Source organism: Tursiops truncatus, chromosome 4 (genome assembly GCF_011762595.2).
Source record: "Tursiops truncatus isolate mTurTru1 chromosome 4, mTurTru1.mat.Y, whole genome shotgun sequence".
NCBI classification, from domain to species: domain Eukaryota; kingdom Metazoa; phylum Chordata; class Mammalia; order Artiodactyla; family Delphinidae; genus Tursiops; species Tursiops truncatus.
The window spans coordinates 42137102-42209190 of record NC_047037.1 but is presented as its reverse complement, the minus strand read 5'-3'; the positions used below and the strand labels follow the sequence as shown (position 1 = coordinate 42209190).

Here is a 72089-nt window from a genome sequence, read left to right as displayed (position 1 = left end):
AATTGATAACTAAAGTCTATCCTTGATTATCACCTTTGTTTCTCTATGTGTCTGGAAATTCATAGACTGGTTAGAGATGCAAGTGATCTTCAAATCTGATCACTTTCTTCAAATTATTTGTGTTACAGATGCAGGAATAGTGGCATTATCATTAATCATTCATGCATGAACATAGTATTAGAGTTTAAGCTAGAATTCTGGCTGATAAATGGCCATTCTTCTAGAAAAGGGAACTTGTTATACTCCAGGACAGCTTATTCCAGCAATGAGCAGCCCTATTCATCAAAAAGATCTATGGTAAACTCAAGTATGTCTTTAGTTTCAACTTATTTGTCCTAGTTTTATCCAGAGGGAACAGAATATTTTCTATTACCACATTTGCAAAATTATCCTTCAAACATACATAGACCTGTCTCATGTCTCTTCTCATTCTTCTCTTCTCCAAAGTACACGCATGCAGGCTTTCAACTGCTTTTCATAAAACAATCTTATCTTCATTTTGGTCCCAACATTTTTTCATATCTTCCCCAAATCAAAGTGCCGGAAACTGAATACAACTCTGACATGCAATTAATAAACATTGGTCTTAATATGAGTCAAGGCATTTGGTATCTACCTAGTGCTTCTTGAATACATGATGCTTAGTCTTTCCTAGTTTGAACATTAATGTAATCTGCTGTGATTTTCATCCTTTTTTTCTTTTCGTTCCTCCTTCTCTTCTTTTCCCTTCTCTCTCTCTCTTCTACCTTCCCCTGACCCCTTTTATCCCCACTCTCTTTCTGACTGCAGGTTCTGGAATTCTGACTACTGTAAAGAAATGTGAAGGGTATAAGATTTTACCGTACATACAGCTAACATATTAGCCTACCACAATCAGGAACAAAAGACAGTATGACTCAAAGCAAACACAGTAGCCAGAGTATCAGGATCTGCATGAGTTTCCAGAGTCCCAATTCCCACAGGACGTTGCAAAGAAGATGAGAAAATGCTTGTACATCCAGGTTCCATTACAGAAGATAAACCCTCATGTTAGGGAATCTGAATCATCTATAATGGACAATAAACCTGCCTGTCCTTTATATTACAAGAGGACATTGTTTTTATTATAGTAGGCAAAAAAATAAAAAACAAACAAAAAAACCTCTGCCCTTTGCTCTGGAGAAAGATACATCTGCCTGTTTGCCAAGGCTGTTCACTATACGAGCATCTTTGACAAAATAGTCTGGAACAAAGTCAGTCAGCACCTCTACTCATAATACACACAGGACTGCAGAAGACCCAACAACTACCTTATAATATCTTGGTATTATTATTTCTGTGGGTTGATTCTTTAATTAAATTTTGAACATTTTCAGCCACTATTTCTTTAAATACATTTTTCCTTAAATACATTCTTTCCTATTTTTACTTTCTTCTCTTTTTGAGACTGGAATTAGATGTGTGTTGGACTATCCCACTGATTATTAAATCCCTTTGACTTATTTTTTTTTCCTCTCTGAGCTTAAGCTTAGATGATTTCAGTTAATTTTACTTCATATTTACTAATTCTTTCTTGTGGGATGTCCAATGTGCTGTTAATCCCACCTAGTATTTTTTTTTATTTCAGATAGTTTATTTTTCAGTTATAAAATTTCCATTTGATCCCCTTTTATACTTTCCTAATTTTACATGAAATTTCCCATTTCTTCATCCATTATTTCCTACATTACTATAGAATCTTAAGCTTATTTTATAGTTATTTCAACACCTGTTCTAACTGTATTTCTGTTTTCATATACTGACATTTTCTTCTGATTCTGGATTACATTTTATCTTTATTCTCATCTCTAGTACATTTTAATTACATACTGGATGATATATCATGATATGATATTTGATTTTGTAACTTTCCTCTGAAAATTCAGTTTTGTGGTAATGGACAGTGAAATAACCAGGAGATTACCTTAAATTTGTAGATATTTGATTTGATACTTTGTAGTGTGAGTCTATTTAAATTTTGTGCTTTGGTAACTCTATCTTTAATTTTTTTTAGCAATCCCACTCCTGGGCATATATCCAGAGAAAACCCTAATTTGAAAAGATACATGCACCCTAATGTTCATAGCAGCACCATTTACAATATCCATGTAAAGCCACGGAAGCCATCTAAATGTACATCGACAGAGCAATGGATAAAGAAATGTGGTACATATATAAAATGAAATATTACTCAGCCATAAAAAAAAATGAAATAATGCCATCTGCAGCAACATGGATGGACCTAGAGATTATCATACTAAGTGAAGTAAGTCAAACAGAGGAAGACAAATATCATATGATATCAGTTATATGTGGAATCAAAAAAACAAAAATGATAAAAAATGAACTTATTTACAAAACAGAAACATACACACAAACTTCAAAAACAAACTTATGGTTACCAAAGGGGAAATGTGGTGGGGGAGAGAGATAAATTAAGAGTTTGGGATTAACATATACACACTACTAGATATAAAAGAGATAATCAACAAGGACCTACTGTATAGCACAGGGAACGCTACTCAATATTCTGTAATAACCTAAATGAGAAAATAATCTGAAAAAGAATAGATATATGTATATGTATAACTGAATCACTTTGTTGTACACCTGAAACTAACACAACATTGTAAATCAACTATACTCCAATATAAAATAAAATTTTTAAAAATTGTGCCTAATCCTAAGGATAATATGTTAGTCATAACGTGCAGCCCTCCTGGAGTATTAATGGAAAGTTCAAGGTATTTGGCACATTTCTCTATGTTGTCAAGACTCAACTCCAAACTGCACTGAGAAGCAGCTGAAATCTCTGCTCAGGTCTTTAAGCTTTCCCGCTATGATTTTCTACCTCTGCTCTTTGGAATCTTGTTGGCAGTTCTGAGGTCAATAAAAAAAAAAACCTAAGGAAAGTTATATACATATTTTCGGCTTATCCATTTATGGCTCTCTCATATCCCAATGTACCTTTCACTTTCCAGTCTCTCTTAATGTCACATATTTCTCAGGCCAGTAAGAGTGTAACTTTCTGCTGTGTTCTGCTCAATAGGGACTAAGAAGTGCCCTCAGGGGAAAAGCTGTATAAATGAAGATCTCACCCAAATTAAGTCCTTTCTTGTTCAGGGGTTAAATTCCTTCCTATATCTGTGAGCCTTTGGTCACACTTCAGTGCCTTTAAATATGATTTTTCTTATATTTTCCCAACAGTTGGTAATGTTTTCTGCAGGGGGCTTAATTTGATATAAGCTACTCTGCCATTACTGGAACCAGCTCTGTAATTTCTAGCTGTGTGATTGTATGAAAGTAGGAAAGTTTATTTTTTTTAAATGTGCTTTTTTCTCACCTTTAAATTAGGGATGTTAAGAACATATACTCTGCAAGGATGTTGTGACATTCAATTGTGAACATTAATGTAAAACACTGAAAAGAAAGTTTGGTACATCATAAACACACAAAAATTTTACTATTATGTTTAATATAGAAACATCTTACACAAAAAAATCTCAGGACTAATATGCTTAGGTTATCAATAAAATAAACCTATTTTAATTTATTTTTGGGGTCACTTTCTTGATTGCAAAGTTTCTAAAATCTACTCTATTTTCATATGATAATAAGAAATATTTCATTCCTGCCACCAAAATGTTATTTTAAAATAGATGAATAATTACCACACAGTAGGTTTATCTTATGCTATTTTTCCCTGAAGAATAGTAAAAGTTATGCACACTAAATATGCATCTATTTAAGCAGATATTAATAGGTCAATCTACTATAATATTAATAGGTCAATCTACTATAATTTTTTTTTATCCTCCCTTGAGATGAAAAGCAAAAAGTACTCCAAGGAATATTCCATGTACATCTTTTGGCTTTATTTTGGTCACATTTTCATTAAAAAATAACTAAGTGAACAATACCCAAATAAAAATTGTTTACTTAGTACTTCTGTAGTGGAATAACTGAGGACATGGAAAGGAGATGTGACCCATGAGCCCCCCCCAAGCAAACTGGGGGCTGGCGAATAAGCCAGAACTGTAAACAGTCCTGAATGCTTTGAGCCCACCCCACCCCCGCCCCCGGCAAACCGGGGGCCTGCGAAGAAGCATTGAGTGCTTTGGGCACTGATCCATGAGATGTCCTCAGTATAATCAGAATGGTGGGAACGCAAGGAAATGTCCTTGTGCTACTTCAGTATAATCAAACTAATGGTGGGAACTTTGTGCTGCTTTTGCACTCAAGGACAAAGCACGGCATGTATTCAAGAAAGCCAATTATTGCTTGTATAATTAATAAAAACATAGGTTGCTGCTTTGGCATTTCTGAAATGTTAAGAAAACAAATCTTAAAATGTAAACCTAGATAATGCTTTAATAAAAGCTACCACAGCAGGACAGATGGCGCCGTTTTGCCTGAGCAAGCGGCAGCCCTCTACCGCTGTGCTTCGGCACAATTCATCTCGTGTGATGAGCTTACTTTCGGCCCTGTCATAAGATAAAGGACAACATACTTCACACCAGTCTTACATATGTGCATATACACAGAAACACTTAGACACACAATAGCCTTGTGGTGGTGGTATTTGTAAGCCTTTAATATTAGGGTTGTAGGAAACACTAACTGGGTATGAATAAATTGTTGAATTTGGTCTTATCATACAGAGGTTTTCCTCTTCTCTTTTAGACCATTTTCTCATTGCCCTGTGTTTCTTCTCAAGCATGTAGAGCAAGACTAAAATGTTTCAGGGACAATACAACAAAAACAGAAATATTTATTTCATTGCACAATTGTTACTGTCAATTCTTTTTAAGTAAAGAACCATGAACTTTTCTTTTAAACTTTAGCTAGATTGGTTTATTAGTTGTATGGAGGATCTTAGGGAAAATTACCAAATATGGCTTGAAACCTCTAGCACTGCCGTATAATTATTTTCTTTCTCATAGAAAAGATGAGATCAACACATTATCACTATTGTACTCACTATAGGTAGGCCAATTTCACTGAACCCTTTCCTGGAAGGAAAAAAAAAAGCTTCATGTGGTCACTAAAAAGGCATAAGTAGATAATTTCCTGCTTAAAGTTATTTTGCTTAGTGATTTTTCTCTTTACACTTTTTGGTGTAAATAAATAGATCAGGGAAAACCTAATAACCTGCAGTGTCCTGAGAATTTCCTCCCTGGAACTAAAAGATAAATAAATAAAATTAAAATTAAAAAAATAATAATGATAGATAAGGTAGTAACATCAAGGCTAAGAGGGAATGATGTCTGCAGGTTTGGCAGACCCTAAAACATTGATTACTTGACCTGTTCTCTGATTTATACTCCAACTGTTTAGAGGCTCATTGGAATAGCTGGATCTCTTTTGCTTGGATTTTATATAATATCCACACTTTGGTAGATATTCAATTTCCTTTAGACTGTGCATTAATTGAAAACATTTTAAATCACATAAATATATACACAAATGTGTTAATTCATTTGATTTAGCTTTATCAAATATTATCTTCATGTTTAAACTCCTGGTTCTTTTGTTTGTTTACTTATACCTAGTTTAACACTTTTTTGTCCCGCTTCATATGGGCTGAAGTAGCAGTTATATTATGAACACATTTGTGAGATGCTTTTGTATTTTTTTAAATAAATGTTTTAACTTTTTACCTTTCCTATACACTAAATCTGTAAGAGTTATGGAACTTTGGGGGCAAAAACATTTAATCTTTGTTGAATTTACACTGCAATCTTTAATGCAAATGAGAAACATTAATGCAATGACCTTTTCTTAAGGAATATTTAAGTATTTTATGTAACCATTGTTAGACTTGAGAATTGTCATTTCTCATTCCCATGCTTCAAAAAAGGAAAAAAATATGCACTGAAATAATATGTATTTATTATTATTGAAATCCAATTCAAGTTGCTAAATAATATTTTGCTGAATGTGAGTAGTTCTTTACCTGTCAGCTTCTTTGTTTTATAATCAGTTTATCTTTACAATGTTTTACACAGTGTGGCTACTCTTAACCTTCAAAATATTTTCCAAACATACATATCTTAACAACCCCTTGAGTATCTACCTAGTTATAATATCACTTGAGTCAAGCATGGAACCACAAATAACAGTGAAACTGACTAGGAATCAGAGATTCCTAACTTCCAGATGCTGATATAATCATTATACTTCAAAGACTGCACAACTTATAACTTTTTCAAATCATTTAAACTAGTATCACCTATAATATAAGGTATTTCTAAAACTTGTAAAAGTCAGAGCTTTTCATAAAAATTACATTATTTTTCTGTTTGGAAAAAAATATGAAATATTATTTACCAAGTTATGAATTTATATCTATTATTTATTTATTTATTTTATTATTATTATTTTTTTTGCGGTACACGGGCCTCTCACTGCTGTGGCCTCTCCTGTTGCAGCACACAGGCTCCGGACGCACAGGCTCAGTGGCCACGGCTCACGGGCCCAGCCGCTCCGCAGCATGTGGGAACTTCCCGGACCGGGGCACAAACCTGTGTCCCCTGCATCGGCAGGCAGACTCTGAACCACTGCACCACAAGGGAAGCCCTATATTTATTTTTTAAATAATTATTTGTAGGAATGAACTAGTACATTTTAAAAACATGTGCTAGTCAATTAAATTTAAGTGCAGTGGCTGAAATTCAATTAAATCTTATGAGTTTGTTTCATAAACAATATGTGAATTGTATCTTTATTGATTTATTTCATTTTGTTTCCTTTCTATCTTACATCAAATACTATTCAAAAATGCTAACAAAATATTATAAAATGATTATGTCTTGGAAAACTAGGATATTTAAAAATTGAAATGTTTTATAAAAAAATCTGAAAGTTTAAACTATAAAACATTTTGCAAAACAATTTTTTGCAGGTAACATTATCATGTTTGTATTTGGAGGTATTCTTCCTAAAGCAGTTGCAAGGATGATTTTTTAATTCACTTATCTGCAGATCTTCAGCTTCTTCCAGTTGGGAATTTGTCAATTTAGCACTGATACTTATGTATTCGCTTACACTGCACATTCTGACTACTAACTACTGATAATGATGCTTAGAGTAAACATTTATGTGATACTTATAATGTGAACAGTTCTGCCCTAACAGTTCATGTATCAATTCATTGAATCCCCCAAACAGTCATATCAGGTAGGCATTTTTATTATTATTCCCATAAACCACAGAGATTTAGAAACTTATCCAGATATGGAATTAAAAAATCAGGAAATCTGGCTTCAGAAAATGTGCTATTTTGCTATCCTACCTCTCTATAAAAATAAACCATCAAAAACACATCAAAAGTAAATATAAGTTGATTTAAACTTAAAAAACAAAAAAATGTTACAGCTATTATCCTGAGAAGATTATAATGCAACAGTTCTCACTGACCTTCTTGATGTATAAAAATCATTCATTTTCTAAAAATGTTTTCTCCAGGAATGCTTTTCTATCACTAAGCTTTCTTTCAGACCATTCCTTCTGACATTTTCTCAACCACTATTTCTATAACTCTAAAACTTATCTCAACCTATGGTTTTCTAACTTTGCTGATAAGAAATCTAAGGTCCTTTCAGATCTTCAGGAGAAGAGATCCTGTAATTCTAAGTATTATATCACCGTCATTTATGACTGAAGTTATATTGTTACCGATCCAAACTTGGGTCCGTTTGCCTGACACACAGCAAAGGCGAGCTACTGACACTGGGCTGTAGTGATTGAAAGTACAGCGTTTACTGCAGGATCAAGTAAGGCAAAGCTCAAGCTCATGCCCAGAAGACCAGAACTCCCTGAACGGCTTTCAGAGAAGGATTTTTAAAGACAGTGTGAGAGAGAGTCACAGAGTGTGTACAATTCTCTGATTGGTTGATGGTGAGGTAACAGAGTGATGTTTTAGGAATCTCAATCACCAACCTTCTGGTTCCAACTGGACTGGGACCTACCTGCTGGTGGTCAGTATGCAGTTAACTTATTCCACCTGGTGAGGGATTTAATATCTGCTAAACAACTCAAGGATATGGCTCAGGATATTATCTATAGCCCTGGAGGAGGAACTAATTGTCCTTGATTGTGTTTTATGACTAAATTATTATTATTTTGTCTTGCTTGACTGTTTTCTTTTGTTTCCGTTTTGTTTTTCTTTTCATTTTTCTGATTAAATTTGTTCTTTGGAAATCAGGGAAGGTCTAGGAGGCTAAAGGTTTTTTACAAACAAGAGGTGGCAGGGGAGGGTCTGTCCCTGGAAAGCCCCCACATGGACCTGCTCGGTTTCAATATACTATGAAAAATGAAGAATTTTTTCTTCACCAAAATGGTATCTGTCTTTCTTGAAACAGCTATGTAATTGTTGTCTCTTCTTTTATCCATGACCTGCTTAGGTGCAATCATTGGTTTCTGTGTCTGAGTTTACTCAGCCCTATAACTCTATCCTCCTGTATCTACCAACCCAAACAAATAGAGTTCATTATTTATTTATTTGGCTGCGCTGTGTAGCTTGTGGGATCTTAGTTCCCTGATGAGGGACTGAACCTGGGCTCTTAGCAGTGAAATTGCTGAGTCCTAACCCCTGGACCTCCAGGGAATTCCCTATAGTTCCTTTAAATGAATGTTTTATTCAAGGGCAAACTGCTTGAAATACAGTGTATCAAACTCTCACAAAGAATATGCCAGTATTACAGAATCAGCTGGGCAACATTTCAGTGCCAACTGAAATCAGAAAGACAAATACCATATAATATCACTTATATGTGGAAGCTAAAACATGACACAAATGAACCTATCTATGAAACAGAAACAGACTCACAGACACAGAGAATAGACTTTTGGTGGCTAAGGAGGATGGGGCTGGGAGAAGGATGGAGTGGAAGGTTGAGGCTAGCAGATGTAAGCTATTATATACAGAATGAATAAATAGCAAGTTCCTACTGTATAGCATAGAGAACTATATTCAGTATCCTATGATAAACCATAACCAAATGTAAGGTAGATAGCTAGTGGGAAGCAGCCGCATAGCACAGGGAGATCAGCTTGGTGCTTTGTGACCGCCTGGAGGGGTGCGATAGGGAGGGTGGGATAGAGAGGGTGGGAGGGAGGGAGACGCAAGAGGGAAGAGATATGGGAACATATGTATATATATAACTGATTCATTTTGTTGTAAAGCAGAAACTAACACACCATTGTAAAGAATTATACTCCAATAAAGATGTTAAAAAAAAAGGTATATATTATATACATACACACACACACACATATATATAAATGAATCACTTTGCTGTACAGCAGAAATTAACACATTGTAAATCAACTATACTTCAATAAAAACAAAGGTTGTGCATGTTCACTTTGGAAATAAACATAGAAAGAATCTTCACAAATCCATAAAAAAAATAAAGTAGAACAATAGAGGGCTTAGCAAAAGTGACAAGCTGACAATTTGACTTTTAAGTTTTCTTACTACACAGAAAACTCAATTAAATCTCTCATTTGCACCTTTTACAAAATGATTTTCATTTACTTTAAATCAATGAAAACTACACGTAACCCCAGCTTAGAGCTGGTCTTCGAATGCTGAAACTTTCCCCCACAGAGCACCACATTTATATACTCCTTCCTCCTAATGAAGTTGCACAGAGGATCAATAGCAGTTGTTAGCTGCTGTGGCCCAGAAATTTTATATCTGCTTGTCCTGTAGATCTCTAATAAAACTTTAAGGCTATAGAAGTAGAAAGATTATATGGGTGATGATTAGCAATCTCAAAATATGAAATTGCTACAAAATGTCTTATTTGCAGCTTTTTTTGGCACTGAATTTGCAACTTAGCACTATGAAAATGTTTCCATTTGGTCATCAGCTGAGCTAAGGCACAGATAATTTGTTCAGACTCCAAAAGTGATAATTAAGCTTATTACAGTAATAACCCCAAGCATATTTGTAGACTTCTTGGCAAGAATAATAACCAGCTCATCATATTTTAACTAAATTGTAGTCATTTTGTTTTCTAAAAATAAAATTGGATCCCATTTCATTTTCAGTTCAATGGTATATTTACCAGATTAAACATTTATTTTAGTTGTCATTTGACATTAAAACACTTTTTGTCTTACCTGACCCATATTATCAAACTAAATATAAAATAATATTATGCCTATAGTAGTCATTAAAACATAGTAATACATTTTTAAGGAGGCAGCTGGCTTTTTTGATACAATTATGACTATTGCAATTTTATATGTTCTTCATAAACAGAAAAAGTACAGATAATATTCTCTTGCAAATTTTAAGCAAGTAAATGGATCTATAAAAAATGTAATTGGGCCTTCCCTGGTGGCGCAGTGGTTCAGAGTCCGCCTGCCGATTCAGGGGACAGGGGTTCGTGCCCCGGTCCAGGAAGATCCCACATGCCGCAGAGCGGCTGGGCCCGTGAGCCACGGCCGCTGAGCGTGCGGGTCCGGAGCCTGTGCTCTGCCACGGGAGAGGCCACAACAGTGAGAGGCCAGCAAAAAAAAAAAAAAAATGTAATTGAATCAAGGCAATGTTCTAAGTGGATCATTTTGTGTTTATAATTATATCTTTTGTTTCTCATTATTATAAATTGCAAATTAGATTGCTAAATATTTTAAGAGCAGCCTAAAGAATAACAGATGCTTAAGTAACTTCATAAGCGAGGAAAAGACTGATGGACCAGGATTACTAAACCCAGGATTTGCCTAGGGTGTATAAAATAGAGAAGATTATGGGTATTCTTTGAACTACAAACTATAGTTTGCTTTGAATAAATTGAGATTTTTCTATTAAATATTTTGCTTCCTTGACAAAATTTATTGATGATTAGAACAGTTTCATATTGTTTTTCATTAAATTTTTTCATTCTCTTTCAAACCAAATGTGTTACTGCAATCACTCCTCATTTTCTCTTTAACAATCGAAGTGGTGAAAGTTTAAAATACTTTATTTCAATAAACTAACCACCATTAAATTTACTTTTCTTATTACTATTTTCATTTAAAACCACAATATTCTTTTTAGTTTATTTTTACAGTCAAAATATTGGATAGAAAATAGTAGACTGCATGAAAGAGAAACAGCAACTTAAGGCAAACAATTTTTTTTTATATTTAATATCTTATTATTCTTAAAGTCATTTAAATGGGGAATTGGTGAAACTCAGTTTTGTTCCCATTATGTGACTTGGAATTGTTACATTAATTTTCTGTTTGTTTCTTTCACTACGAAATAAAGGACTTGAGGTAAATGATGTTATAATGCAATAGTTTATATTTGCATTTTGGAATGTAATTATATTTTTGATACTTAACATTGTAGCTAATTATTAATGCAAACAAAAAGTATCAGGTTGTATGCCTGATACCAGTGGAATCTGAATAAAAGTGATGTTGTTTCTCTCTCTCCTCCTTCCATATGGGCAGAAGTGATAGATCCTGAGATGGCAAGGCTAAAGGATAGAAGGAGCCCCACTGTATATGTATATATATGTGTGTGTGAGCACATGTGTGTGTATATGCACATGTATATACACATATGTATATATGTCTATACACACATACATATAAATACATACAACATATAGTATACATATGGTAACAGGTACTAATATACTGAGTACAATTATAGTGGTCCACATATGTGCTAAGATAAGAATTGAACCCTGTGAATATCTGCTAGATTAGAGTTTTGGGAACATGTCTGAATGAGGAAGTATCTTGGCATTTATGGGTAAAAAAAACCCAGAAGTCAAAGTGCCTGGAACAAAGTGAGCAAGGATGGGGACAGGGGAGAGAGGGTAGAGGGGTTGAGAAGGGCTAGATGATACAGTGCTAAGTAAATCATGTCACAAGGGGGGTAAATTTGCTTCCACTGAAACAAACAAAAAATTAAACATAAACAAAAACAAAACCTTTTTTTCCCTAGAGCTTTAAGTAGGGAAATGGTGAAACAAAAATTGTCTTACAGAAAGTTCACTATGGCTCCTGGGGAGTAGGAGAGCCAAAGTGAAAGCAGATTGATAATCATGAAGCTATTGGTAGAAGTCAAGGGTGAGACCATGGTGTCTTTGGTGGATGATGACAGTTAAGTTTGAGAAATGTAGGTAGTGATTAAGGTTCACTGAATGCAGGGGATGGAAACCTGCAGAACGTGAAACACCAGTAATTACATTTTTACTAGCAAGTGTTCTATTTCTAGCTTAGATTCTTAGAAATATTTTCTAAATCAGATTATACTCATAGAAATCGGACTTTTAAGAGAATCATGATCCTACTCTATTAAAATTTTGTCCCATGAATGAACTCTACAACTTGTAGTGTATCAAATACATTAAAAAATGTCATTGTATATCTTGTAATCTTCTTTTGATAGACAGATGTACTCAAACTTTCAGTTCTCAAGGCAGATGATAGACAGATGTACTCAAACTTTCAGTTCTCAAGGCCTTCTTAATAGTATTCTTAAAAATAATTACAACCCCAGAGAGGTTTTTCTTTTTTATGTGTTATATCTATTTATATTTGCCCACTTAGAAATTAAAATGGGGAATTTAAAAATATTACTTTATATAAAATAAAAATAAACTCATGTTATCACAAAAACATTTAAAAGAACAATATTCTAAAACCAAACTAATTAGGGAAGAGACATTGTTTTACATTTTTGCAAATATAGACTTGCCTACTATAAGATAACTGGGTTTTCATATTTATATCTACATTCAGTCAGTTTTGATATGTTGTTTGGTTGAATCACGTTAAGAACATCCAGCCTCACAAAGAAATATGTGGATATACATGTTTGAAACCACATTAAATTGTCACCGGCAAAGCCTAGCAACAATTCCCAGGAAATAAAAACAGGCTTTGGGTAACAAAATAAAGTGTACCTCTTTTTTTCTTCTCTTTTGTGCTTAGTCCAGTTTCACTTGCTCATAGGGTGCCACATACAGAGGTCTTGTCCTTGTCTTCACAAGAAAGATCCTCGAGCAAAAAGCTACGCCGGCTACCTCAGCTCACAGATCTGCCGCGGAGACACCACAATTCAAGATGGCGGAGCCGGAAGCCGAGCGGCTGCGCCCTGACCTGCAATCCGGAGCTGTGTGCAGCACAGCTGCACCCAACGCGCAGAACTCCGCCCCCTTCCCGCTGAAGAGAACCCTATAAAGCAGCCCCGCCCCCACGGACTGCGGGGGATAGTGTGGGCTGTAGAGCATTAGCTCGCGTCTCTCCATCTCTCTTTTTTTTTTTTTTTTGGCGGTTCGCAGGCCTCTTAGTGTCGTGGCCTCTCCCATTGCGGAGCACAGGCTCCGGACGCGCAGGCCCCAGCGCCCACGGCTCACGGGCCCAGCTGCTCCGCGGCACGCGGGGTCCTCCCAGACCGGAGCACGTACCCGCGTCCCCTGCATCGGCAGGCGGACTCTCAACCACTGCGCCACCAGGGAAGCCCGCGTCTCTCTGTCTCTTGATCAAAGAATAAAGCTTTCCTTTGCTTCTGAACGGAACTGGGAATTGGCTCAAACAACGCTGGGCAGGAGGACTCTTGTTGGGGCCCGACAGGAAAGGGTAGGTAACGGTTTCTTTAAAATTAGATGCGTATGGAATGTGAAACCAAATCAATTAACTTTTTGTATTTCGTTATATTACAATCCATTGATCTACCTTGCCCTTTCACTGCATCCCTATCCATTTGTGATGTTACATTACAGTCATTAAGGAAATGCTTGTTCACTGAGTTATGCAGATATGCCAAATATTGACATATGTTTTTAAATAACATCAACTAATACCTGTGCTAATATTACCACCAGGTTTATCAACAAAAACTTTACTGGCAAGCTGTGAAGATTTCAGTGCTAGATTAAGTGTTCCAAAATTCTAATATTTGGTTGAAAACTAAGATGTTACCATTCACAACAAAAGTGTCATTTTCCTTGAAGAAATAAGTCCATTTCTTTACTTTTTAAGACAATATCTGTAAAATATTCAAGTCGTAATAAGCACCGTTTATCAGCCATAAGTTTTCTCTAGTGAAAATGGTTGCCATTAAAAACAACGGAACTTCCCAGCTGACGCCCCACCCCACCCCCCAGCCCCGTACGCGCTCTGGGGCTGCCCTGGGAGCACCTCCTGTGGGAGCTGCAGGCCGTGGGCGGAGGGGCTTGGAGGAGCCTGGCCGGCTGGCGGTAAACAAGAGGCCAGGCTGGAGCCACAGTCGCAGCAGCAAAGCTGCCGGTCCTTCGTGGTGAAGGATTGGGGGACGCTTCTCTCTCCTCTGTGTTGTTGGTAGTTTAAGTGGGGAAGAGGTGGCTGACAGTGTCAAAACCTTTCTGCAGGACCTTGCCAGGGAAATTAAAAACTCCATCTCTGGAAGTTGTACCATCTCAAAGCTAGATGCTCACATTCAGCAAAAGAGAGAGGAATAGCGTCTAAGAGGGCTAGTAGTGTCCTGGCTCAGAGCATAGAGAGGAAGCAAGATTGAGCCGCATCTTGTTGGTCAACTGGTTAGTCTTCTGCATATATATTGCTTTTCTACTCACTATACCGGACTTCCCAGCAGATGCCACGCCTCCTGCATTATCAGTGGCTGCCTTTTCTCTGTCCTCTTCCCCTCGTTTATTATCAGCACTAATGAAGCCAAGACCCCTGGCAAAGCCTACCTTTTCCAGCTGCACTTCCTTTTCCTTGGTGGATTTCTTAAGCAACAGAATCTTCCACAAAACAGTGCACCTGCAGTCTGCCCTGAGTAGCTCAGCCTCTGCAGAGAAGTTCCCCCAAGGTATTAGTCTATTGCCAAGCTGAAGGCTGCTGCAGGTCACCGTGTCGGCCATCCAGAGGGGATGGATGGGGTTGGGAGGACCGTTTGGCAGCTGTTTTCCTTGTTCAACTACCCCACTACGGAAGGCAGGACCCACTGTGCCAAGGGTCCTTTGCATATTCCCTTCTTTCTGAGGAATTGGGATTTTTGTCTGGTGCACCTAAGGCAGAACCTTTCTGACACCAGTAGGTTGATTTTTAACACTGGTGAATCTGAAAGGATCACAGGTTTTTCTGCAGCTCTTTTCTAGCATTTACCAGCCCCCCTGCCTGAAATGATTTGAATACTTTTCTCCCTGTGCCATTTACCCTCCCACCGCCTCTTCCTGCCTTCCACCATCCTTGGATGAATGGATTTTTGTAATTCTAGCTGTTGTATTTTGTGGACGTGTTATTTTTGTTGTTTTTCTGTGAAGCACATATATTGGATGTTGGAGGTAAAGAAGAATCTGAATTCCTCTTGGTCATTCCACTTATAGCCATCACTGTCTTGTTTCTTGCAATTTTGTTCTCTCTTGCTCTACTGCAAAAAACAAGCCTGAAGAGATAGGACAGGAGGAAAGACCTCACAATCAGATCTGCTGGGTTTTAAAGAGTGATTTTCTTTTCTTCCCCTTGAAGGGGAAAAAGCTCTTTTTCACTGGTACATTTAAAGTTTCCCAGCTATAGGGAGGTACCAATTTTGGACAAATGCCACTGCAGCACAGAATGCTCAGAGAACCTGAACTTTTAAACTCTGGGGGTCAGAAATTTACTGTTGGCCACTGCCAGGTTTGTCTGGTATTTCAAAGGATTATTGGGTGCTGCAAATAGAAGCTGAAGGGGTAAACTTATTAAACCCATTAAACCTGTGGAGGGAAAAAAAACAACTAGTTTAGCTTGCAACTGAAACAATAATCACCTGCCCCCTTCACATAGGTGATTTTCCTAACAACAGCTATCATATTCATGTAGGTAGCAGAAATGCTTCAGGAACAGGGACTTCCCTGATGGTCCAGTGGGTAAGACTCCGTTCTCTCAATGCAGGGGCATGGGTTCATTCCCTGGTTGGGGAACTAGATCCCACATGCATGCAGCAACTAAAAGGTCCTCTGTGCTGCAACTAAGACCTGGCACAGCCTAAATAAATAAATACTTTTTTAAAAAAGGAGTGCTTTATGAATAATTTCCATTTCCTCACACAGAATATTGAGAAATATGTACTCTGGGATCAAAATTTAATCAAATCAGTACTTTGTACCGCTTCATCAAGGGCATTGTTTAGTGAAACCTGTCTGTCTTTACTGTAAGTTCAGAAAGGCAAAAATACATTGAATACGAGTATAGTTTAGTGCCACTGCTTTAATTCTTGTCAAAGTGCCATAACTTTTATCCAGAAACTGCTTTTGCAACATCAGTGCAAATTTCAGCTCACCAACAAACACTCTGGTATTATTACAAAAAATATTTTTAATTTTGTTGACCTCCTAAAATGGTCTTAGGGACACCCAGAAGTTCATAGAAGGCACTTTAAAGACCACCGTGATAGCATAGTTAAATTACATTATGCGTTTTTATGTCAATAATTTTGTGAGTGTGTTTGGAATTTATTAATTTTTCTGTATTATACTGAGGAATTGAAGAGGCCCACATTGCTTTAAATCCATGAAAAGCCTTCATCAGATGGATAGAAAACAAAGCACATTCAGGTACATACCACCAAGGTTTGATTGAATTAAATGTGGAAACATTTAAGTCTAGTCAACTTTTCAGCCTTTAGATATTTCTTTAAGACCACAAATCGTTCAGTTAGCCCTCCAACCATGTCTTTAACACCCTGTCTAATAGGAGGGGAAATATCAAAATACATAGATGACAAGTAAGAATCTTTTTGGAAGCTGTGGAAGTGATTTCTCACTTCCCTGTGGTTTTCTGACTCCAAAATCACAGCCTATTATACATTTCCATGATTGAGATGACAAATTTAGGAATGTATATGAGAAATTAAGTTGTGTTCCCCTCCCAACACAAATTTATATTTTGGTGTCCTAATCTCTAGTACCTCAGAATGTGACTGTATTTATAGATAGGGTCTTAAAAAGGTAAATTAAATTAATATGAGGTCTTCAGGGTGGGTTTCTAATCCAATATGACTGGTATTCTTATAAGAAGAAATTAGAACACAGATACCCACAGAGAGAAGAATCATATGAGGACCCCAGAAGAAGATGGACATCTTCAAACCAAGGAGAGAGGCCTAAGAAGAAACCAGCCTCAATGACACCTTAATCCTGGACTTCTAGCCTCCATAACTATTAAAAATAAAAATTCTGTTCATTTAAGCCACTCAGTCTGAGGTACTTTGTTATAGCGGCCCTTGCAAACTAATAAAATGCATTTGAAAAGTAACTGCTCCTAAAGCCAACTTAGGATAGATATTTAATTGATAAAATTATATACTCAAATATTTAATTTTCATTGGTTTCAGGTGTAAATATATCCACAGTCTGTGTATACACTCTCAAAATTCTAAAATAAATCCCTTCTAGGGCTTCCCTGGTGGCTCAGTGGTTGAGAGTCCACCTGCCAATGCAGGGGACACGGGTTCGTGCCCCGGTCCAGGAAGATCCCACATGCCGCGGAGCGGCTGGCCCGTGAACCATGGCCGCTGAGCCTGCGCGTCTGGAGCCTGTGCTCCACAATGGGAGAGGCCACAACAGTGAGAGGCCCACGTACTGCAAAAAAAAAAAAAAAATCCCTTCTAGGTATTACATTTTTTAAAGGAGAAATACAAACACAGGTACCAACTTTTGCTTGCATTATTTTGGAACATTCAAAGTGTAACCAATAGCTTTTAGGCTTTTTTCAACGCCCTATAACCTCATTTATGTGAAATGCTAATGGCTTCAAGCAATTCTCTTGCTTGCTAAATATCTGAAATAAAATCATTTCAATGAATAGTATCCCCTCTGGAATCTAGTGACTGTAAACATTGAGAATGTGATAAAGATAAATAAGATTAGTCCTCTGCTATGAACTGTTTGAACTAGAAAGGCACCATATATGTATTTATCAATATAATACAATGACAAATTAGTCAATGTTAATTTATTTAGAGTGTCACTCTGTAGGGGTTCAGAGGATAGAATAATCAAAACCAGGTTCCTTTCAGAAGGGCTTCTGGAGTAAGTAGCATTTAGAACTGATCTTCAATGATGGCAATTCAATACCAGGCTTCTACACTACATTCATTTTTATTGTTCAATATGTGAGGACATTAAAGTCTTAAGAAAAATTAGAATGTTTTGGCTATTCCTAGAGATCGTTCTAAATAAAGATCATGATCTATTTTTTTTCACTATAGGACAGGAAGAGTGACTGCTCATTATAAAGAGAATACCCAATTTGAAAATGGAATAGTTCAATGGAAATACCTTGGAAATTGTTATTTTCAAATACTAACTGTTCTATCCTTATAAAACATTTTATTACATCATTTTTAAAAACTGTAATTAATCCCTAATATAAGTACAATTTTATTGCAAGGGTAATTCTTGAGGAATATTTCTAAACTTCCTATTGAATTATCCTAGAACTATGATTGACCATCTGTTTTAAAGAGCTTGTATGCTTCTTTGCTCCAATTATTTTGCTTATTGGGGATACCTCACCCTTTTAAGCCAGTTTTGTAAAATAAATTTTTAGTAAAGACTTTCAACACTGAACATAAAACTTATAATTAAGAGTAATTATAATAAAATTTTAAAAACCTAATTCAAAGATAAAAGTTGCATCTATACCATAAAGTAATAACTCAATAACTCTTCTAAATATATATCTAAGTAAAACTATCACAGCGATGTAAAATGATCAAATATATGTGTTTTTCAAAGATTACTCAGGTCATGGTATATATGGTGGGTTGCCAGAGATATAGGATAGATGCAGAGAAAACAAGGAGTGGTCTATGACCATAGTTCGTGCAGTCCACGTGGAACCGAGTGGTAACCTTGACTGGGATGGATGACATTGGTGTAGAAGACAAGAGAGATTTAGAAGACAAAATTGACAGTCTGATGATTGATCAGTAAGAGAGAGAGTGAGTCTCAATTTATGGCTAATATATTTGGACGGCTAGTGGTAACATTATCTATAAAATCAACATTAGCAGAAGATTAATTAGGAATGTGAAGGCAGGGATTATGAATTTGGTGTTAGACACATTGAGCTAGAGTTACTTTTTAGAAATCCAAGAAAGAGTGACAAGTAGCCAGTTGAATATGGGTTTAGACTGGAGGTACACCTTTAAATTATCTGTTTGAGGTGCCTAGACACATATTCATGGAAGAGGTCATCCAGGGAGAGTATATACAGCAAGATGGTAAGAATATACTCATATTAATCCCAGAATTAACTTCACAGTTAATTGTTTATAACTTCCCTATTTTCTCCAGGTTAATTCTCTTTTCTTTGGCAGGGGCTGATCATCTTAATCAGAAGTAAACAGGTAGAAGTGGGATGTTCTTCTGGGCTCCCTCTCCAGGCAGACCCTAAAATCAATTCTTCTCCTCCTAAGTCCGTGAGACTGCCAGAAGTTGCAATCTGCTTTTCAGAGACATTCTGCTTTGCTCCTTCCTCTACTGCAGGGTACAGTTTCAGCATTTGACAAACGTCTTGAGAGGAACAGTAGCACAAGTTCAGGTTTAGTTCTCTCACCATCCTTTTCACTAGAAACTGGCAAGTTTCTAATTTTTGTCTCTCCAGACCCATGAGACTGCCAAAGCTCTGCTGATTTCATTTCTTTTTAGTTAGTAAGAGTCCCTGCCTCAGTTCATGGTCCATATCCATAGTCTCTGTGTCCTGGAGCAAAAAAGGCCCTGCTCGAAAAAGTGTGTATAAAATACTATTTCACTTATCTCTGTGGTTTTCGTTTCTTTGAGATTCTTTTTATCACTTTGATCTGGTTACCTTAACAGCTCTTATATCTTATCAGTTTTTGAACACTTCCTGACTTTTTGATAAAACAAGATGTTTCAGGTTCATTTTGTATTTTCCCTGTCCCAGTACAAGAGCTTATATTTACAAGGACTTCTGTTTTCTTATAGGTACCGGTGTCTTATTGCTTTTAGGCCATTTCATTGGGTAGTTATATATACACACACATATAAGTATATATGTGTAAATATTTATAAATATATATTGACATATATATTCATAATTTCATGTTGATATCTACAATTCCAATCCATTGCCACAGAGCTCTCCCTTTCCTCCTACATTTCATGTTTGTTTTTCCCTCCTCTCAATAAAAAAACCTGCTTCCTAACATTTTATTTTATAGAGTTTAAGGTACAGCAAATAGTATTTCCTGGGAATGCATTGGTATTTTTACTCTAAAGGCTAGAGGCTTTATGAGCAATATAAGCCATTTAAAGTTCATTTCTCAATACTTCTAAAATGTATTCATTTAAAAACTCTAATGCCCACTGAGCTCAGCATAAAATCTAGATAAAGGCAATATGGAATAGAGTTTGCGTTTAGAGACTCTATAGGGAACTCTCTTTTAAAAGGATGTAAATATCTCTTCAGGGGAGTACCATAAATGTGAATTTGTGACGATGATTTTAAAATATCATCTGGTAATCCTTCCTGAAAGTACACAATCTTTCTACTATAAAAAATATAATAATATTTACTCAAAAATTTATTCTTAGAGTCACAGGGCTATACTGGAACCCTGAGATGCTGTCAAGTCCACTTTGTAACCTTCAGGCAAGACCACATTTAAACTTCTGTTGATGATGAAAATCTCTTTCCTTGTAAAAGATATCCTTCCTTGGGTAGCCCATTTTTATGTTTAACATTCTTAACTGTGAAGAAACCCTTAATTAAGTTTATACCCTCCATGCTGCAGTTTAATCCCTTTTCTTTTCTTCCATTTTAGATAATGAAATAAAAATAGTTTGTCACTATCTATTGAATGATATTCCTATATAGACTAGAAATCTTATTATATGACTCAGCCTCATTTTTTTCTTTTTATATATATATATTTGATTTTGAATCTTACTCTGCTATAATCTCTTCAAATTATGCCTAGTCTCAAACAGAGCATTGTAGTCACAATGTGGCTGACTCTGACTATAGTGTAAGGAGAACTTACACCTCTTATCTGTTATGTTTTCTGGGTTTTTTTAGTAAAAAGTGAAAGATTTATGTAATCTGAAGAGAAACCAGAGTATATTGTGTTATATGTTTATAAAGTGACTCTACATTTCTGATTCACTAGTTTATTTTTGTCCACTAGTTACCAGAGATTTTTTTCCTGTTCTATGATATTTAGATATGTAAGCTAATTCTCATAGAAAGCCAGTTATTTAATGCAATAGCACTAGGAATTCTAGAATGGTGCTGATATTGTACCTCAACCTGCTAGTCCCTGAACAAGTGATTAATAATAACATTATAATGATAACCACTATTTACTGAGTACTTAACACGTGCTACTACAAATTTCAAATTATATAACTGAAATAACACGGGAACTTTTATTAATGCAAGATGTTATAGAATGAGAGTGGAGGCAGGATAGAATTGACTGATGACAGAGCAACTTTGTTGGAAGATTAAAGGTGATTCAAGAGGGTCTATTTCATTTTGACTGAGGGATGTAGGATTTCTTGAGTTTCGCAGTCAATGGAAAAATAGTTTTAGGAGAAAAGTGATTTCAAAATGAAGTTATAAATCTAAGGTGTGATATAATCCTGCCCCCAAATAGGATAGTTGCCACTGCAGGCCTGACCTAGTACCCAGGTGCACAATGCAGCAGATCATAGATATGAAAATTTTTTCATCTGGTTGAGGATCTAGCATCAGTGTAGGTCAAGTAAGAGGTAGAACTGAGAGAGGTTACAGAGACAGTAGTTGGTAAGCTTGATCCAAGTAGTGCTGCAAGCATAGGGTAGCGGAGAATCAGAACAAATACGTTATCTACTACCAGTTACCTACCGTCATAGTTTTGTAAGTAACTGATTATAATTAAACATAGAGGTCTGGAGATAATGACTTTTCAGTGAGAATCTGTGGAGTTTGGTTCCATGGATATAGGAACAGGAAGATCTAATTACACTATATTTCCATTATTCTTCTTTGCAAACAGGATCGCTCATGTAGAAATAATTATTATAAATAGATCATAGAATATCAGAACAGAAAAGATTCTTAAAATAATCTAGTGAAGAACTCAGAGAAAGGAATGAAAACAAACATTTTCAGGTTTAAGGGCAACTACTTAACTTTGGCATCTATGGCAAAAGCAAACGCAATGCGTAAACAAATGTGTGTGACTGTATTCCAGTAAAAGTTAATTACAAAAACAGGTGGCAAGCCGTATTTGGGCAAAGGTAGTGGTTTTCTGATCCCTGATCTAGTCTAACTCTGTTATTTTTTGATTAGGAAAAGAAGCCCAAGTGTGATGACATCAAATAAATGCCAAATAGCTGGAATCTGCACAGCTATAAATAAAATCCAAACCTTTAGAATCCTAGATAGATAACGGACCTCATCACTCATCATAAATAAATCCTATAACAGGTAACATCAATGTTTTATGAGAATAATTATAAATATTTTTGGTTGAAATAATAATCCTAATAAATAATTATTGTTTTCTATATAACAGGAATTTTAGTAACTGCTTTGTTAAAATTACTTCAGTGAATCCCCACTAATCATCGTTATGAAGATGGCATATAATTATCCTTATTATGTAGATGAGAAATGAGAGTGAGACAGGAACAGGCTCAGTAAATTATCCAAGGTCATACCTCAAGTAAGTGGTGGAGATAGATTTGACCCCAGACAAATGTATTAATAATTTGGAGATTAAATTTTAATATGTATAGTCTCTTCAGTATTGATACTCTAGATTAGAGGTAAAATTGAAAAAAATCAATTATAAAATGTTAAGAAGAAATATTTAAGGCATGCATAAACAGTGTTGGTAAATGGGTTATGAATATATATGGATTAGATATTTTCATAACAAAATTTATAAGAAAATATATAATTAATTTTAAAGTAATGAAGATGAATTTTTCTACAAAAATATAAATTACTTAGCCTACCATGAGGATTCTCACACACACATGTATATAATATATACATAAACATATATATATATACTTCAGATATTTTATATGTTATCTAAAGAAGGGGGATAGATCTGAAACAAGTTTGAAATTTTAGAAACAGTTAAAATCTACTAAAAAAATAATATGCAAACACCAATTCAGATATCTTTTAAAGATTTTTTATAGCACATTCAAAGAAGATGATATAATCTATAACTTTTACAAACTCTTCTCAAGAACAGAAAAAGATGGGAATATTTCACTCTCAATCATTTTATTAGGCTGGTATACTTTTGTTACTAAAATCAAGATACAGACAGTAAAAGAAGGAATATTTTAAATAAATCTCACTTATAAACATAGATGTAATAATCCTAAATAAGATATTATCAGACTAAATCCATCCGTTAAAAAAATACCTCGTGAATATGTAAGTATTATCTCAGGAATGAAAAACTGATTCAATCTCAAGAAGTCAATTAAAGTAATTATTGTATTAACAGATTATAATGCACTTATTATTGATTAAAAATCAGACATGAATCCTCAAGAATGATACAGAAAAGATTCTTAATACAATTCAACACCTACTTATAGCAATAACTTAGCAATTTTATTTTTTGATATTTTATTATACTAATTTAGCTTAATTCTGTTAGCAAAATATATAGTTTATCTTTAAAGGAAATAAAGTTGATAAAATGAAAGCATATTTTTTTTTCTAAAATGAGAACCACAGATCGTTGTACTTTTACTACACTGGGGTCACAGATTTATTCTTACCTAGTTCAATAATTTTATTTGAAATCAGAGTCATGGTTTTATTAATGATAGTAATAATGATAGTAATACTGGTTTTACCATAGTTCATGAATTTTTTTATAGTGCAATCAATGGTTAACAAAAAAGTTGTACTTTCAATTTGTGTCCTTGTTTTGGTCCTCTTCAAGCTTTTGTCTCTCTGCATATCTCCCTGTTGGTGCATTACTTCAGTTGAAAAAGGAGTATATTAACAAACAAACACCTCCTGCTCACCCCCAAGTCCTGAAAAGAAAAAAATATATATAGCGACAAATAATCATTGAGAGGCTACAGTGTGCCAAGTATTGTGCTAATGACACAAAAGTTCTAACTTTCAGTCTCCCTTGCACATTTTAAATTATTTTTATAGATGATGAAGTACACTGATAATGAAAGGAAAACAGAATCCAAACCCCGAACTGTCAGCAGCCAGCAGTTAAGGGGTTGGTGAAATAGTGTGAACAAAAAATGTGGTAAACATTGTATCAGACCTGGTGGGAAAGTGCTACCAAGGATAGGCGTTGGTATTTGTACAAACATTTATTTGACATAAATACATCACATGTCTCATTGCTGATGTGTAACTTAAATATTTCCCTTCATCTAGTGATATTCAATATCTTTTTCTCTGATTCAATGTTCTTAAAAGAAAGAACAGGTTACAAGGTTTGGAGAATCTAATAATTTAAAAACTCCTTAAGAAGGAGCACCTACTCTGGTACAAAATATGTTTAGCTTTAATACCTATTCACAGGAAAGATAAATAATTCACTGATAATAAAAATGTCTTTTTTAATTTATGGAAATATGCTGAATATTCAATCATTTTCACTTGCACATCTCAAGGAGATGTGAGGAAAGTTTTATTAGTACCAAACAATAAATCTGCTGGCTACTCCTTCATAACCAAGAAATCATTGTTTCTACTGCCCAGAGTGAGACTGAATCTTTTGAGCAGTTTTCCTATGTACAGTGACATTCAGCACAGTATCTGTTTTCAGTTTTTGTAGAAATGGCATAGTTGTCTAATAGATTACATTGAGAGTATCTCACATTCCACTCCTTTTACTGACAATCTCTTATTATCAATGATCATTTCTTTTGGAAAGAAACAAAATTCATTGTCAGAACAATAAAGAAAACTCAAAGCATAAATAAAAATGAAAGTGACTAAATTTTAAAACAAACGTGCTAAGTAAGTACTTAAAGAGAGTAACAGCTCATTAAAGGATGCCTGTAAAATTGGTCCGGAAGTTTTAGCAATTCTTCTTTTGATATCAGTTTTAAAGAGAATTTAATATCTTTATGATGTATAAACAATCTTTAAAAGTATTTTGTTTTTTCAAAAAGCATCTAATTATTGTTTGTTTTTAAAACTACTAACTATTGGTTCTAAATGTGTAATCTATCTTGTGGTTCAAAAGGTAAATTTGAAAAACTATTTTGCATATAATTACAATGCTGTAATTGGTGAAATAAGTTTATATCCTCCGAAGATAACTGCCTTGAAGAATATGGTACTCATTTTGAAATCATTGTTGTAGTCTGATTTTTTTACATTTATTTACCACATAGTGATAATTCATGAATTTCATCTGATTAAATATAAAATAGAATCCTCAGTGGAAAAAAAAAAGTGAGGCTAAAAGAGCTAATAAGTTCATGCTCAAGTTTTATGCTTTTAAAAAAATTGCACAATAAATTCCTTTTATGAAAAATACTCAAAAATAGTTTGAAATCAGTTTCAGCATCTCTAAAATGTGTGCTAAATATTTTGTGTTAAATGAATTCATTTTAATCTCACCAATAAAATGAAGCACTTTCCAAGGAAGAAAGTTTTATTAATATATCTTCTAAAATGAAACACATTAAAATTCCACACATCCTGTGTCATCTTTAGAATGAAATTATTTTTGCACCTTCGCATCATGTAGTTACTTTTTTTTTTAAATTTATTCATTTATTTTTGGCTGTGTTGGGTCTTCATTGCTGTGCGCAGCCTTTCTCTAGTTGCGGTGAACGGGGGCTACTCTTTGTTGCGGTGCCGTGGCCTTCTCATTACAGTGGCTTCTAGTTGCTGAGCATGGGCTCTAGGTGCACAGGCTTCAGTAGTTGTGGCTTACGGGCTCTAGAGCACAGGCTTAGTAGTTGTGGTGCATGGGCTTAGTTGCTCCTCGCCATGTGGGATATTCCCGGACCAGGGCTTGAACCTGTGTCCCCTATATTGGCAGGCGGACTCTTAACCACTGTGCCACCAGGTAAGCACTACATCATGTAGTTACTTCAAACAGCTTACAAAAATAATATGTCAGGCTTCTCTCCAATTACTTCCAAGTCCTCTTGGGACTTAAAAAAACAAAAAAAACCAACCATGTTTTCAAAAGTTACTTCCCAATTGGGCTTTAATTTTTTGATGATGAAAAAGTAAAGCATACTGCACTGAAAGTAACTGAATTTCATTATATAAAATGAAATTAATATATTAGGATGGAGACAATGGCATATATAAACCTGTTGACAAATTAATATTTTAAAAATGGGTGCTTTCATACTGTTGTAGTTGAGATTTTCAGTTGAAATATTGAAGTAGTAAGTGCAAATTAACATGTGTTATAGAATAGATTGTCTCTAAACTTAAACAGAAATAAGAAGGAAAATTTCAATAAAATAAAATAGTCAGTGAATCTAAAATCTCTCTTATTTCAACGTTAGCCATACACTAGTTCTAAAGAAGAAATACATTGCAATGACACCAACAGACTCATTGATGATATAAATGAATATTCCTCTATGACAAAAATGAAAAATATTCCACCTGGTGTTTTGGCCATTTTACTTGCCAATGCAATCAAATAGAATAACTGGTTTTCACTAATCTTTACTAGTAAATGTCATGGCCAATATACTCGGAACCACGTGTGTGCTTGCCACTCAGCCACCTTCAGAAATTGTATAAAAACCATGGTACTTCAAATTAATATATTTCTACCCTCCGCTGGTTGAAAACTGGGATTCATCAATTTGAAGTTTCCTAAACGTGTGACATTTGGATAATTATGTAGAGGCTAGACAGTCCATTTTAAATAATTGAAGTGGATATTCAATGCCCTCTCTTCCTCTTGCAGAGGAGAACCACTTCTATTCCTTTACCTACAAAGGACTGGCCAGATTCCAATGGTTATAGTTCAGGAATGGCAACCACATGGTCTGCACCAGTTTTATTGCTCACTCCTGCACCCATAGAAGGTATATTTATCAATGACAGCACTCTGCTCTGTCCGAATAGACCTAATGTCCTTTTACTGCACCAGGGTCTCATTCAAGATACAGTGTTGGGCTTCCCTGGTGGCGCAGTGGTTGAGAGTCCGCCTGCCGATGCGGGGGACACGGGTTCGTGCCTCCGCCCGGGAGGATCCCACATGCCGCGGAGCGGCTAGGCCGGTGAGCCTGTGCGTCCAGAGCCTGTGCTCTGCAACGGGAGAGGCTACAACAGTGAGAGGCCCGCGAACCGCAAGAAAAAAAAAAAAGATACAGTGTTACATTTGGTTGTCATGTCTCTATAGTCTCTATTTATCTGTGTTGGTTCTCACTCTTATATGCAGCTTTTGGTGGTTTTTTTTGCTTGTTTTTTGTTTGTTTGTTTGGGTTTATTTGTTTTCTGCTTTTAGTCTAACAGACTCATTTCCAGAGTTACTTAAGCCAACTCTTGTCTCCCACTCCTTAAATTAGGTAGTTTTATTCATTTGTAAAACAATTAGATATTTTTGTTTTCAAATACTGCATTATATCTTGGGCCCCCTGGCCACCGAAAATTTTTTTTAATTTGCATACTTTAAGGTTCACTGTGTGTTGTAAAGTTCTATAGTTTTGGACAAATGCATAATTCGATGTATCCACCATTATAGTATCATAGAAAATAATTTCACCAACTTGAAAATCCCCTGTGCTTAACTATTTTTCCTGCTCCCTCTCCTCTGAACTCCTAGCAACCACTGATCTTTTTCCTGCTTCTATAAATTTGCCTTTTCCAGATGTCATATAATAGAAATTACATAGTATGTAGACTTTCAGCCTGGCTATTTTCATTAGCAATATGCATTTAAGTTTCCTCTATATCTTTCTATGGTTTAATAGCTCATTTAAGAAAAAATCACTATATAATATTCCGTTGTATGCATGCACCACAATTTGTTCATCTGTTCACCTTTTTAAGGATATTTTGTTGCTTCCAGTTTGGGACAATTATGAATAAAGTTGCTACTCTTGCGCAGGTTTTTGTGTGAATGTAAATTTGGTAGAATTCACCAGTGAAAATGTCTGGGCCTGGTGCTTTCTTTGTTGGAAGGTTCTTAATTATTGATTCAACTTTAATATAGATTATATGCCTATTCAATTTTAATATAGATTATATGCCTATTTAGTGAATCCGTTTTCCTTGTGTGAGTTTTTGTAGTTCATGTTTTCTAAAAAAAATTGGTTCATTTCATCTAAGTTATTTAATTTGAGGTATTTCTCTCTTATCCTTTCAATGTCCATAGGCTCGGTAATGATAAACTCTCTTTCACTTTGGCTATTAATAGTTAGTTAATATTTTCTCTTGGTTTGCTTGGGTGGAGCTTATTAATTTTATCTCAAATAACCACCTTTTGGTTTCATTGATTTTCTCTATCGTTTTCCATTTTCAATTTATTTGATTTCTAACTTTATTACTTTTCTTCTGCTTGCCTTAGACTTAAATTGATCTTGTTTCTTTAGTTTGTAAAGATGTAAGCTTATATTATTCATTTTATATCTTGCTTACTTTCTAATATGGGCATTTTATGTTCTAAATTTCCATCTAAACCCTACTTAGCTGTATCACCTAAGGTTTAATCAGTTATATTTTCATTTTTATATCAAAATATTTTAAAATTTCTTTTGAAATTTATTCACTGACCCATATATTATTTAGAAGTGTGTTGTTTAATCTCAAAATATGTGGGGATTTTCCAATGACCTTTCTGTTATTGATTTCTACCTTAATTCCATTTTTGTCTGAATTCCATAGCTTTAGATTGTCAAGGTATATATTATGACCAAGAATGTGGTGTATCCTGGTAAATGTCCCATTCCCATGTCAGCTTGAAAAGCATATGTATTCTACTGTTGTAGGATGGAGTAGTCTGTAAATGTCAATAAGATCAAATTGATTGAAAGTTCTGTTCAGGTCAACTATATTCGTTTTGATTTTCTTCCTGAAGGAAAAGTGTTCAACTCGCCTACTATAATAGATTTGTCTATGCTTTTACAGGTTTATCAGTTTTTCCTCAAATATTTTGATATTGTTGTTAGGTCCATACATATTTTAAATTTTTATGTCTTGTAGAATTGACCCTTTTTCATTAGACAATATTTCCTTTTTAGTTTCCCTATTCTGGAGTGTTCTTTCTTTGAAATTAATATAGCTAGTAAAGCTCTCTTCTGATTAGTGTGAGCAAAGTATGTCTTTCTCTGTCACTTTCCTTTTAATCTGTCTAACTCTTTATATTTAAAGTTGTTTTCATATATACAACATATAGTTGGATCCTGCTTGCTTTTTTTCCTCCCACTGAATGAGAGGATAGTAAACTTGAAATAGCAAGTACAGAGATGTATTTGGAGACATGTTACTGCAAAGGAGAACAAAGAAATGTGGGAGCATATAAAATGAAATGGGGTAAAAATAATTTATTAGAATTTTTTTCACGGGGTAAATGACAGAATATCAGCCAGGATTGTCTAAATATGCTATGGTTAAAAAATAGTTTTACTGTCTCTGTGACTAAACCCAGCTAACATTTATTTCATGCTCATGCAAAGTATGCTTTGATTTTTCATTTTTCCAGAATGATTGAGGTTCAGCATATCAAAAATCATCAGTCTTGCGATAGCTCCATATCAACAAAATGGTTTAGGTATCCCTACAGCAGGTAAAGGGAGCATAATAAATCATTCACTCCCTCTCATCACTGGGGATGATTCAAATTCACTTCATTAAAGAGATTGTATGGAAGGCAAATAAGCACATGAGTAGATGTTCACATCATTAGCCATTAGGGAAATCAAATTAAAATTATGATGAGATCTCACTATATACAACTGTATTAGTCAGGTGGACTGCCATAACAAAATACCATAGACTAGGTGGCTTAAACAACATAACGTTATTTTCTCACAATTTTGAAGGTTAGTAGTTCTAGATCAAGGTGTTGGACAATTTGGTTTCTGGTGAGAGCTCTCTTCCTGGCTTACAGATGGCCATATTCTCATTGCATTCTCACATGGCTTTTCCTCTGGCACTCATGGAGAAAGAAAGAAATTTCTGGTAAATCTTCCTTTTCTTATAAGGGCACCAGTTCTATCTGGATAAGAGCCCTGCATTTATGACCTCATTTAACCTCAGTATTCCCTTAAAGGTCCTATCTCCAAAACAGTCATATTGGGAGTTAGGGCTTCAATATATACATTTTAAGGGGATACAATTCAGTCTAAAACCATTAACTAGTAAAATGGCTAAAATGAAAATACTGATAATATCTGGATGTTACTAAAAGTGCAAAGAATCTGTAATTCTCAAATATTTCACATGGGAATGCAAAATGTTGCATTCACTCTGAAAAACATTTGATAGTATCAAATAAATTAAACATTTTACTATATGACACAGATGTCCAATTCCTAAATTTTCACCCTAGAAAAACTTATACTCATTTATTAAATTTTATAGGAAAATGTTTATAGGAGCTCTATTTATAATCACGAAAACCTTGAAACAAAAATATTGTTCACTGGATGAATGGATGAAGAAATTGTCGTATATCATTCAAAGGAATACTACTGTGGTGGTTAATTTTATGTGTCAACCTTACTGTGTCATGGGGTACCCAGATATTTAGCTAAACATTATTTTTTGGAGCATCTGTGAGAGTGTTTACATATGAGAGATTAACATTTGAATTGGTGGACTCAGTAAAACATATTGCGTTACCCTTGAGGAATTATATGATTTGATATGATTATATATGTGTGTGGAGTGTGTGTGTGTATATATATGTATATATCCTATTGATTCTATTTCTCTGGAGAACCCTGACTAATATAACTACTCAGTATCTCAGTAATAATATAAAAAATACTGATAAAAGCATTAACAGAGGATGAATCAAATCCATTATGTTCAGTGAAATGAACCAGGTCCAGAGGTTACCTATTATGTGATTCCATTTACATAGTATTCTCAAAAACAAAACTGAAGTGTTAGAAAACAAATCAGTGGTTGCCAAGTATTTGGGTGAGGGTCAGTGTGACTGTTAATAGAAAGCACGAGGGAGCTTTTTGAGTAATGAACTGTTCTGTATCTTGCTTGTAGGTACATAAATCTATACATATTTTAAAACTCATAAAACTGTACACTGAAAAAATTAAATTCACTCTATATTAGTTTATAAAATAAAATTTTAAGACATAAAATGAGTAAATTTTAATGAACCTTTTGTATTGATACAGAGAATAGGCAAAAATCATTTCAAAATCATAGAAATACTGTGCCCATAAGTGGATTCCAACAGATAAATGTATGTAGGAATGTTATGTATGGTACAGATGACATTTCAATCCAGTGAATAAATATATGATACATTTAGTAAATAGTAATAACACAAGTAGTTAGCCATGTCAAAGAAATTCATACTGCATATAAAAATATTTTTATTGAATTAAATATAAATGTAAAAAATGCTCACAAAATTAAAAATAATAACTTAGAAGAATATTTTGGAGATTTTCACTGTTATCAATTCTCTCCTCTTATTGATAGGACCTCTAAGTTTTAGCTAGGCACTTTTATGGTCACCTAAACAAAGACAACTTTCCCCAGGCCCTCTTGCAGCTAAGTCTGTCAAATGATTAAATTCACTCCAACAGGATTTAAGTGGAAATATTACATGTCTCTTCTAGGAAGCATCCATTAATGAGTGGATAGACCCTTCTTTCCATGCTATTTCCTCATATCTGTAATGTGTACATGATTACTGCAGTATAAACACCATGGGTAAGAAAGTGATATCCAATTGTTGAAGACATAGAATAACAAGATAGACTCTTAATGCTTGAGAATTTTGGAGCTTCCTTGCCAGCCTTGAATTGGTAACTTCCAGAATACATTTACATGAGAGAGAGGTAGCTTTCTATCTCTTTTGAATCATTGCCATTTTAGAGTTTCTAGTACTTGAAGCTTGGAACTTGAATCCTAACCAAAAGGGACACCTGGGTATACTAAAATAAAAAGGACCTTTTTAATCAAAATCAAAATAACCAGAAACTGTACAAGAAAATATATGTACATACATAAAAATGAAAAATATTGCACATAATATTTTTATATGAAAACTCTTAAAACTGGATTTAAAAAAGTAAGGGGAGAAGGGGCAAAAACAGGTTATCAGAATTAAGTTTTGATCTCCTTTCTTTGAATCAATGTATTCACAGGAAATCCAAGCAAAGAATGAATTGCTTCCTTCTGGAAGGGATTCCAGGAAGGGGGTGGGGTATTATTTTAGAAGTATGTTATTCCTATTTCTCAGCTACATACCATCAAGTCATAAATTGACTTTCACATGGTAGTCCTTAGTAGGTCAGGAACTTATTTGATAACCCAGCAACTCTCAAGAATAGTCCTATGTGTTTGCTTTTTAGTTGGGTGTAAAGTAGGCTTTACTTCCAAGATAACCCATAAAATACACAAATGTATTTTTTTAATGTAATATAACATAATGGGGGAAAGTAACTTCACAAAGAAAAATAAGGTATTCCTTCTAGAAAAAGGAGAAATGAATGATGGGTAGACAAAATATTGCCAAAAATCTTGGCTGTCTGTGCACCAATGCCAAACAAAAATATGGAGACAGAGATTTTGGAGGAAAAGAGAGGTGGCTTTATTCCTTTGCCAGGCAAAAGTGAAGACACAGCAGGCTAGCTCCTCAAGAACTGTGCCCCCCTCCGTGGGGAATTGAGAGAGGTTATATAGCTGGGGCTCATGGTCTATGGTAGGTGATAAGGCTCAAAGTAATGAAGGTCTTGTATTCTTCTTCCTGCATTATTTCAAAACAGTCACAGCTGGCGTCAGACAGCCTAGTAATTGTGTCCGTTTGTCTCCGGGTTATTGGCCTGCGATTTTCTTTCTGAAATGCAGATGCTACAAGGGGTGATTTGCTACAAGGGAGTGCAGGATATAATTCACATAGTGTTAAGGAGTGATAGGTTAACTTTGTGAAGTACAAATCTAGTTACAGACACTACAGATTAGTAACAGTTAGAACTAGGAGTGATTAACTCTGTCAGGCCAGTTTATGCTTCTTCTTTAGCCTGTTCCCTGTTCCCTTATTTTCTTTGTTTATCAGAAAAGTCTCATTTCTATTTTTGCTGCTACAAATTCCCCACTGCTTGTTCCTTCCTTCCATTTCAGTGGAGAAAGCATCATTCTTGTCTGGCTGAGGACAAAGTTTAGTTTTATTTCATTTGACAAATACCAACTGTCTGGCCTGCGGGCCCATCTATCTCCTACTTCAAAAATGGTAACTGTCTACTTCAAAGTCGACTTTGAACTGTAATTGTTTGACTTTTCAATTTTTAGGTAGTTTGTTTAAAATGAGATGCTGATAAATATGTTAGAATTATCACATGAGCTAGACAATTTATTCTCATTGATCATGGACAACAGTGCTTTTAGCTATACAATTGCCATTAAGGAGAATAAAATAGGAAAATGCCATCACTGCTTACATATATTACAAATTTTGTTTTATGTTTTCCCATAGACTCTCTATCTGTATTTATAAATTCTACTACCACACTTTAGGAAACTTACCTATGTCTATTTTCAGGGTTTAGGGTCAGACCACTCAAGTTTGCTATTGCTCCCTGTATATCCCCTGCTCAACCAGTGTCTCCTTCACCTACATCCTACTCACATGATCGATCTTCCTACATAATTCTTCCCCCAGGCCCCAGCTGGTGATTGTTCTTATCGAAGGGGCGGTGATGGGGCGTGCCCCTCCGCTAGTTTTCCTAGTAACCAATGAGCCAACCTGATGTGAATTCCCCTTACAGCTGGTAATTTCCCCTTCCCCTAGGAGCCAAGACTGCTGCCACATCCTGCCCACAGCACACAGTGGGGTGGCGCTCTAAGACTGCTTCAGGTGTGTAAGGTCCCCCCTATCCATTAAACCATTGATGTGTCTGTTGGTGACTCTGGGCTCTTTCTTTGGTCTTAAAACTGGGCAAGTGCAGGCCTTGTAGGCCTGCAGGGTGCAGCCCAACACAGGGGTATTCTAAACTTTATTTCCTTTAATATTGCATTTTTCTATAGCTAACATTTTCCATTCTCCAGCTAAACACATCTTTAATTTCTTGTTACTGCAGATCTATTTCATTAGACACATTTATCTCCAGTGAAAAGTTAGACCACTTAGCCTGTCCTTTTATATCATACTTAAAATCTTAAAGTAAACAAAATTAAGTTTGTTTATGTCTCTAAAGATAGGTTTTATTATATTTTTAGTAAATTGTATACCGTCCATAAAAAAATAAAAAGTGATAAAAGGGAATTATGCTTGTTTGCAGAATGTTGTTCTCAATTATTTTTACTTTCTTTAAAGAATAACATAACATTTTTTCTTTCACTTAAATTGCATCATTCTGTATATTATATATAATATACATTTATATATATATATATATATATATATATATATATATATATCCCTAAATAAAGATTGAGAGAGAGAGAGAAATATAGTTTGAGAGAAAAAAATATTTGTATAGATACAGACACACACACTTTTTTTCGCTCTCAAAATCCCTCGCATGGAGTGAGCTTTGAGAGGTTCTGGGGTCAGATGCTTGTGTACTCATTGACAGAGACGATAATGATGCTCCTGACAGCACTGAGGTACTGCATGCTGTATGACAACTGGCTTGAAAAGGGATCACTGAAGGTGATAATAATGAGGACCAGCAGGAGGACATATTTCAGACTGAGAAGCTGGGAGAGTATTATCAGTCTGATGGAACAGGCTGAGCTCTGGATCCATGTACATGTCATTCTTTTATTGAGAATCCTGCTGAAGTAGATACCCTGTTCCCTAATACAGGCTTTTTGCAACAGCTAAAGAGGCTGCAAAATATTCTTCATGCAAGAGCAAGTCTGGAGAATGATAAAGTCCCCAAGTAAGGAGAATTTTTTTAAAAAGCAAGAGACTTGAGAAATCATCGTAAGATTTTAAATTTATTATAAAACTACGCAAGTTATGCTACATTTTACTGTTTATTAACACAAAAATATCGGTTTTCTATCTACAATCAGTTCTTCTAAAACATAGGATATAAGGTCATTGTTACATTTTAATTATCAGGTTTACCAGTTCTACTAATAACGTTATGCCCAGCATGCAATTTGCAGTGGAGTCCTGGATTCCACAAAGGGATTTTCAAAAGAGGCTTGGGACTAGTTTTATATCCTACAATTCCCTCAATCTAGGTGCTAGCTAACACAGATGAACTGTTATGTAATACCATATCCCTGAAGGGCTAGTTTGGAAATACAAGGACTCACACTAATCTTGTAACTGAATTTTTAGAAATCACAAGTATAGAAGAAGCAGACAAGAAAATGTCCCGGTTTTGGTATGTAGGAATGCATTCTGGGTATAATTCTAAGTGATTTTGATTAAGTACTCAAGGCACACTCTTCCTTGAAATGGTTACATAGTTGATCCTAAATGCCTTGGCAGGGACATAATTTTGTATGGCTTCTAGCGGAAAGTTGATCAGGCTTTCGTTGGGCTCTCCAATTTTTACCAGCATTGTGTCAGACCCTGAGTAGGTGGTGATTTGGGGAGCATCATTTCCTAATTAATCACTATGGTGATCAATATAAAAGAAGAGATTATGAATTTTGATCACATAAACATTTCCATTAAGTTCAAATTCCTTGCAAATGCAATCAATTATATATAAAATCTATGATGGAGCCTTTAGTACACATTTTAGTACCTGGAATTTCTGTGCACATTATCCTTGAAAGCCTACCTTTCATGGGATAAATAATATATAAAGGAAACAACAGGACAGACACAAGCATTGAAAAAATCCTGCAAGGGAAGTGACATGGAGAATTCTGCAGTCCCAGAAGAAGATGGCCCATGGTAGCAAAAAATCCATCCCTATTCATAAGAGATCAAAGTTGATCTGTTTTAGGACACTGAGGATTCTGCCCCCATGTACGTCAAACCTCATTAAAAGAATTGATTATATTTTCTGTGTCGGCTTCTTTACTAACCAGTCATTTTCAACCCTTCATGGTCAACTTCTGCTCCAACCATAACTTTGAATACCAAGTCTCCAATCACTCTTTTTAATTCCAAAGGATACAGTTCTTATTTTATCAGCTTTCTTAGCAATATTTGGTGGGTTTTTTTCATTCCTTACTTTAAAATTCTTCCCTTTTCTCCACAAGATTCTACACACTCCCATTTTAGCTTATTTTTTCCAACTATTCCTTCTCAATATCTTTTAGCATTCCTCTTCCTTGTCTTAAAGTTTCTGAAGGATTTCACTGGACCCACTCATTTTTTCACTCCAAACAATCTCCTTGCAATTTCATTCAAAATATTCTGTGTTCTGATGGGAAGTCCTTCCCTCTGTAGGCTTGTGTCTTCTGGACACCTCATTCTTCCATTCTCCTAGTTCCATCCCAAGCATTCTTTCTCAGTTCCTCTTTTAGGTTTCATCTTTTTTTTTTTTTTTTTTTTCCTAACTCTAAGACTCCCCAGGTTTCTGTTTTGGATACTAGCAGTGTGTCTCTCATCCTAATTAACGTTATTTATGCTGATGCTTCACAAGATTAAATTTCTACTTTGTCATACTCGTCTGAGCTCTAGCATTCTTTATTTTACTGCCTTAAATATTTCCACTGGATTGTTTTGAAAGTATTTTAAAATAACATTTCAACTGAAACTTTTGGTCTTCTCAAATCTTTTTGTCTTAAAATTTAGAAAATTTCTTTATGAAATCCAGTTTCTCCCAACAAAATATTTTAATTTGTCTAGTTATTTTAACACCATATCAACCTTTCTTTGTTTTCCTATTCATTGTTACTTGTTCAAAATGTCCATGTCATCTTCCCAGAGAGGATACATCTCACAATGCTATCTGAATTTGCTCCTGACCTCTCTCTATCCCATAATACTATGGGATATCTCATGGCATATATTTATTGGTAGATTAGGTAAATGTCTCTTCAAACTTAATATTTATGTGGGCAGAGACTCTGTTCTGTTGAACTCTGTATCCAAGCTGTGCCACCAGGGGGGCTTCCCTGGTGGCACAGTGGTTGAGAATCCACCTGCCAGTGCAGGGGACACAGGTTTGATCCCTGGTCTGGGAAGATCCCACATACTGCAGAGCAACTAAGCCCATGCACCACAACTGCTGAGCCTGTGCTCTAGAGCCCACGAGCCACAACTACTGAGCCCATGTGCTGCAACTACTGAAGCCCGTGTGCCTATAGCCCATGCTCCACAAGAGAAGCCACTGCAATAAGAAGCCCGTGCACCGCAATGAAGAATAGCCCCCACTCACCACAACTAGAGAAAGCCCATGCGCAGCAATGAAGACCCAACACAGCCAAAAATAAATAAATAAAATTTATATTTAAAAAAAATATTGGCAGACAGTACTCAGTAAATTGTGGATGAATGAATAAACGAAAGAACATACTCTTAAGCACAGATGTACTGTGAAAATATGACTGGAATAGCTGTGTATAAATCAAGTATGCACAAAGTATCACCTTGCTCATTTTTGAGGCCTCTAAGCAAGTTACTCAGTTATCCTCAATTTATGTTTCTCTTCTATTTTTGTGTGAAGATAAAGAAAAAGTTCTCCCCTCATAATTTTCTAATATTAAATATATGACATTTAAAAACCTACCTATGTTTTATTAAGGCATGACTGTTGTTTTGAATTAATGGCTGATTTACACTGATACACTTATAATCTCTTACTGCATTACTACTTGGTTCAATAGTAAACATTGTCTAAAAATGTTGAGTTATGGATCAGTTATAAATTCACAAAATGTTAAGCCCTGCAGTTATTATACAACTACATCATTGAAAATGTCCAGAAAAATTCTAAATTCAAGTTAACTATGTAAAAATATCCCACTTCTGGTTCTGTTTTGGCGTTTTGGGTTTTTTTTTTTTCTGTGCAAGAAAAACTAATTCCTGAATATTCTGTCATATTAGAATGTTATTTTCTTAAGATGACATTTATTAAAGCTATTTTTAAATTCCATGTATCACTTAAGTGTAGCTTCCTCTACCCCCAGTTGCTTTCATCTACAAAGGAATTTGTAAGCAAATCTCCTTGAAGACCTCTTACATATATCACAGCATCTTTGACTATTCATATGGCTAGATAGGGACTTTTGGTCAACAGGGACTGTTGGCAGGGCTTTGGGACCAAAACTCATGCTCTGACCAATACTGCCCTTCTGCTTGTAGAGTACCCTTAAGTAGATACCAATAAATGGATATTTGATTTTACATTTGTCATTGTGCCTCTCATGTTTAGCTCCCTAGAGAAACACATTAGAGGTACAGCTAAATAAGGAATTCCATAATGCTTATTTTGTTAGCTAAAATAATATTTTATAATATCAATAAATCACCCTAAATCCTAATATATAGTATTCCTCTTTTGTGACAAAATTACTAATTTCGTGTTAGTATTAACTCAGGAAGCCCTTAAGCTTCCTTGCATTCTTGAAATACTTTTAAAATTCTAGTCCAAACAATGTTTCAAATGTGCCCTGAAATGAATAATGTTCATATTTTTAAGTAAATATATTTTCAAATATGAAAAATATATATTTACTGATAGAAATATTGAAGAAAAAGAAAACAGGCAGAAGGTGATGAAAGTAGTTGATTTTAAAGTGACCCAAAGCAAGCAACTATGCAAAGTTTGAAGCATATTCTCTTTTTTTAAATTTGTGTTTCTTTATTCTGATAGAAAAATAATACATATATATCATTTTTATACTTGTTAATTTAATACATAATGAAAAATTTCTCATGCCATTAAAAATTCTTCAAAAATATCTTTACTGGCTCTATAATATAACAAATGGTAGTCATGATTCACCTAATAATTCTATTATGGACATTTAGCTATTTTATCTAAATTTACCATTAGAAATGACTATCTTTAGAGATAATTTCTGTCTGCATTTCTAGCTATTTTCTCTGTGATTCTCCAAAATTAATTTATTGGATCAACTATTTTAAGGCTCATGAAATATTGGCCAATATCCAAATAAGCTGCCAGCAGCTATGTATGAAAGTATTCATTTTATCCACAATTCACTCAGCTTGCATTCTAATTGCAAAAATAGTACTTAAATTATGTTAAAATAATTTGCATTGTTAACATTTTCTTAATCCTATTGTTATTTTTAAATTTATTGTCTTTAATTTGGTATATTTTTATAGAATATTTATAAATATTTATAGAATAACATTCCTACTGTCAACACAAATATTTCATTGCCCTACATACTGGATAGTTATGGAGTAACTCAAATACACAATCATTATTCAAATCAATTTAACTGGTACAATTAATATGAATTTTATCACCCACCATAGGTAGGAGTAATATGACATTTATTTCACTTCTCTAAGTGAAATATAGTCTGTCCTGAGATCCCATCTAAACATGCTGGTAGGAAATTCAATGGCAATCACTGTTGGGGTTCTTCTTCCCATCCAGAATTCTGGTTAAGTAGAGGGATCTTAGCTAGTTCAAAAGTAAGAAGCAGAAAGACATGATGGTTACTGTTTACATAGTTTGGCCACTCCTTCTAATAGCAGGAAGTAATTTGGAATTTTTCCCCCACTTCCTGAAGTCTTGCTGTCTGGGGCATAAGTAGAAACACGTCTGACAGAGCTTAACCCCTTAAGAGTGAGCCTATCTCCATTTCATAAACATAATGTATCTCCCTGACACCACCACCAACTACCACATTTAACCCTTTCTTAAAAGTGGGTTCTCTTGATGAATGTGGGTTATGGTTTTCCTTAAAGCAAGGAGAAAATGAGGTGTGCAAACTTCCCTAAACTTTAAACTGCTAACTTTGACATGCTTACATTATTATGGATCAGAGCTGCTTATCAAAGTTAGTTTCTTTGCCTCAAACTTTAAAAGCCTTAACCACTTGTTAAGGTACCAGGGATCCATTCATCTAAGCAGTTGGCTTCTGAAGGATTATAAATACCTTCAAAGTTCTAACTTCTTTGACTAGTCTTCATGTGCACTGTTGCTTTTTGGTACCTCTAAAGTTGCCATGGCTTTCCTTACGCAGAGAGTTGCTTTCTTTTCCTTCACCACCTTCAGCAACTGGAAAACCAGAAGACGACATTTCAATAAGGTGAAGCTTGAATATGATTATTGTGTTCAATACTATCGAAAGACACACATGTTCATGTGCAATTAATATTCCTATGTCCTCCATAAGTTTTGAACCTCAATAATAAACATAATCACACTTTCTCCTGCTTCTGGTAAAACTTTAGGAAATTAACCTGAGGTTCTTCCAAATTTACAATGTATCAAAAAAGTTTATTTTAATATATTTAATATTCAGACGCTGTCTCTGAATGTGTTTGTTTTGAATGTGTTTCTTTTGAGTACTTGTAGCTAAGTTACAAATTTAAAGCTATGCTTCTAAATACATCCTGTGAGAGTGTCATCTCTCCCCACCCCCACACACTCCTTCCCTGACACAACAGGAAACACACTACTTTCTTGATATTTTCCAATGTTCCAGAGTGGTAACAGAACACCTTAATCAAGATTCAAATATATATCATCTAAGAAAGGTATTTTATCCCTGTAAAACATCACCAGTTCTGGGAGTGTTATTTCCTCTATCAGCCTAGTGATCTTTCCAACCCGTCCCAACATGTAAACTCCTGTCTTTGGTGGTATTTCCCTTGGAGGGGAAAAAAGAGAGGTATTTTTTCTAGAACATTGGCAATATTGGGCATTAGATATTCTTCTCTTTCCCGTAAGAGTTGGGTTGTTTGTTTTATTTTTCATTTTTTTATTTTTAAATTTTTTTTATTGAAGTATAGTTGATTTATGATGTGTTAGTTTCAGGTGTACAGCAAAATGATTCATATATATGTGTGTATATATATATATATATATATATATATACACATATACTTTTTCAGATTCTTCTTCATTATAGGTTATTACAAGATATTAAATATAGTTCCCTGTGCTATACAATAGGTCCTTGTTGTTTATCTCTTTTATATATAGTAATGTGTATCTGTTAAATTTAGTCTGTTAGGGAAAACTTAAAAATACATCTTCCTTGTCCTCCTTTTCTTGACAATCTACTTAGAATCACAAATTCCTCCAGTCACGAAAAATTATGAAAGATGACATTCATTTCTACATATAAATTCTCCAGCAGCGTCATGACCATTGTTTCAAAATTAATGTCTCCAATTACTAGAGATATAATTTAGTTTCTTGTGAAAATACTTACAAGAATTGTAATTCGTCATTTGATGATGAAGCCTCCATAATTAGAAAGGATAAATTACTCCATCATTCAGAAGTGAAAATACCAATTTCTTTCACTTTTTGAATAAAATTTAAATTAGTCTACCAAGCTGGTGAGAAATGCAGTATCAGTCCTTAGGGGACCTTCTCCCCCACTATCAGGGGAAGGTGATATTTTCAGGAGTCTCATGCTATCAAGTACACATAGGAGAGCCCTGTATCATTGGTTGACACAAGATGCCTCTGGTAGACCCATTTTCCAAGTGCTCAGGCCTCCTTAATATCAGGCCACTCCTCTGCTCTGTGTTTGGATCACACTTGGGTATTTGGGTCAAACAAGGATTTTGCCAGGTATCTATGTTTTGGAGCCTTCAGTATACAAAACTTGACTCTCTATGGGTCCTTGGGGCACTGCAAAAAGGTGGATTATGGACCTTTCTCACATAGCTTTCCAGTCTTGAGAAAAATCTCTAAAAACCAACCTCACCTAAAGCCACTTTTGCACCTTTGACTTAAAGTTCTCATTCCTCTTATTTCCTTCTTCAGAGAATATGTTATTTTTTATTTACACATATTAAAATCTCATTAAAATTAGAGGAAGTTCTGTATTTTTGCACTAACATGATATTTTTTCTTTGCTCAATTTGATTTTGTTTATGTACATATATAATAGCTCAGTGAATAGTTTTGACTCTGCGATCAGGCAGATCTTGAATTGAAATTTTGGTTCCAACATTGACTTTCAAATTAGTTAACTTCTCAAAGTTTCACTTTTATCTCAGCTTTAAAATTAGAATTATCATAGCATGATTATGAACATTGCACAGATAATATGTATGAACTATATAGCCCAGGGTATGACACACAGTAAAAACAACACCTATTAAGAATTACTGTAATCATTATCACTAACATTTTGATACTAAATAAAAGAGGTGTGCATTATATGTGAAAACTTTCTCTTTTTCATAGTAATTTAAACCTGAATTTTTATTTTTCATCTATCTGGTAACTTATTTGTCTGGTGTTCTTTTCACTGCTATATCCCCAGTCCCTAAAATCAGGTTGAGAACTTAGTAAACACTCGTGTAATATTTGTTGGTTTAATGAATAGTCATAGGCTTTCAACAAGAGAACCCTAGATGGGGGTTGAGGGTTGGGGGGAATTTTCTTCTTTTCTTTTTCAGGTGTGAACTACAATAGGCCCTGAGGCAATAGCACACATGTGCATCTCCACCGTTTTTGAATGGGTAAGGAAAAATACCTACCACTGATCAACAGAACACAACTTATTTTGCTAAATAATCCTGTCACGATTATGAACATTTTTAAAAACCGAAAAGCATGGCATCAAATAAATCAAAGTCATTTGTCAATCATGGCAAAATTGACTCTGACATTGTTTACCTGGATTCCAGACACTTGACTTTTACTATTCTGGCTTCATCTACATCCAAATATTAGAAAATGAGTTGTGTAATTCTTACAGCTCTGTCATCCTGTGATCACAGTGCTCTTCCCATGATCAAGCTATATCTACTCCAAATCCCAAAACATTTTGATCGTGAGGAATATAGTTTAAATGGAAAACTAGTGGATTTGGTAATAATGAAGTAAAGCAGATTTTCATGTTTCAGAATTAACTGTTGGCATCATGTAGCAATGAACCTGGACAGAGCTAAATCTACAAGAGAGGTAAGATATGGTATCCAGATAAGACCCTTCCACCTCTTCTGAAAGGAAACAATTTTGACAGTGAATACAGTAAGACTTGAAACCATTGATCAATGGTAAAAGGGGCAGAAAGAACAGCAGCAGTCTTGTGCTTGAAGCCCAAAGATGACAAAAAGTCTTTTCCTTCAGAATGTGACAAGCTATCCTTTGTCCTGGTAAATTGAAAAGATGCTTTGCAAATACTGCATGGTATACAGTACCATGCTTTTATTGTTCTGACTTACACTTCTTACAAAACACCAATTATCACATATTTTAGAAAACTGCATTTTAAATTTTTTGTAACTGTGAATGACAGTGAGTTTGGCAATCTTTTAATAAAATAAAGTAACATTTTTCGGGGCTTCCCTCGTGGCACAGTGGTTGAGAGTCTGCCTGCCGATGCAGGGGACACGGGTTCGTGCCCCGGTCAGGGAAAATCCCACAGGCCGCGAAGCGGCTGGGCCCGTGAACCATGCCCGCTGAGCCTGTGCGTCCGGAGCCTGTGCTCCGCCACGGGAGAGGCCACAACAGTGAGAGGCCCGCGTACCGCAAATAAATAAATAAATAAAGTAACATTTTTAATGAGTCAAAGGACAGTCAAGTGATACTAAGGATACTTTCTTGAAAAACATAGAAGTAATTGATAAAATTTTCCTAGAACAATTGTTTAATACATACATGTATACAGATAATTTGCAACAATTATAAAATGTGTTATAAAGACAATATAGTGTTTGTAGTACTTGCACACGTTTATGAAAATAAGTTAAATAGGAATTAAAACGTTGGAAATTATAACTACCATTTAAACAGACAATTTATTTGCTACCATTTATACAACGATGACTTATAAAATTAAGAAAACATTTTTTTCTACCTGGGCTATTCACTGTCTTTAAAGCCATTATTATCATTGAACTAACCATATACCTATACCTTCATATAATGCAGGAATTCCAGTGATTTAAGATTATACTATTAGCATATATCTTCTCATGTTTAATTTATGACTTTGAAAGTTTAACTTTTTTCCTTTCTTCCTTGGATTGTAGGCATAGTATTTCAGCTAATCCTTTCATCTTTTTTCAATCTAGATTGTGAAGGTTGAACTGAATATAATATTCCTTATAAAATCAGAACCAAGGTCAGCCTTTGAATTTTATGATCAAAATTTCCCACACGAGAGAAGACTAAGACCTGGGAATCAATCTAGCATCTGAAACCACCATGAGCTAATTACTGAACACTTCTCTGAAGGTCCTGGTTTAAAAAATAAAATATATTCCATGATAAAAATTTTACAGTTGCAAGTACAAGTTAAAAATATTAACAACCAAATGGTTTCTTTAAGATACAATAATTTAATATAATTACTTTTATATAAAAATGACCACATTGTGTTCTGGCAATTATTTGGTTCCTTTACTCTGGACTCAGTGCATTTGCAAGGCCTTGCATAGCATTTTGACATGACAACATGTCCTATAAAAATACATCTGTGTAATTTTTTCTATGCAAATTCAGAATAGATTCTCTTCTTAATGGATTATTAATTAATGGATACAGTAAATGAAAGCCTTCTCATCTTTGAAAATGTCCTTGTAAAGGAGAATTAGGAAAAGACAAACACCTTTACTTATTATCACTTCTAGCACTATCCAGAAATAAATACTGTTAACAGTTTTTTGTACTCCTTCCAAATGCTTAAAAACATATACACACATTCTCATATTAGAGCCTCCTATTACAATGTTTCAGTAAGTATTTGACTAAAAGTATCTATTAAATTTATCTAAATAAGACAACACATTGCACAATCTGGGCAATTTGTTCAGTTTTCCTTAATTTACCTATAGAACTACCCTTGTTTTTTAATACCTGTGGATTATTTGAATATATATATATATATATATATATATATATATATATATTGCTGCTTTCTTTCCTCAATGATGAGTGTTTTAGTTGTTTCAAATAGCTCTTTCTTACAAAATAGCAATAACATCTTTGGACATACATCTTTGCACATACACAAATGTAAAATACTTTATTTTTTGAATACCAAATCCATGAGCGTTATTTTTAAATCACAAAATATTGAAAGTAAACCAAATAGTGTAGAGAAAAATGTAATAGCAGACATGTCCTTAACATCCAGATTTAACAACTGTTATCATTTAACCATATTTTTAGATCTATTAAAATGTGTTAGATTTTCACTTGAAATGAATTCCCTTCTTTCCACCAAGGAAAACTTAATTCTGAAGTTTGGGTTTACATGCTTTGTCAATGTTTTATGTTTTGCTACAATATATGGTATATACCCAAAAATGTTATGATTTGTCATCTTTAACATTTACATGAACTGCAAAATTCTCTGTGTCCTTTTAAAAGTTGTTTGTTTTCCACACAGCAACCATGCAAGTCGACATGTGGGGATCAAGTTCATTCATAATTTATAACTGCTGTATTACAGACAAATTTCAGAATATTACACATTTTATTTTTTCATTGCCTTATTGATGGTCATTTAGTTTAAGTTTTCACCCTTGAAAAGAATTCTTCACTAATTTATCTTGAATAGGTGTCCTTATGCATATACTCAAGTGATTTCAGTATATCTTCTTGAAAGTAGTATTACTTTATAATAGAAGAGTTCAGATTCAATTTTATTAAAATGTACTCTTATGCTGTCCAAAGTGATAAAGCTAATTTACAGTTCTAATATTGGATATGAGAGTTAATGCTCGCTCTCTCTCTCTCTCTCTCTCTCTCTCTCTCTCTCTCTATATATATATATATATATATATATATATAATTTTAAGAAGATGTTGGGGGTAGGAGTTTATTAATTAATTAATTTAGTTTTGCTGTGTTGGGTCTTCGTTTTTGTGTGTGGGCTTTCTCTAGTTGTGGCAAGCGGGGGCCACTCTTCATCGCGGTGCGCGAGCCTCTCACTATTGTGGCCTCTCTTGCTGCGGAGCACAGGCTCCAGACGTGCAGGCTCAGTAGTTGTGGCTCATGGACCCAGTTGCTCCGTGGCATGTGGGATCCTCCCAGACCAGGGCTTGAACCCGTGTCCCCTGCATTAACAGGCAGACCCTCAACCCCTGCGCCACCAGGGAAGCCCTGGTACTCTCTATATTTTTATCAACAGTTTTTAACGCTTCATTTTATGAAAGTTTTATAAAATTTTAATTTATGACAATTTTATAGTTATTGAAACTTAATTTAGTTTCTCTTAGATTACTAGAGAAGTTGAACAAATCTTCATAGATTGGTGACCAACTAGAAGGTTTCTTCTACAAAATATACTTTGTTAATATTTCATTTGCTGATTTGTAGAAGTTACCTATATATACCTCCTGGTAATTATTTTTTTGTTTTATTTGTTATAAATACCTTTTCACAGGCCAGGTTCATCTTTCAAATTATTGTTTTTTCATTTTATAAAAGATGACTTAATGTAAGTAAATGTCAATATTTATTTTCATGGATTGTATTCAGTACTGAGAATTAAAATCACTAGCATCCACATCTTGATTATCAGGATTAAGAGCCTAGATCATCTATGTCAACATGACAACTATTTCTTTCAGGAAGTTATTGCCCAGAAAATTAAGGTTAAAAAACAATAAATAACTTTATTGTCAACAAACCAATTTGTATAACTGGACAACCTCTCTTCTATTAAAAGAATAGAAAGCTAAGCTAAGCAAACAGCTCACTTATGAAATAATAATTTACCTATCAAGATTAACTTCATGACCTTCACTTCCCAGTGTCCATCAATCCTACACTATTATGTTGCTGACTTGACCTGGTTGTCAGTTTCTCACCTTGAAACCTCTTAAACCAATTGAGAGCAGAGTCAAAGATGTGTAAATATCTTCTGTGACCAATTTCTTTTCAGAATTATTAAGACTGTGAAAATGGTGTTCTCTCTTACTAAAATAAGTTTGATGAACTTAATTTGCTTGAGTAATCAGTTTTGCTTTGTGGTTTTCTGAAATAACCACACAGTTGACAACTCTGGAAGTCACATTGAGATCCAGTCAAGACATCTTCACTGCTATACTTCAAAATCTCCAACTTGAAAACATTGCACTCCTGGGAGGACCCTTTAGTCTCCTTTCAGAACCTCCCCCTTTCCTGGAGTCATAGTGAGATAGGTGTTGCATTGTGTCTGAGTCCAATTTTTATTTTGGCCTTTCAGACTCCCAAATATTTCCTTAGGAATGAGCAGCACTTTTAGGAATCCTTGATTATCTGATCAGATATATAAACTCTTATCCTGGGTAGAAATCAGCCTCTTTAATAACAACATGGCTATCTGTTTTTGCCACATTCTGCTGTGAGTCATTAAGAGGAAGATCATAAAAATGAGGATGGATGTAGGACCAATATGGTCATCTCTTGAGCTGGATGTAAAGACTGATGAATTTAGGTTTAACAGAGTATTGTTCTTTACAGACAAATTTTCCTTGGTTCAACTATCAAAACCTTGTGAGAAATCTACCCAATCTCATCTTGCTTTGTCCCTAAGAATCTGGTCTGGAAGCAATCTCCTCTCTAAAAATTTTGTCTGCCAGGAATTGAAAATTTGTCAGGTCTGAAACAGAGAGAGCCAGCCATTAAGTTAGAGGCCTGAGAAATAAGATACACAAGCATTAGTCAATGAACAATTTTCAGATCCTCATATGTCTGGCTCATTGTAAATTGTGTTCACTCCACATCAGATTACAGCTTATATGTATTCAATCTATGATTCTAATTCGTGTGCTTATCTTTAAAAATGGCACAGTTTCACCAAGGATAATTGACTTTTCAATAGCCCTTTGGGAAACTTTCAATATGGACAAAATATTCATTTGAGAAGTACCTATAGGTAAAAATGGAAAGGTGTAAAATTACAAACATCCAATCATCTATATTTTGCATTAGTATGTAAAAGTTCCTAAAGAACTTTGAATTCCAGAATTGTTTTGATAAAAAAAATTCCTTGACCAAGAAAAATTGTAAACCTACGAAGTGTTCTATTTCCCTACATCACCCAATTCACAACTTAAACACAGTGGTATTTATTTTAGTGGCCATCTTCCACTGTACTATGCACTTTCATTAACATGTCTCTATAACCTTCTTTATGACCCACTTTCCTTCATTTTCTGAAGCCAGAAACACCCACAGCTTAATTGCTTCTTAAAATTAATCTCCCTTTGAAACAGGCATGATCCTTATGGTTGATTTTAGGTCCTGGTATCATTCTCTGCTGAGAACTATTATCTAAGAATTTTCAAAATTCTGAGACTATATAATTCAACACTTTGGGATCTGTAACAATTGGTTTATATCCTTAAAGCAATCTCAGATGAAAAAAAAATAGTGTATAAAGACAGAGTGGGAATTTTCTGATTTATAAGACTACAAATTGCATAGAACACAAAGCAGATTTGGAAAAACCCAGATGGTGGACAATATCTTTTGGAGGATTTACCGAGTCTTTCCTATAAAAATAGATTGTACTCTAATTCAATCCTGTAGATATTAAAGGATGACTCCATTGGAAACTCCCAGAATAAGTTAACATAACTGGACAGCATTCATAAGTGGATCCTGAAACATATGTGACATTGGCTTTCTTTTTAATTTTTTATGACCATCCTTAAGCCATAATTAAATGCATGTAATTTGTGAGCCAAAACTGGATTGGTAAGTGACCCTACTGCCAGGTCCCTAACTCCTCATTGAGTATTCGAAAAGAGACTTAGAACAAGAACAGACCCTAGTCATTAAGCATCTGAGGAGGGAACATCTTGATACAGATACCTGAGAATACTGTACACAATAGTTCTCTCCCATTGAGGGAGAAAAAACAGCAAAGGCTGAGTGGAGAGTCTGAAGTTCACCTTCACTGACAGTAATGAGGCACCTCCCTCTTTCCCACTGGGATGATGTCAGTGGAAGCTAAGAGAACCTGAACTTTTAGTAATGCCCAGTGATGATTGCTTTTTGTTTGTTTGTTTTGGATAATTGACCGGTTATTTGTATTTTACAATGCTTACCCGGTATTTTCCCAGTGTCTCCTGTTTCATTCCCAATACTGTTTACTTATACTTTTTCTTTTTTTCTCAAAACATTTTGCCAGAGATTTGTTTTATATTGAGTCATTTTCTAGAATCAGCTTTAATTATTTTGCTCTTCTCTATATAATTACTTTGTTTTCCATATTCACTCATATTACTTAATACTTTTTAGGTTCATAATCATTTTACTCTGATATATTGAGTTGATTAAGTATTAGTTAGAAATATATTTAGAGATAACAGTAAAGTTCATTGTAATTGTGTATTAAACTAAATAGGACTTCATTTTTTTCTCTTATTCTCAGAAAAACAAGGTGGATGAATTGATGTAATCAAGATGACAACATAGATAGTTTCCCACTTCAGCCCCTCTCACAAGCAAACTAGCAACTATCTGTAAAGAAGACACAATTTTGAAAATCCCAGAACCCCAGGGTGAGGCTGAAGCACCCCCCACCACCACCACAAAAACTGAGAAGCACGGCATTATAAAGGTAAGAGGGGGTGAACTGCTACATTTGGACCATTATACCCCTCCCCCAGCCCAGCACAGCACTACACCAAGAGGACTCCCATAGGGCTACAGTCTCTCCAGTGGGAAAACAAAGGCCAAGGTGGACATCCAGTTCCCTCAACATTGTAGAATGCTTCCTAGGAGGCCCACTGGGCTCTTGCCTCCTCACAGAAATCACTGGTGGAAGCTGTGAAGCTAAACCACTGGAGATCAGATAGAGATGGAAAAGGGGGGAGGCTTACACCAACCAGTGCTCAGACCTTAGAGAACCACATTCCTGTTTGCAGCAGCACTCAACCAGAGATCCCAGCCAGTCGCTCCCAGATGTGCGATTGCTGGATCATATGATAGTTCTATTTTAAATTTTTTGTGCAATCTCCATATTGTTTTCCAAAGCTGCTGTACCATTTACATTCCCACCAACAGTTTAAAAGGGTTCTGATTTCTCCACAACCTCACTAATTCTTATTATTCTTCTTATTATTATGATTATTTATATTTTTCATCCACAGACTGAAATTTATTCTCCTTTCCCATACCTGGACCAGTGGAGGAGAACACCTATTTTCCAATATTATGCTGGCTAGAGGAGGTCTCCCACTTAAGAGAAGAGCCAGGTAGGGTTTCCCTTCCCCAAATTTGTGGCTGAGATTTCTTTTTGTAACAGGGCTTAGAAGAAGGAGGCCTGGGGCTTTCTGCCCTAACCTCTCCCATTATCTCAGTGTATGGACTCTCTGCTCTTTCTTAGGGAGGGGGTAGTTACCCTTGCAAGCCATAGGAAAGAGTGGGTAGGCACCTTCCTTTCTGTTTTTATTTAATTAAATGATAACCTGAAAAGAAACCCCACAGGTGTGAGAAATGGAATTATATTCAGCCATAAAAAAGAAGGAAATCCTGCCATTTGTGAAAACATGGATGGACCTTGAGGGCATTATGCTAAGTATTTAAAATAAATCAGAGAAAGACAAATACTGTATGATTTCACTTATATATGGAACATTAAAAGTTGAATTTATAGAAACAGAGAGTAGATTGGTAATTGCCAGGGGTGGAGTGTAGGATGGGGAAAAATTCAGTGAAGGTGGTGAAAAGATTCAAACTTCCAGTAATAAGATGAATAAGTTCTGGGGTTATGATATACCATACAATCACTATGGTGAACAATAGAGTATTATACATATAGATCTTAAAAGTTCTTAACATACACAAAAAATTGTAACTATATCAGCTGATTGGTGTGACAACTAACTTTATTGAGGTGAACATTTCACAGTATATACAAATATCAAATATCACATTTTACGTCTTAAAGTTACACAATGATATGTATCAATTATATCTCAATAAAGCTGGAAAAAATAGCTTTTTAAAAAAAGACTGGAGGTGGTCTTTTTAGGGCAAGGTGAATCCAAAGTATTGTGTTATATCTTCAGTACGCATGGATTCTATCCTCCAAATCACTCCATTATCCAAAATAGATGCTAACACTCTAGCTATTTCATCAGTGCTATAGCCAATAGGAAGGTACACAGAAAAAATTAAGGACATTTTCAAGTTCTGCACAAAAATTCGAACATCAGTGCTAAAAAATCAAATAAAGTTTTTTGGATAGAAAATCTAGGCTTTATTCTGAAGGTCATATACCAAGCTAAAAGTCAACAATTATATTACCAAAGAAGAAAGGGTGAGAAAGTATTGGGTGACCTACATCCTCTGCTAAAAATTCTTATCAATTGATTGTCCTTTTTTTTCTAATATCTGCATTTAAAGTTCATGTTATGGGCTGAATTGTGTTGCCAACCTAAATTCATTTGTTGAAGTACTAACTCCTGGTACCTCAGAAGGTAACTGTATTTGAAGATAAGAACTTTAAAGAAGTAATAAAATGAAAATGAGGTTTTTCATGGTGGGCCTCAATTCCATATAAGAAGCAGAGATTAGGACACAGACATGCATGCCCAAAGAATAAACAACACGTGAGAACACAGCAAGAATGCAGCCATCTGCAAGCCAAGGGAAGAGGCATCACCAAAACTGGCAAAACTTAGACTTCTAGCCTTCTGAACTCTATTTTATTTAGATGCTTTTTCAAAGAAATATGGCAATGAACAGTATTAAAAGTTATGTTTTTATGAAGTAGCTTACTCCTTTAAATTATTTGATCACGATTTGAGTTACCTATAAATTTCTCTTTGCTTTATTAATTTCATATTATAGCACTTTGTTTCTTTTTGACAAGTGCAAGTTGGAAAGGTATATTGCAAGTTTACATGGAACAAAATTGATTTTCCCACTGTAAATTTTAGTTGTTTCTAAAGTGTTCAGTTGCTCATGGTAAATAAGCCATCACACTCATCTTAACTAAAACATTTTGACAGTGCAACTTCTTTTAGATTGCTCTACAGTTGATTACTTTAGTGTTTCAATTCTGTGATTTCACATATTTCTGCCCCACAATCCTGAGAGTGAAGTTTTTAAGAAAGAGTTTTTGACAAACTCTCTTACCAGATGTTAACAATCCAATATTTATTAAATAATTATAAGAATATGACTTTGAAATGCTTATAGCTTTGGACACTATATAATCACTAAATTACTACAATGTATATTGATAAAAAACAAATGTTAATATATGCTCCATAATTTATAACTGAAATTATGATTGATAACAGTAGACCAGGACATTTCAAAAATTTAGGAATTTCATATAAATATATCCTAATGAAAATTTAGCATCACTTTTGACAATGCTACCCATGAAATTTAACATGCCAAAATAAGCCTAATTAGTTCAAACATCTTTCTTTCATAAGGAGAGAGAACACATCTTTTGAGATGTTCCAGGGGCCCTCTGGAAAATCTCAAATAACTTTCATGGTCAACAAGATTATATTTAAGATTTGATTTTTGGGACAGTTCTCAAAAATGTCAAAAAGGTTTAAAACAATTAAATAGGATCATAAGTCACTGTGCAAGAACACTTAGTAATGTATTTAACCAAAGTGACAATCAAAGACTTCAAAGGCAAGTACAGAAAGCTACCTAGTCATAAAAATCTTAGCTCTTTTAATAGAGGAGGCTCAGTTTTCTTAAGTAATCAAAAATTTGATAAAGACAATACTAAGCACAGAAAATTATTTTGATAAAACACAAAATCTTTATATTCTAGTTAGATTACTTAAAAGGTAAAGAAAAGCCTTTCATAATCCCATCAAGAAGAGACCATTAGTCCAATAAAACTTTATCTTTTTAGCAGATAAAAGAAAATTAAATTTTGGTTTTACATAAGTGCACTTTGATTTTATCTTATCTTTCTTCAGTCCAATTAAATAGAGCTCTTTTACAAATTAATTTTTATAATACCCTCCAGAGGTAGAAAAACATCACATATACATAACATATGCACATAGACATACATAAACATACAGACACAAACAGAGACCCCATAGCTTTTATTCTAAAAGTTTATCCATGAATCATGTATAGCAATAAAAAACTCAGTCTTTTATAAATAACAGTTGAATCCAAATTGTTTCTGGCATATGGAAAAAGTTAAGGTTACCCACTCACACAGCTAAAGCTTTTTACTAATATTTGTGGAGAAGACTTTTAAAATTTGTATTTACCCTTGATGAATAATCTTATGGAGGCTGTGATTTTGGGCAAGAGAGATTTTATGTCAGTCTGTATTTGTAAAAGTCTCTTCCTTCTGTTTTTTTGTTTGTTTGTTTGACTGGGTTTTTTTTCAGTCTCCATGTGCAGTGTTTTGGTTACCTCCTGGGATGTTTACACTTCAAAGACATGTTAATATTTACAACTTCAAGAGACAGAGGAATAACGCAAGTTTTCTCCTAGGAGTTTTTGGGGTATATTTCTCTATGATCAGAGGTCTAGGGTCATTGCTATTTAAATTTTTTCTTTGTATTAGGGCTTGGAAGGTATGGGCACTCTGTCCATTTACTAGTCAATCACCACAACATCCTCCTCTTCATTTTCATCACTTCCCCAGGGATGCTACCTCTTATCGTCTTAATCAGGATTTGTCACGAGTACTCAAACCCTAATTTGAGGTAGCTTGTGCCCTCCTTGCTTTGCAAAACAGCAGTCTAAGATCTCCAATTTATTATTCTGCTCTCCCATCTTTTCTGCCAGTCCCAAAGCTAGCAGAGTAGAATACAACAGCATGTCCTGCTATACTTTCAGCTGTTTTTCCAACTTTCAAACTTGAGTTTCAGCCTCTAGTTGGGCATTGATGTCCAGCTGAGCTGCCTGCAGTAGAGGCCAGTCTACTATGGCAACCATTCATTTCTCTTCTTGGCCACAGTGAGCTACGTGCAATTCTTCAAATAAGTACATATAGCAGCCAGCATTTTGGGGGCATCCGCATACTCACAGAACAGTCCACAAGCGTCTGACATACAGGCCACCCCTCCCCATATAGAGGTCGATGGACAACTCAGGATTTTCCCCAAGGATGCCTCTTTCCCATGGCCTATTCCTTTGGTTGCCTGGCAGGCTCAGCACCTGTTGGTTCACAAACTAGCTCCCATACATACAGGGCAAGGAGAGACTGAAGAAAGAGGCAGATCATTCCAGATCAGTAGGTAGCAGATTTAATAACAAGGGAACTTACTTATGAGGCTTGTCTTGGGAAGCTGCAAGATGAATAGATCTTCACGCCAGCCTGCCAAATCTTAAAATCCTATAGAGAGGCCTTAACTAGTCTCAGTCATGTATACTGTCCAGATGGTCTCAATACCACATTACTGTGACAAGGCTATGTTCTTGAGGCAGCTTCTGGCAGGAGGAAAGGAAGCAGAATGTACATTCCAAGGTTATGGAAGGGAATGAGAAGCCTCTGATTGCCCAGTTGTAAGTCTCAAGTTAACCAGAGTTAATGTTAACGTTAACTCATGTCCTCTCAATGACCTTCCCCAACAGAATGTACTTAGGTGTTTGTTTTTAAATGACTTTTATCACAGTGAATTACATTGACCATAAGTTTGCTACTCTTATATGAGAATGACCAAGAAATAAACACATGGACTATTATTTGCAGCAATATTTAAATTACTTCAATTTAAAGTATAATCATATTTAATAAAGGTATGGTGTTATTATTTGGCAATAAAGCAGAAGAGAGGGAATATCTAGAAGAAATAAAAGATAGATAATGATGATAATAATATATAATTATCATAACATTAAAAGATAGATCAATGAAACCACATAAACTTGATCAAAAATACAGGTAGGAAAGTTAATATTTTTCGCTGCTTGCTTTAGCTAAGAGTAAGTGATTTACATCATTATTTGGTATAATAACAATACCATCTTGACACAGAATAGGATGCAAAATTGTATAAAATTTTAAATAAACCTTGATATTTCAGAGAAATTCCTTCTTTAAAAACATAATGTGGTTTATCTGCCAGACTCTGGAGGGATATGTTTATTTCAAGTTGTTAATTTTGAGAGAAAGAAAGAATCAAGTGAAAAGTACAAGTTATTTTAAAATCCATTATAATTGATACGAAAATATAGTATATTGACAATGAGTAGTGGGTGTATATCATTGGTTTAAAGAGGGAATGGGGAGAGGCTGTGACTGGAGAAGACTTAACACATTATAAAGAAAAAAGATGTGTGGTATTCTAAAGGTCTGTTACAATGTCTTAGAGCCATAGCTTGCAGAAATATACACATTCACCAAAAGCTTGCCTGCCATCTGACATTCTGAACACATAGGTCTGTGCATTCAATCAAGAGACAAGAATTGAGATAGTTTTTTTTTTTTTTTTTTCCGGTACGCGGGCCACTCACTGTTGTGGCCTCTCCCGTTGTGGAGCACAGGCTCCGGACGCGCAGGCTCAGCGGCCATGGCTCACGGGCCCAGCCGCCCCTTGGCATGTGGGATCCTCCTGGACTGGGGCACGAACCCATGTCCCCTGCATCGGCAGGCGGACTTTCAACCACTGCGCCAACAGGGAAGCCCGAGATAGTTATTTTTCATTTACTTTTACAAAACCTTAAAGGAAAAATAAAACCTACATGATCGGATGGCAGGAAGCTGTTGGGATAGCAGTGTGAGGGATTAGTATTTGAGCTTTATGAATCTATGAATGGCAATAGAAGTACAGTATGGAACAAATTCTAGGCAAGGGACAAGTCTTAGAGAACTAAAGGCAAGAGGAGCTATACATGCAAGAATTTGCAGGGGACTGAATACACAAGTAGAATTGACACAAGACATCATTTATAATGTAGTAGGAGGAGAAAAGAAGAGATTAACAAATTTACCTTTGTGAAAGGCTGTTGAAGTTTTGAAAACAGGAGTATGAACTTCAGTGCAGGCAATTGCAGTATAACTCAATGATGTAAGGTTTTATTAGGATTTTTTCTGGCAAATGCCAGATGACTTCATGGAAAAGGGGATACCACTTAGAAGATAATTTCAATATTTTGAAAGTGAGGCAATGTGTGAGGGTACAGAGAACTTATTGATTGTGCAAGGATATTGGATTTTATCCAGAAGCAATAAAGTGTAATCTGCATTTTAAAAATTCTGCTTTGCAGTGTGGATAATATATGGAGGGGAGATAAGGCTGGAGGCAGAGGGATAAATTGGAGAATGCTGCTTGATTCAGAGGGGAAATAATCATGTTAGAGAGAAGATTATATATTCAGTTAGACTTGTCAGTATTCAACGATTAATTGAAAATGAAGCTGTTGAAGGAAAAGATGGAATTCGGGGAGACTCATGGCTCTCTGGCTTGAGCAAGTGGAAACATAGTATCATTCTGAAATGTAACAAGTAATTGGCAGGAAAAGCTTCAAGGTAGTGGGAGGTGGTGATGTGTGATGGTTCCTTTAGAACAGTTTGGAGCAGTAGGAACTCTCATTCACTGCCGGTGGGAATGCAAAATGTTACAGCCGCTTTGGAGTTTTGGGAGATTTATAACAAATCTATAAACATACTCTTACTATATGATGCAGTAATCATGCTCCTTGGTATTTACTCAAGAAAGTTGAAAATTTATGTTCACACAAGAGCCAGCACAGGGATATTTATAGCAGCTTTTCTCATAATTGCTCATACTTGGAAGCAATCTAATGTCCTTCAATAGGTGAATGGATAAATAAACTGTGACAATCAAAAATTGGAATATTTTTCAGAGCTAGAAAGAAATGAGCTATCAAGCCATGAAAAGACATGAAGAAACATATGCATATTACCAAGTAAAAGAAGTAATCTAAAAAGAATACATACACATGATTCCAACTACATGACATTCTGGAAAAGGCAAAAACTTTAAAGAGAATAAAAAGTAAAATCAGTGATTTCCAGGAGTAAGACAAGAGGGGAAAATAGGCAGAGCACAGAGGATTTTAGGACAGTGAAACTCTTCAGTATGATCACTAAAATGAAGGGTACATATCATTACACATTTGTCAAAACTCATAGAATGTACAACACCAAGAGTGAACTCCAATGTAAACTATCGACTTTGGGTGATGATATGTCAATACAGATTCATCGAATGTAACAGATGTGCCACAGTGGTGCTTGGTGTCCAGGTAGCGGAAGTTGTATGTGTGAAGGCAGAGATGTGGACAAGGAGTATATGGGAACTTCCTGTACTTTCTCCTATTTTGCTATTTTGTTGTGAACCTAAAACTGCTCTAAAAAATAAACTTTATTAATTTAAACACACACACACAACCTCATGTGATCTTGGTAAGTTTCATATTTTGTATATATTTGTTTGTTTATGACACACATAGTCCCAGAAAGAATATTTGGTGGCTTATAAGGATACAAGAATCTATATCTATGTCTGTATTCATATCTCATAAGATAGAGGAAAATAGGGGAAGACTGAAAGAAAAGCTAAGATGAGTATAGAAATTAGTAATAAACTGAACATATCTATAATATTTACCTTCACACTTCCACAGGCCGCAATTTTTGGGCTTGAAATTTTTTAGAAACTCATGTAGAAAAACATATTCTACTCATTTACATATTTCAGAGTGATCACAAGATTAAATATGTTTTTGAAGGACCAACAGTTATTATTTAAGGATAATGTTTACTATAATAAAGTCCTTGATGGCATTGTCTTTTCATGGTTGCAGTGGGGCTTTGCTTCCTAATCTCCTGTTTTAGCATTTTCTCCTGTAGAGCCTGATAAGGGATTTCACAAAAGCAATTTTGCAGGAGTGGTGGGTAGAGCAATAAAATGCAATCCAGTTACTAATTATTGATCTTATTGAACCCAGTGGCAGAACACAGCACAAAGTTTCCTATATGAAGAACTCCATATACAGTCTGACAACCAAACAAATGTGTACTCAACCAATCTTTCCAGTATAATTCCCTGTTGAACATAAGAGGTCTGTGCATATAGACATGCAGGCATTCAGAGAAGATGAATGGCTTTAGCTTGTCTTAAGCTTCTACACGCTGGGTTGCATATGCATGCTGTCCATTAGGGAGGAATTCATGCAGCGAGACATGGAAAGAGAAAAGTAAAGACTAGGGCAAAGTAGATCAGCATGCTTTATGTTGAAATACTCTTGTAAGTCCCTGAATGTATTGTGACTTGTGTTACCCTATACACCTCTTGGAAAGGCACTCTCTTTGTTTATATCAAATAAAAGAGGTACTGTAAGTTATAAATCACTCAATTTCACATGTAAAAATATATGTACATCAGGTATAGATTTGAGTTGATATTATGTATTCTCTTACTTGGAATATGAGAATATGAACTGTGGCAGGCAAATGTGGCAGAGCAAACAAAATCTGCTGTGATGTACTTACAGTGTTCTGTGAAGAAACCTTTCAACATTTAATTGTAACCTCCAACTTTACCTAACCAGTAGAAATGGCAGAATTTCACTTTAACATATCTTTTATTCTTAAATTAAACATTCACTTCATTATCCTTTATTTTACTGTCCAGCTGGGTAGCTTGAACACAAATTACACAAATAAGAATAAATACTAAATCACTTCTGCCTCAAGAAACACACACACACAATTATAATATTTTAAGAATTAGAAGTCTTGGGATAATGTCTGTTTAGATCTTCTGCCCATTTTTTGATTGGTTTATTTATTTGTTTTTTTCATATTGAGTTGCATGAGCTGTTTGTATATTTTGGAGATTAATCCCTTGTCAGTTGCTTTATCTGCAAATATTTTCTCCCATTCTGAGGGTTGTCTTTTCATTTTGTTTATAGTTTCCTTTGGTGTGCAAAAGATTTTAAATAGAATTTGGTCCCATTTGTTTATTTTTGTAATTATTTTCATTACTCTAGAAGATGTATCAAAAATATCTTGCTGCTTTTTATGTCAGAGAGTGTCCTGCCTATGTTTTCCTCTAAGAGTTTTATAGTATTTGGCCATACATTTAGGTTTTTAATCCATTTTGAGTTTATTTTTGTGTATGATGTTAGGGAGTGTTCTAATTTCATTCTTTTACATGTAGCTGACCAGCTTTACCAGCACCACCTTGTGAAAAGACTGTCTTTTCTCCATTGTATATTCTTGCATCCTTTGTCATAGATTAGGTGACCATAGATACATGGGTCTATCTCTGGACTGTCTATTATCCTGTTCCATTGATCTATATTTCTGTTTTTGTGCCAGTACTTTACTGTTTTCGTTACTGTAGCTTTGTAGTATAATCTGAAGTCAGGGAGCCTGATTGCTCCAGCTCTGTTTTTCTTTCTCAAGATTTCTTTGGCTATTTATGGTCTTTTGTGTTTCTGTACAAATTGTAAAATTTTTTGTTCTAATTCTGTGAAAAATGTCATTGGTAATTTAATAGGGATTGCATTGACTCTTTAGAATGCTTTGAGTAGTGTAGTCATTTTCACAATATTGATTCTTCCAATCCAAAGCATGGTATATCTCTCCATTTGTTTGTGTCATCTTTTATTTCTTTCATCAGTATCTTATTGTTTCTGAGTACAGTCTTTTGCCTCCTTTGGCAGGCTTATTCCTAGGTATTTTATTCTTTTGAATGCAGTGATGAATTCTCCAAAGAAGACATACAGATGGTTTAAAATGCACATGAGAAGATGCTCAACATTACTAATTATTAGGGAAACGCAAATCAAAACTACAGTGAGGTATCACCTCACAACACTCAGAATGGTCATCATCAAAAAATCTACAAACAATAAATGCTGGAGAGGGTGTGGAGAAAAGGGAACCCTCTTGCACTGTTGGTGGGAATGTAAGTTGGTACAGCCACTATGGAGAACAGTATGGAGGTTCCTTAAAAAACTAAAAGTAGAACTATCATATGATCCAGCAATCCCACTCCTGGACATATATTCAGAAAAGATGAAAACTCAAATTTGAAAAGATACATGCACCCCAATGTTCATAGCAGCTCTGTTTACAATAGCCAATATGTGGAAGCAACATAAATGTCTATCAACAGAGGAATGGATAAAGAAGATATGGTACATATATACAATGGAATATTACTCAGCCATAAGAAAGAACAAAATAATGCCATTTGCAGCAACATGGATGGACCTACAGATTGTCATACTGAATGAAGTAAATCAGACAGAGAAAGACAAATATATGATATCACTTATATGTGGAATCTAAAAAAAATGATACAAATGAACTTATTTACAAAACAGAAATAGAATTACAAATGTAGAAAATAAACTTATGGCTACCAAGGGGTAAGTGGGGGAGGGATAAATTGGAAGATTGAGATTGACATACATACACTACTATATATAAAATAGATAACTAATAAGAACCTACTGTATAGCACAGGGAACTCTACTCAGTACTCTGTAATGGCATATATGAGAAAAGAATCTAAAAAAAGAGTGGTTATATGTATATGTATAACAGATTCACTTTGCTGTATAGCAGAAACTAATGAACATTGTAGATCAACTATACTCCAATAAAAATTAAAAACAAAAAATAAGTCTTAGGACATCATAAACTTGATGATGTAAAACTCAGTCTTGTTAATGACAAACATCTATTGCATGATATTTTGGTCAATACAGATTTTAAGTTCAAATACCAACATGGTTCAGGTTAAGCTAACTGATAAAGTTGGACAGCTGGGATCTGTGGTTAAAAATAAAGAAATTGTCATCAGCCAATGGTATCCTGAAAAATCATGACACTGAGTTGTGCCATATCTTTTGATTTTCTAAAAGTAATCTGGAAATGAAGATTTTACATTTAAAACAGACAGGCTATATATAAAAATCAGACAATTCTAAACGTGTGTATTTATATGTATATGTATTTATCTCCTCACTTCTGCAGGATGGTCCTACCCAAATAAAGGCTTCTAGTTAACAACACCAAATTAGGCAACCACTAACAAAGTAAATAAAGTTATTTTAGGCTTATGACTGAAATATATACATATATAGTATTTCAGAGAAACAAAAGATTAAAATTACATGATAACATTTTTATCAATGTCTGGAGAAATGCAAATTGATTCTATTCATGTTCTGAAATCTATGTATATTCAAAATGTTTTATAATTTTCAAAATTAAATTCTCCATGTAAGTTTATGCTTTGAAACAAGTACAATTTTAATGTTAACTCATATTGAAAAAATTCCGTTGAAAATGTAGAAAAATATCAGTTGTTCAGTCACATACTAAAAATAGTTTTTCTTACTGTTTCAATAATATTCATGTATTTAAAATTTTAAATAATATTTTGTCATTGTTGACAACATTGACAAATAAATATATAAATTAAAAACATGCTGATAAACCAAAGAGATAGGCAGTATTAAACTTTTGGTGAATTATCTTCCTGATATTTTTTTTGAATACATATAACCGATAGAAAAATTAAAGTAACATTGGCTTTACAGTTCTATGATCTGCCTTGTAACTTTTATAATATAAACATTTTTATACCATTAAACAGTCTTTGGATATTTACTTTTTAATGGCAATGAGATATACATTGTATAATTACTCCATAGTTTATTAAGCAAAACTAATAGTATTAGATATGTATGATGCTTTCAATATTTTACTATTATGAAAAATGCAATGAAAGACATCTTAATTCATCAATATTTCTTGGCCTCATTAGGATAATTTGCTAGGAAAATTCTGAATCAACAAACACAAATACATTTACTGCCAGAAGGCTTTCTACCACTTTATGAAAATTTCCATCTCTGCATAGTCCTGCTAGCTGTATGAATAATAAACAAAATTTTGTCAATTTGATTGATGAAAATCACATGAAATCTCTACTCTTGATTGTTTCCTAATGAGTATGAGCATATTTTGCTGTGTTTGCTGACTATTTGTATTTCTTTTCCCACCAATAATTTTTTTTATTATACTTGCTCATTTATCTAATGGGAAAAAAGTGATTAGCAATATATTTTCAAGGACTCATGTATTAAAAACAATAATCCTTTCTCTATCATATTTATTGCAATTCTTTTCCTATTTTTTCATTCTTTAATATTTTTACTAAATTAAAGGAATGTACAGGAGACTATAAATGTCTAATATTTACATGTCTATGTCATTTTGTAAAATATGGTAATAGCAAAAACAAGAAAAAGCTAAAACATTTATTTATATTTACTTTGGATATATAATCATTTGCTTATGAATTTACTCTCACTTTATAAGAGATTCTATTTCTTGTGTCAGCTTGAGAACAGACAATCTTTAGAGAAAGTTGGTGAAATGATTGGCTTAATAAAATTGTAGCAAACTAAGGAAAGTTAGGCAAAATAATATGATTCAGAGTTTGACCATAGGCATGAGGAGAAACTGCCAAATATAGAAAAGATGAAGATTTCTTTAAAATAATCCCTCTCACACCTGCTCTAAAGATGGTTGAATGTATGGTCTATTCTGTAAATGCTTGTAACAGAAATATATCTTGATTCTAGTCCTAATTAATATTCCTGTTGTATAATTCCATATTAAATTGGATCATAGTAAAATAATTCCATCAATGTTTAGAAAGAAGTTTAAATTGTCTTTACTTTCAAGTAGGAGAGTAGAGAATAATTTTAGCACTCAAAAACACCTTTAACTGGTCCCAGAAGAAAAAGAATACAATTGCCTGTAAAAGAATGTGATTATGTTGCAGAGCTTCACTCTTGTGATTGTGAATTTGCAGTAGGGAACTTTGACAGTTAGGAAAAAGAAAAAAATTAATTGATACAATGTAATATTAAGTATGACGATAGCATAAGCTGGAGCTTTTAAATTGTTGCCAGCTATATATTTTATTCAAATATCATCCAAAAAAATAGAATCCATCATTGAAATGAATTTTCTTGAATAATCTATGAGATAGTTCCATGGTATATTATGAAATACAACTTAAATCACTTTATACAGCTTAACTTTTGCCTCTTATGGATTGCATTTTTGATAGTGAACAAGAGAGCGGAATGAAAAACAATTAAGATGGTGTATAACTACACATGAGCGTGGGATTCTTGGGAAGAGGAAGGTTAAGTGATGAGTTATGACCATTCTATTCATAGAATAGAATGTTTATATAAGTTTATATAAGTAATTGTTGTTTATATAAGTAATCCAAATTGGCTTTGTATTAATCTGAGCAATAATCTTTGCTTAATCTTACTTTGACATACAACACTTGACAAATGCTACCGCTTTGTTTAACTTTGAATTGTATTAGTTTTAATTTAATCAATGTGTCTTATTTAAAACATATAAAATACACTAATGAAAGAATGGTAAATATTAAACCAAACTGAGAAGCTTCCTGAATTTTATATAGTTCATATACCTATCTACAGAATATTAGTGGATAAATTGTCATTAAGAAAACCAAAAAATGAATTATTGATAAATCATTGCCATGAAAGATGTCTATGAATAACTAATTATCAATGATTAAAACCAATGTAATCATAAATGATTTCCCAATGGGGTGATTTAATTAAATACTGAGTTATAGAGAGATGATGAAGTTAAGATAAATTGGAATCACGTAGATATCAATCAGGATCTAAGAAGAATTAAAGGTCAAAGATACTAGAAAATTTTGTCACTTTATTTACATGAAACATTCCTGGGACCACTCTTTCAAGCTGGCTTGATGAATAAATAAATATTTAGCAGCAGAATTGATCATAATTGGTAGGAGTTAAAATTAGAGAAATGTTTCTTAGGAGAGAATGTGAACAACCCATGGCACTTGACACATATTAGGAGTTTAATAAATGGTAAATAAAATTTAAGACTAAAAATAGGTGGGGAAATGCAAATCAAAACTTTCTCTGCTTCTAATAGATGTTTATTGAATGGCAGATTTAAAATAGCTACTCAAATATAAGATATTTTAATCAATTGACACTAATTTGATATTTATATCTTGCCAAGTACAAATTAAGTACCTGTATATACTCCTGAAGGTTAATACATTCATATGAATGCAGTTACAATTTTAGTATTTATGAAGTTTTAAGTTAATGATGCAAAGAGTAATTCATTGCACACATTTAAATTTCTATGTATTATGACTGTTGATTTACCATTTTTTAAAAAAATCCATTTCCTTTGGGTATATTTGCATGATAAACATATAATACAATCATACACTGTAGAAATCATAAAATTGAAATTGGAAGTTGCTCTACATACAGTATAAAAATGAAAAAATGGAAAAATTCTCAGTAGTGAGAAAAATGAAATTTGAAATGCAGTATTGTACTTCATTTAAAACATCCATACTAAAGGACAGTGAGTCTGAATTTGCATGAATATATGATTTATTTATCTGTGACTCTCAAATACATATTATCAATATTTTGGAATTATCATGTCATATAACATTGATATAAATAATAGTTTAGTGCAAAAAATTATCATAGCCATGAAGTGGCAAAGAAGCAAAGATAAATGACCAAAGAAAAATTTTAAATGAAAGAGTTTAAAAAAAAATGATCAGGAGGGGATGACCATTTATTGAGTGTCTACTATATTCCAGAAAATGTGCTATGTATTTTCACATTGTTTAATTTTCCAAAATATCCTGGCGGGTATTTTTATTCTCTTTAGTTCAGTAAATAAATACCAGTTTGATGAGTTAAAGGCATGATTTATGATTCTCTCTTTTGCAGTGGGAATGATTCAGAAATGATTAATACATTTTCTAAAATTATGCAGTTAGACGGTGACAAAAAAGTGCTCAATCATAATTACAAAACTTACATTTTTACCATTGTATCATGCTGGATTTTAGTATAATAGAAGTTAAATCATCCCTAAACTGAGATAAACTTGTACCATTGTTCCCCTTAGTTTGGAAAGAGAGCTCAACTTAAATCCTGATAATGATAAATATGACCTACGAGAAAGCCAGAGTCTGCCTAGTTGGGCTGATAACTAAGTAACCAAAGTTAACACTGGATAGGGATTTCCAAGAGGGAGTACAGAGTTCTCTAGTCCTATATGAATAACCGTGGATCAACTGGCTCACCTGAACAACGCTAGCCCACTAGTCCATTGTGTCTCTGTGCTCTACTTATCTAAGCCTTATAGACCTTGGACACATCACATGATCAAACCACCTTGTCCAAACATTAAGCATGATGCTCACCTATCTTTACTGCAGAACTGTAAGTACTGATTTCACAAGACAAACTTTATTCCCTTTCAGAGGCTATAAATGACTAATTATATTTACCAAATAAATTAAAACTGCCTACAGTCAGTTTATTTACCACTGTGAATTCTGAGTTTTCAGTTTTTACATAAAAATGTCCACCCTAGCTCCATCAAGTTTGTTTCAGGACACGTTAGGAAGTTGTTCACAAATAATAACATTTTCATTACAAAACAGCTCAATCTAAGTGAGTTTACAGATTAGGTTAGGGATGTTCTATACAATTCTAAAGTTACATAAAAAAGCTATATATAAAAAGTTACATTAAAAAGTTATATATTAAAACACATTTCCAGAGAAAAGGGTTCACAGTTCTCATGTTGTATCTCTTTATTCCATGGCATTTTACTTTATTCCATGGTTTAATGACTAGTTGCTAAAAAAAGTAGTCAAAGATAAGATTAAGCAGGAACTATCATGAAATGACAAAGAAAGAAAATTGAGAGGATTTAAAACCTAAAATATTTATTAAATACTGTCAAATTCACCTCTATAGGTGTTGGACTATTTTAGATTCCAAATGAAATGTCTGAGAATATCTGTTTCCTCAAAACTTTGCCAAAAGGGTTTTTTCTCACATGTTTTCAGTTTTGTTTTTTGCTTGTTTTTTTCCAATCTGATAGACAATAAAGGTATGTCAGGTTAGTTTTAGTTTGGAATATTTGTAAGTTTGGCATCCTAAGTTTTTAGGCCATTTATATATTTTTCTTTGTAAATTATCTGTTCATGAATTGGCAATATTTAATAACACTACATATGCATTTACCCTTTGACCTAGTAATCTTCTTTTAGAAACTTACTGTTTACTTTTAAAAATATCAAAATACATGCATGCATTTTATATACATTATCCATAATGCCATATATTCATACATACAAATGCAAAAGGTTTTTCATTGAGCCTTTAATTTTAATAACAAAATATTGCAAGCACAGGAACAGGCAAGGATTTATTCTCTCACCACTGTTGTTCAAACTTGTATGGAAATTCTCAGCTACTGCAATAAGAAAAGGAAAAGAAATATATATATATATATACACATATTAGAAAAGAAGAAATAACACTTTTTATTTGCAAAAGACATGATTGTCTATGTAAAATATCTCGCTTACCCCCAAAAATACACACAAATATTCCTGGAACTAATAAGCAAGTGTAGCAGGGTTGCAGGATACAAGGTTAATATACAGAAGCCAATTATTTTTCCATATACCAGCAGTGAACAATTGCAATCTAAAATTAAAAGAAAGTACCATTTACTGAATCATCAAAAAGTAAGCATAAATCCAACATGTATAGAATTGATATATGAAAAACTACACAATACTTCTGAAAAGAAACAAAGAAGATCTTCTGTGTTTGTTGATTGGAAGACTCAATACTTTTAAGATGTCAATTCTTCCCAGCTTGATCCATAGATTCAATACAAACTTCATCAAAATTTTAGCAAGGGGTTTTGAAGATATCAATAAAGTGATTCTAAAGTTTATATGGAGAGGCAAATATATAGAAGAGCCAAAACAATGTCAAAGAAGAAGAAGGTTGAAGACTTACACTACCTGATTTCAAGACAATATAAAGCTACAGCAATCAAGACAGTGTGATGATGAAATTAACACACAATTTAATGGAGCAGAATAAGAGCCCAGAAACATTCACACAAATGCAGTCAAGGGCAAGTCAAAGGAGCAAAGGCAAGTCAGTGGAGAAAATACATTCTTTTCAACAAATGGTGCTGGGAAGATTGGACATCCATATGCAAGTAACTGAAACTAGACACAGAACTTACAATATTAACACACACACATACACACAAACTAAACAATAGACCTAAATGTGAAATGCAAAACTATAAATCTAGGATAAAACAGGAGAAAAGATATGGGATCTTGAGATTGGTGATAAGTTTTAAAATGTAAGAATAAAAGCATAATACATAAAAGAAAAAAATTGATGTTACGATTTTAATAAATATAAAATTTTAAACTTCTGCTCTGCAAGTGACACTGTAAATAGAATGAAAAGACAGGTCATAGACTGGGACAAAATATTTGCAAAGCACATATCTGATAAAGGACTTGGATCTAAACTCCATAAAGGATTTTTAAAACTCAACAATAAGAAGACATATAACCTGATTAAAAATGGGCAAAAGACATGAACAGATACTTTGCCAATTAATATATACAAATGGCAAATAGCCTGTGAAAAGATGCTCAACATAATTTGTCGTTAGAGAATTTGAAATTAAACATCAGTGAGATGCCATTAGCACCTGCTAGCAAGGCTAAAATCCCAAAATTCCAACAATACCAATTTCTGGCAAGAAATGTGGAGAACAGAAATGCTTATTCATTTGTGTGGGAATGCAAGAGTACAACTTTGGAAGACAGTTTGTAAGCTTCTTACAGATCTGAACATTGTCTTATCATAAGAATTGGCTATTGCAGTCTATGTTTAGCATTTTCTACTTGTAAGTATTTACCCAATGACTTTGAAAACTTAAGTACATACAAAAATCTCTATACAAATGTTTATAACAGCTTTTTCCTTAATTGCAAAAACTCGAAGCAAACACCATATCCCTAATAGATAAATGGAAACATAAACTCTGTTACAACCATACAATGAAAAATTATTCATCAACTTTAACAAATGAGCTATCAAGACATGAAAAGAAATGGGTGAATAAATGAATATTGCTAAGTAACTGAAACCATCATGAAAAGGTTACATACTGTATAATTCGATTTTATGACATTCTGAAAATGGTGAAACTTCACAGTGAAAACATCACTGGTTGCTAGAGTATTGGAAGTGGGGGTTAAAAAGGTGGAACACGGGATTTTCAGGGCAGTGAAACTATATTATATGATATTATAATGGTAGATACATGACACAAGCATTTGTCAAAACCCATGAAACTTTACAGCATAAACAGTGAACCTTAATGAATGTAATTTTAAAAATATCATTTAGGAGGTCAGAGAATCCCACGTTGGAATGCTGAATATGACAAAATAATCTAACTCTATTACAGATGTATAAAAGAACCACACAGAAGGTGATGGGAAAAGAATGTGCTGACCTACATAATTTTATAAATGAGCAGAGTCTGTAAGACTAAAGGCAAAAGAAACTGTACATAAATATTATACATAAGTACTATACTTTATGAGGTTGTTTCCTGTGGTGGCATGGTTAAGATTCTGATAACATTATACATATATAATGGAATTGAACTCTTAATGTATGGATGGCAGATCATAGGAGTCAGGTTTGTTACTACTGGAGTGTAAGGTTACATATAAACATTGGGAATAGGCTAAGATGATACATAGAGTAATGGACTGGAGTTGGAGACATTATTATGAACTCTTGTTTAGGTTAATATAGACATCAGTGTTTACCTATAGAAAAACTTACAGATATGTGTCTATACATAGACACTGTGCACATATATATTTCTTAGATCTATAGACTGAGAGGTCTTAGAAGCAATCATACCCCAGTAGCAATGAAAACACCTACTACTCAGACATTTGCTTCTAATACCATATGCTGATGAAAGGAACCACACTGATTGGGAAATGTCTAATTCTAGGCCTAGGGCAAGAAATTTACAAGATGAACTTGAAGAATCTTATGATGACAGAGTAAGGAAGTGCTAAGAAAAAAAATCACATTGATAGAGCATATGTCAAGGGACACAAGAGCCAACTGAAAGAGCTCCCAATGGCCAAAACTGCGACAATTTTAGAAATAAAATAACGTAGCATTGATTTATAAACCAAAGGGTAAAATAAATATTCATGAGTCCATATAAATAAATGATCTGATAATTAAATAAATGTAGAAGAATAGACAAATCTCTGGGTAGAAGTATTCTAAATCATTTACATAGGTACTCCACTTTCAAGGAGATAGAGCAAAATTTCCACTCAAGTGTGGGTATGCATAGTGACTTGCTTCCAAAGAATACAGTATGAAAAGCAGAGAAAAAGAAAGAGCAACTTAACAGTGGAAAAACCTGATTAATGTTAATATCAACAGTGATAAGTTATATTAATAGTATATACTCATGATATGATGAAAATTACAATTTGTGGTCTTTCTCATAAAACACATAACCCCAACCTAATCACAAGAAAATCAATAGACAAATCCCACTTGAGGAACATTCTACAAAACACATGACCAGTTCCTCAAAACAGTCAAGAATCAGGAGAGTTGTCCCTACATTTTACAGGGCACGGCCACTGTGGTCTGGTCAGTCCCATACACCAGAGGGGGCTGTAGACATGTCCAAGAAGGCCCTCCACAGTGCCAGGCCCCATGAGGCCCAGGGCCTGAGTCAGGGCCACACTTGACCAGGTCTAAGAAGGTACTGTTCTCCGTGCTGAGGAGAACTTCAGCACTCCTCTCCACACTTTATTCCCCAACGTGGTGAAAGGGTTTGGAATCATTTATTAAACAAAAAGTTTAAGGAGAACAGTTAACCCTGCGGCTCTCTCTCAGGACCTAACAGTTACAAGCCATGTAAATTCTCCTTTGGAAGAGGCCTGCAGGTGCCTCTAGGTGCTTTATTTGACCTAGAAGGTAACTTTAATTCAGGAGAAGAAAACTCTAAGCCCAGTTTGAAAATTAAGGCATATTTTCTGATCTGGTTTTATGTTGATTTTTTACTCATAACTGTTGTGTCCATTTTTCAATTGGCTTAGCATTGTTTTTTCATGTGTGCAAAAGCCCCAATATTTAAAAGCAAATAGCACCTGTAAACTATAAAATGACAAAATAAAATTTATGGACAAAATCATGTACTCATGTATACCATGGTTTGAAGTCATACAGACAAGGGTTAGGCAGGTTGCGTGTATGTCTGGGTCAGGTTAAGTATAAAACAGAGAGAGTGGCGGTGCCAATAAAGTATTGGTGAGTGCATGACCTGCATAAGAACATTCCTACTCACTAATTTTGACACTCTTTAGTCAAAGAAAACATTTGGAAAATTGGCTTATCCTGGGGCTGCTAGAATGCATTTTCTTTGAGGTTAGAGATTGATAAGATTCTGAATGTCCTTTACTTATGTATTTTGTGTTGAAATAGCATAAAGTTAATCATGGTAGGTCACATATTTTCAATTTTTTTTCACAATTTCTGATAGCTATATCAATTCTAAGAATATCTAGTTTTATCTTGGAAAATTTGAAATCTCAGGTTTATCATTTTTAATTTTGTAATGTTTGCTTGCCCTAAGTAATAAATACTCTGTATCATAAAGTGCTTAGAAGCTGTTGATTTCCAAGTTCTTTATTTACATATGTATGTACTGCCTAAAATCCAAATGTGAACAGGAATATCATGTCAAACTTTTATTTACAACATAAAAACCTGTGATAAAACTGATAGAAATTATTGATATGTAAGTGAAACTTAAGAATAAACATTTTGGATTCAGTTTGAAATATAACTACATCTGAGTCATTATAAACAAAATAGCAATCATCTTCCTTGGGATGGTTTGAATAAACATTACTGAAGGTCAAAGATTTAATGGTAATCTTTCAAGTTCCTCAACAGTTTTCTTATTCTCTGATTCAAATTTCATGGAATAGGCTTCCATATGTTCTTATATTGCTAGGAAATAATGCTACTACATATTAGTGTTCAGGAATTTTGACACTGTTAGACTACATTTTAACAGAAATTAATAAAATACAGCACCAGAATGACGTTACTTCCTTTACACCCCAAACACAAATATACACATGAGCAGACACCCTACTACCCACATATGCAGAAGTATGCCTGCACTTTCAGTTAATGGCACTCGTTACTTCTTTGTACATTTGAAGCAATCAGTAGAGAACTTCCACAGACTTCTAACACCATATCGCCTCACCTTTCAGCATCAGAGCTACATATCCTCCCTTCCTGCCTATTATCAAGGATGAACTTTACATGAATCTTTATCATTCCAGTCACTCTGTGATACTAAATCCCACCACATTTCAATATCCCACCCATGGATATTGCCTCCTGCAATGTTCTCCTCTTTCTCTCTTCTACATCAAAATTTCCTTTTTTATAACAATTCTCACTATCATTCAAACATTGCTTAATTTCTTCCATTAAAAAAAGAGAAAGAAACCCTTCTATTGATCACACATACCTTAATATCACTTTATTTTGCAATAATACTCCTCAAAAGAGTTCTCTATATTTGCTGTCTCCAATTCCTTTTTACCCATACTGTCTTAAATCCATTCTCCTCTGGCTTTCAGTCCCAGTACTCCAACCAAATTACTTTTATTATGAAAGCCAATGTTCTCCACACTGTTGAATCTAATGGTCAGTTTCCAGACCTAATTTTATTTGAGCTACCAGCAACATTTGGTGTAGGTGATCATCTCCTATTCTGTAATTCATTTTTTCACTTGGTTTCCAAGATGCCACACTTACTTTATTTTCTTCACATATTATTTGCCACTCTTTCTTTATTTTCTTCACACATTATTTGCCACTCTTTCTTATACCTCTTTACTGGACATAATTTCACTACAATCACCAGTTTCCCTTACCATTATCTACCTTTTTTCCATCCATTTGAAAATCATCTTGTGACATACTATACTT

The 72089-nt window shown here is 34.3% G+C and overlaps 1 long non-coding RNA gene across 1 annotated transcript; it reads left to right on the top strand.

The window, feature by feature from the left end:
- Positions 1 to 22325: 22325 nt before the first annotated feature.
- On the top strand, positions 22326 to 50681 carry LOC141278462 (uncharacterized). The gene is made up of 3 exons (XR_012331217.1): positions 22326 to 22437; positions 49543 to 49731; positions 50264 to 50681. It is a non-coding gene; the product is annotated as an uncharacterized lncRNA (long non-coding RNA).
- The last annotated feature ends 21408 nt before the right edge of the window (positions 50682 to 72089 follow it).